This window comes from Manis pentadactyla, chromosome 17 (genome assembly GCF_030020395.1).
Source record: "Manis pentadactyla isolate mManPen7 chromosome 17, mManPen7.hap1, whole genome shotgun sequence".
Taxonomy (NCBI): domain Eukaryota; kingdom Metazoa; phylum Chordata; class Mammalia; order Pholidota; family Manidae; genus Manis; species Manis pentadactyla.
The window spans coordinates 23,299,882-23,371,970 of record NC_080035.1 but is presented as its reverse complement, the minus strand read 5'-3'; the positions used below and the strand labels follow the sequence as shown (position 1 = coordinate 23,371,970).

At 36.2% G+C, this 72,089-nt stretch overlaps 1 pseudogene; it reads left to right on the top strand.

The window, feature by feature from the left end:
* Positions 1 to 39,304: 39,304 nt before the first annotated feature.
* Positions 39,305 to 41,403, top strand: LOC118916739 (spastin-like; annotated as a pseudogene).
* The last annotated feature ends 30,686 nt before the right edge of the window (positions 41,404 to 72,089 follow it).

The window sequence follows — 72,089 nt, the reverse complement described above, 5'->3', positions numbered from 1 at the left end:
AGGGTTTTAAAGTACACATAAGGTTCTATATATTATAAAAGGGTTTTATATAGTATAAGTATCAGTATATATATATATGGGCAAAGTATATCTAGGGTTTTATAATATATATTTTATACTATATACATATTATATATTTGTGTGTATATATAAATGTTATATATCTGTGTGTGTGTATATATATATATATATAAATTCATATCATGTGAAAAAAGGGACAATTTTACTTCTTTCTTTCTAATTCAGATATCCTTTATATCCTTCTCTTGCCTAATTGCTCTGGTTAGCTCATTTTAGTTCTTTGTTGATTAAAGAGGTAAGAATGGGCATCCTTGTCTTTTTCCTGATCTTAGAGGAAAACCTTTCAGCTTTTAGCCTGAATAAATACAAGAGCTTATAAATACTTGACCCCAAAATACTTGACATAAAGTTTTCAGTTTTTTATCATTGAATATGATATGAGCTGTAGGCTTCTCATATAAAGCTTTTGTTATATTGAGGTACATTTCATTTATACATAATTTGTTGGAAGTTTTTATCATGAAAAGGTATTGAATTTTCTCAAATGCATCTTTTCCATTTCTTGAGATAATTATATGATTCTTGTCCTTCATTTTGTTAATGTGCTATATCACATTTATGGATGCAGTTGTTGAACCATCCCTGAATTCCTGGAATAAAATCCTACTTGATCATTGCATATGATCTTTTCAGTGTACTGATGAATTCAGTTTGCTAATATTTTATTAAGGATTTTTTCATCTATGTTAATCAGTGATATTGGCCTGTAATATCCTTTTCTAAAAGTGTCATTCTTTGGCTTTCCTATCATGGTAATAATGGACTCATAAAATAAGTATGAAAGTGTTCCCTACTCTTCCATATTTGAAGTGGTTGAGAAGGACTAGTGCTAATTCTTTAAATGTTTGGCAGAATTAACCAGTCATCAAGTCCTGGAATTTTGTTTCATGGGAGGTTATTAATTACTGCTTTTATCTCCATACTAGTAATTAGTCTATTCAGATTTTCTCTTTAATCATGATTCAGTCAAGGTAGGTGTGTGTTTCCCGGAATTTACCCATTTTCTCCTAAGTTGTCAAAATTGTTGCTGTATAACTATTCATAGTAGTCGCCTATGATCCTTTTCATTACTGTGGTATCAGTTGTAGTATCTCCTCTTTCATTTCTGATTTTAATTATTTGAGTCCTCTTTTTTTTTGGTAGGTCAAGCAGGAGGTTTGTCAATTTTGTTTATCTTAAAAAAAAAACAGCTATTAGAAGGGACTAAAGATGGCAGTGTGACAGGTGAGATATAAACCATCCCCCAAAACCTCATATAATATGAAAATATAGTTAATACAACTAATCCTAAAAGACTAAGAGGAAAGAAGGCTGCGCCAGACTGCACACACCTGGAGAAAAGAGCAGACCTCGTGGAACAGGGTAATGTACCAAAGCCATGACCTGGCAGGACACAAGCCCTTCCCCTACCACAGCTCACTGGCAGGAGGAATAGAAATGGAGCAGGGACGGGGAGGACACCTAGGACTACTGAACACCCAGCCTTGGAGATCTGCTCTAAGGGCAAGAACCTACATTGCATGGTGCTCTGGAGATTTGTGGGGTTGGAAAGCTAAGACAGAGGGATATATGGAGAGGCTGAGATTCTAGCAACTTGTAGAAAACAGGGATCCACATCTGACTGTTATGGGACAAAAGAAAGGGAGGCAGTCTGAGAGACATCCTAACAGTGAGAGGGCTGCTAAAGGAGCAAGGACAGCACAGAGCTTGTTGCTCAGGAGAAAGGAGAAGTGGATAAAATTTTCCAGGTGCATTCTGCCCAGCAGGATGGGAACTGTCAGGAACTTCAGGCACTCCAAACCTCTGACTGGCTACAGAGCAGCACCGAGGCACTCCACCATGATATGCAGCCTGCTGTGCCTTCCTTCTGGCCTGCAGGCAAAGTCTTGCAAACCGGCAGTCCCTGCACTGGCATGAGTACAGGCAGAGGGATGCCCCACAGATGGCATCTACAAACTAAAGCACAGAGGCTTACATCTCTGCACTCAGCCCACTGGTCCTGACAGTGGAGAACAGACGCAGCAGCCAGGAAGCATGAAACACCTCTTTCCTCCCCTCAGGCACCAGTGCCACTCCCCTGTGATTCCCAACATCACTCCAAAGGCTGAGCAGCTCCAAGAGAGTAGAGCTTCTGAGCACTAGAGCATGCAACATACAAATATGAAACATCAAAGAAACCTGGTTCAAATCAAAATCCCACAAACACCAGAAGAAAAGGCCTAGTGAAACTAAACTCCTCAATCTTCTTGAAAGAGAGTTCAAAATAAAAATCATAAACATGGTCATGGTGGTACAGAAAAATATTCAAGAACTCAGCAATGAATCTGAGACAGAGATTCAATCATTAAGAAATTCCAAATCTGAAATGAAATATACAATGGAGGGTTTTAAAAGCAGATTAGATGTAGTGGAAGAGATGGCAAATGGAACACAAATTAGAGAAGAGGAATACAAAGAAGCTGAGGCTAACAGAGAAAAAAGGATCTCTAGGAATGAAAGAATATTGAGAGAACTGTGTGACCAATCCAAATGGAAAAATATTCACATTATAGGGGAACCAGAAGAATAAGAGAGAGAAAAAGAGATAGAAAGAGTCTTTCAGGAGGTAATTGCTGAAAATTCTCCCAAGCTGGGGAAGGAGATAGTCTCTCATGCCACGGAGGTGTACAGATCTCCCAACACAAAAGACCCAAGGAAGACAACACAAAGACATATAATAAGACATATAATAATTAAAATGGAAAAGATCAAGAATAAGGACAGACTATTAAAAGTAGCCAGAGAAAGAAAAAAGATCACATAAAAAGGAGAACCCTTCAGGCTATAATCAGACTTCTCAACAGAAACCTTACAGGCCAGAAGGGAGTGGCATGATATATTTAAGGCAATGAAACAAAAGGGCCTTAAACCAAGAATACCATACCTGGCAAAATTATCATTTAAATTTGTAGGAGGTATTAAACAACTTCCAGATAAGCAGAAGCTGAGAGAATTTACCTCTCAAAAACCATCTCTAGAGGGCATTTTGGAGGGACTTTTATAGATGGAAGTGTTCCTAAAGCTAAATAGCTGTCACCAGAGGAAAAAAAAAAACACAGTAAATTAAGTAGAACAATTAATTACTAAGCAGATGCAAAATCAAAGCAACTACCCCCAAAATCAGTCAAGACATAGATTAAGACTATAGAATATGATGCCTAATATATAAAGAAAGGAGGAGGAAGAAAAAGGAGTAAAAAACAAAAATAGAAACTTTAGATTGTGTTTGTAATAGTATACTAAGATAGTTAAGTTAGAATGTCAGATAGTAAGGAAGTTAACCTTGAACATTTGGGAACCACAAATCTAAAGCCTGCAATGGCAATAAGTACATACCTATTGAAATATCACCCTAAATGTAAATGGTCTGAATGCACCAATCAAAAGACATAGAGTCACTGAATGGATAAAAAAACAAGACCCAACTATATGCTGCCCACAAGATACTCACTTCAAACCAAAAGACATACAAAGACTAAAAGTGAAGAGATGGAAAAAGATATTTCATGCAACTAATAGAGAGGAAAAAGCAGGTTTTGCAGTGCTTGTATCAGACAAAATAGACTTCACAACAAAGAAAGTCCCAAGAGTCACAGAAGGACATTACATAATGATAAAGGCATCAATCCAACAAGAGGATATAACCATTATAAATATCTATGCACCCAACACTGGAGCACCTACATATGTGAAACAAATACAAACAGAATTACAAGGGGAAATAGAATGCAATCCATTCATTTTAGGAGAATTCAACACACCACTCACTCAGAAGACATTTCATCCAGACAGAAAATAAGTAAGGAAACACAAGCACTAAATAACATATTAGAAAAGATGGACCTAACAGACTTCTACAGAATACTCCATCCAAAAGCAGCAGAATACACATTCTTCTCAAGTGCACATGGAATATTTTCAAAAATAGATCATATACTAGGCAACAAAAAGAGCCTCAGTGAATTCAAAAAGACTGAAATTGTACCAACCAGCTTCTCAGACTACAAAGGTATGAAAGTAGAAATAAATTATGCAAAGAAAATGAAAAATCCCACAAACATATGGAGGCTTAATAACATGTTCCTAAATAATCAATGGATCAATGACCAAATAAAAACAGAGATCAAGCAATATATGGAGACAAATGACAACAATACAACAATGCAATATCTGTGGGATGCAGCAAAGGCTATGGTAAGAGGAAGTTTATTGCAATACAGGCCTACATCAGGAAAGAAGAACAATCTCATATGAACAGTCTAAACTCACAATGAATGAAACTACAAAAAGAACGAATGAGGCCCAAAGTCAGTAGAAGGAATGACATAATAAAGATTAGTGCAGAAATAAATAAAATCTAGAAGAATAAAACAATAGAAAGAATCAAGGAAAGCAGGAGCTGATTCTTCAAGAAAGTAAACAAAATAGATAAACCCATAGCCAGACTTACCAAGAAAAAAAATAAACAGAAACAGAATCAGAAATGACAAAGGAAATATCACTATGGACACCACAGAAATACAAATAATTATTAGAGAATTCTATGAAAAATTATTTGCTACCAAAAAGGGTAGTCTAGAAGAAATGGAGAACTTCCTAGAAAAATACAACCTTCCAAGGCTGACCCAGAAAGAAACAGAATATCTGAACAGACCAATCACCAGCAATGACATTGAATTGGTAATCAAAAAATTACCTAAGAAAAAAAAAACCCTGGGCCAGATGGCTTCAATACTGAATTTTTATCAAACATTTAGTGAAGACCTAATACCCATCCTCCATAAGGTTTTCCAAAAATTAGAAGATGACTGAATACTCTCAAAATCATTCTATGAGACCAGAATAACTCTAGTACCAAAACGAGTCAAAGACACTACAAAAAAAGGAAATTACAGACCAATATCCCTGATCAACACAGATGCAAAAATACTCAACAAAATATTAGCAAACCAAGTTAAAAATACATCAAAAAGATCATCCATTATGATCAAGTAGGATTTATTTCAGGGATGCAAGGATGGTACAATATTAGAAAATCCATCAACATCATCCACATCAACAAAAGGAAGGACAAAAACCACATGATCATCTCCATAGGTACTGAAAAAGCATTTGATAAAATTCAACATCCATTCATGATAAAAACTCTCAACAAAATGGGTATAGAGGGCAAGTACCTCAATATAATAAAGGCCATATATGATAAACCCACAGCCAATATTATACTTAACAGTGAGAACTGAAAGCTTTTCCTTTAAGATCGAGAACAAGACAAAGGATGCCCACTCTCCCCATTTTTATTCAACATAGTTCTGGAGGTCCTGGCCACAGCAATCAGACAACACAAAGAAATAAAAGGCATCCAGATTGGTAAAGAAGAAGTTAAACTGTCACTGTTTTCAGATGACATGATATTGTACATAAAAAAACCCTAAAGAATCCACTCCAAAACTACTAGACCTAATATCTGAATTCAGCAAATTTTCAGGATACTAAATTAATACACAGAAATCTGTTGCATTTCTATACACTAATGATGAACTAGCAGAAAGAGAAATTAGGAAAACAATTCCATTCACAACTGCATCAAAAAGAATTAAATACCTAGGAATAAACCTAAGCAAGGAAGTGGAAGAACTGTATCCTGAAAGCTACAAGACACTAATGAGAGAAATTAAAGAAGATACCAATAAATGGAAACATATCCCATGCTCATGGATAGGAGAACTAATATTGTCAAAATGGCCATCTTTCCTAAAGCAATCTACAAATTCAGTGCAATCCCTATTAAAATACTAACAGCATTCTTCAGTGAACTGGAGCAAGTAGTTCTAAAATTCATATGGAATCACAAAAGACCTGAAATAGCCAAAGCAATACTGAGAAGGAAGAATAGAGCTGGGGGGATTATGCTCCCCAACTTTAAGCTCTACTACAAAGCCACAGAAATCAAGTCAATTTGGTACTGGCACAAGAACAGACTCATAGATCTGTGGAACAGACTAGAGAGCCCAGATATAAACCCAAGCATATATGTTCAATTAATATATGATAAAGGAGCCATGGATATACAATGGGGAAATGACAGCCTCTTCAACAACTGGTGTTGGCCAAACTGGACAGCTATGTGCAAGAGAATGAAACTAAATTATTGTCTAACCCCATACACAAAAGTAAACTCAAAATGGATTAAACACCTGAATGCAAGTCATAAAACCATGATAATATTCTTAGAAGAAAACATAGGTGAAAATCTCTTGAGTATAAACATGAGAACTTTTTCCTGAACGCATCTCCTCTGGCAAGGGAAACAAAATAAAAAAGGAACAAATGGGACTACATCATGCTAAAAAGCTTCTGTACAGCAAAGAACATTATCAGCAAAACAAAAAGGCATCCTACAGCATGGGGGAATATATTTGTAAACAAATCGAACAAGGAGGTAACACTTTACTTCATTTTTAAAAGCAGTTTGTTCCCATCACGATCAATAAGGTGTTCATTCATACCTTGAAAAGAGGGTATGTGACTTTCAATTTCAAGTAACACTTAGTACAGTGTTTACCAAAGAGTTGGTGTTTAATAGATATTTCTGGAAAAGAAGTGAATCATTGATCCTAACTTTTTATTTGTATCTCTAACTTTTGCCCCATGTTCCACTACATTTCCAAAACTAAATATTTCTTATATGTGCTGTTTGATTTTCTACTTTCCTGGATTTATTCATGTCATCTTTTTTCACTGAAAATGTATCTTTCCTTCAATTTCCCTATGAAAATTCTATTCAATTTTTAAAATCTCAAGTACCTTCCTTTCCTAAGGTTTTTGTTGACCTCCTCATCTCAATGCTCCTGAACTAAATATCCACAGTAGTCTGTTTCTTTTCACTTCTGTTTTTGACAGTTGTGCATCCTCTTCTTGCAATTTTCCTACTACGTGGTCTGCTTCATGAAGGCAGATTTTTTTGGTGTTTTAGGTTTTTTGTACTACATATTACATATTGCAATTCTTGTTACACAATACTTGTCTAGTTTATAGTTATTCATTTGATAAAACCAATTCCTATGATTCTTTCCAAGACAATTTTCTTTAAAATTACAACTCAAGTAACAATTTCTGACCTTTCCTTCTATCTTATCTTTTGGGATGTGACACTACTGGATATAATTATAGTTTAGAAACATAGGTAACTTGGAGACCCTCTATCCAGTGACCTTTGTCTAAAAGGTAAAATTCAGACTTGATATTAACATTGTAGATAATTAAAATGGGAATTTTTAACGAAGTTGTTTTAATAAATTTCATATTTTTTCTTTTTCCTAATTTGCCTTAGAAAACCCATACCATCTTAGAGTCTGTAGTGGTTTCTATACATTGCTGCTTTGCAACAAGCATTTTAATGATCTAATAATTTTATTCTGATGGCATATTTTTACAGAAATAATTTAGATGACTATGACATGAGTAATATTAATCCATTTCATTATTTTCTAGTAAACAGTCCTCCATTAGTATAACATATAATTACTTAATTCTAAATAGGAAAATTTACATGACATGTGAATTATTTATATCATTTTATTTGCTCTATTGTTAATAATTTTATTAAAAATTATTATCCAAAATTTTATTCAAATAAACAGTTATAAATAAAATTCACATCTTAATATGTTACTATTCCTGGAGAAGTTATCATAGGGAAAAATGTCAAAATACCTCACTAAAGTGGCTTGGTAATTATGATGCTAAGCATTTTCAAAACCCTGTATTCAACTGCTAAACTAATAAGCCATTTCCTAAGCTTCTCTGAGCCTCACTTTGCCTATAGACAAAATCATCAGAAAACATCTGCCTTACCAAGTGTATGTGATTTCAACTGTGATTAAATCAATGAATCATGTGAAGGCACTTTGAAAAATTCAAAGTAAAATACAAATATATGTCATCCTTATGAGATATATTAAGAACCAATCATGTCCACATCAATTATTCAATCATTAAACAGGATTTCCTTTGTGCATTACACACTAGGCTTGTGGTGCATATCTAACCAATAAAATACTTAACTGACATACTAATGGGTTGATTCTTTGGTTAAGGTGTGATCAAAATGGCATCAAGAAAATTTCCATCTGTTTCCCCCAAATGATTAAAAGAGTGAAATCTACAAAAATAATTTACCCACAGAAAACAAATAAATGAAAAGGAGATAATCTAACAGCATAAGGCAGTGAAATGTGTAATAACATTAAATGATTCAAAAGAAAATGATAGATTCTAAAGAAAAGACAGCCCACCTGCTCTGAGAGACTAACAAGCCACTTCCTCAAGAGATAATGATGAACTGGTAAAAAGTACAGATATCACCCAAATTCTACAGAAAAACAAACTGGGTAATTATCAGATTTCAACAACAAAGGATGACACATATTTCTTCACTGTTTTGCAGTTTTTTTGCTCTGTGATGATTAAACATCCTCAATCTTAAAATATATAAGATATATATTATAAATGTTTCTAACTGAAAAATACAGAACATTGACACAATATAACAAAAATTAGTTCAGAACAAAAATCTCCAAATTGTCAACATACAAGATTTTGGTATTTATTATTTATATTTATATTTTATATTTATGATTTAACAATTTTTGCTACAAGCACGGACAGAAGATGCCAAATTCATGTCTTGGAGAAGTTAGTCATATATGAAAGAGAGATGACTTCCCATTCTAACAGAAAAGAATATAATGTTATCATATAGAGGAAAGTGGTTTGATAATTGGAAGATGAGGTTGTTCCTTTCCAGTTTCTTGTTACTATTATTAATAGGAATGTCATCTGTTGAGGGTAGGTGGCTTGATGTGGGTGGAGGTTAAAGGAATGTAGAGAAGCTTTGAATAGCTCTGTGGGAGGGTGAGAGTAGGTTGCAAACAGAAATATAAGGAAATAGTTGGGATTTTCAATTGCTTTTGAGGTTGGTGAATGTATAGTATTCAAAATCTGACCAGCTACATTGGTAATTTCTCCAGAATTTCTTGGCTTTCCAGATCAAGTCATAAGAAACTGAATGGTTGGGGGTTGTCCAGGAGTAGGGTATTGCCATACAGGTGGAACAAAATACTGAAGGATCAAGGGTTTTTAGGATGTGGGGAAGTATTAATGATAAGACCCACTGTGGATTAAAAACTGGATAAGGAAGGAAGGTTTATATTTGTGCAGTGCAGAATTATAAAATGTTAATCATTCAAATTTAAAATTTGCACATTCTTTAGTGTTACTATTAAAAATAATTGTTCATGGATAATTTCTCTTTTGCCTAATGTTTGCAGTATATTTATTTTCTTTAGTTTTAAATATTTTGGGGGATTAATTACTTATTGTCTTTTAATTGTGAGATGTAACTTCAGAATAGTGCATAAGACATTATAAACTATTTTAGGAATAATTACAAAATTATCAAGTGATAGAACAGTGCCTGATTTTAGAACTGTGCCTGATTTCCATTTGTATTCCTCCCTAATTACGTGCTTTATCCACTCTTCCTAGATATAACAAATATACTAATTTTGTGAGCATAATGTCCTTGGAATTATTATTTTTTTACTACATATAGGTGACTTCTAAAGTACACAGTCTAAATGCCTGATATGTAATAATAGAAACATACATTTCTATTTGTAAGCAACTTGCTTCATTTATAATCATTGTGGTTGTGAGGTGCATGCAGGTCCTTGTATGTAACTGTAGCTCATTTATTTCAAATATTTGTCTTTATTCATTATTAATTTATTTTCATTCTTAATTCACTTTAATATATTTAATAGTAATAATTATATTATTTAATAATACAAAATGTTATTTTGTATAACAGAAGTAATCAGACTTGTTTGCATGTTTCCTTTATACTCTTGAAAACAAGTAAAGTTTGGTTTATATGTGTTATAATATTAAAGTTACATTAGAAATGAAAATAGATATTTTACAAATTTTTCTCTATTATAAAAATTAAAAAATATCATTACATTGTAATATAAATGACAATTTCACAAAACAATTACACTTTGAAAAGTTTAGTGAGAAGAGTAGTTTTATGTATTTTCAAATCTCTTTAATATCTGGTTTAAGAGGAGATTGAAAGTTTCTAATATTCAGTCCTCCATTTAACCTGTTACAATAGGTATATTTATAAAGTACATAAAGTGTTGAAACATATAAAGAAAATCTGCCTTACACAGACACACAATTGGAAAACAGGAAAAATTTAATACCTATTTTTTATATAATTGTATATATTTTTGATACTGCATAAAACTCAAAACATGGTAGTTTTTCACAGGTAAGTTGCAGTGTGAATCTGAAATTATACCAATAAATTTTTCACTCTGTTACTTCAAAATCCACTGGTCTATCTTCAGCTTTGAATGGATTGTTACCCATGCATCATTCCGAAACATCGTGCATTGGTCATTTGGAAAACTCAGTTCTTTAAGTTATGAAGATCTTCCAAATGTCAACACATTTCATGAACCGGAATTAACTCTGTTTGTCAGTATCACGACCAGTCTCATCAGAAGTCTTTAAATCGCATATGGTTAGTCAGGTGGGTTTACTTCAGTTTAGCTTAGTTTTGTTGTAGCTATTGCTATTTCATCCTGAGTCCATTCTGGGAATATATTTCAAATGTTTCTAATTACACAAACTATCAAATTCACTGGCACATTTTCATCATAACCTCTTGTTAGCTTCCTAATGTTTTCCATTGTTCCCACTTAATCATTTCTAATGTTTAATCCTCTAAATTTTTCTGGATTAATTTTATTAGATCATTTTACTACAGGGACTTCTTCTAATTTATTTGCATTGGTTAGGCCTAGTAACACCATTTCAAAGAACTTTTATTATGATATCCAATGCCAACAAGATATCTCATATGGCAATATACATTTTAAAGGCATACTAGTCTAGAAATAACCTATATTTGAAATTCAATGGGCCAAAATTTGACAATTTAAAACCCTGTCATAATATTTTCTGTGTGTAAATTACATGAGAAGAGCAAAAACAAAACAGAAGATGAGTGAAAATATGAAAGTGAAAGAAAATTCAATCATATAATCTGGTTTCAGTTTATATTTCTCACATCTTTCACTGCACTGATGATATTATACAATAAAAACTGACATTTGCCTAAGGACACTGAGCAAAAAATATTTAGGAAAGACTTAATTGCATTATATACTGTAATACATTCCTTCTGTAAAATATCTTGCCTTCTCAACTTCATTTTAGATGACTATATACACAAAATACTATATCACTATATAATTTATTTGCATTCCTCTGCCTTGTGCACTCATAGCTGACTGCACACAGCACCATCAGAACATTTAAAATAATGTTGAGTATCTAGGCACTAAGCAGGTTGCAGACTCTACATAAATGATTTCTATTTCTTACAGTAACATTTTCAGATAGATAACGTAAATATGGTTTAAAAAAATTGAAGCCAAAACCCCACAGTTAGTGTCAGTATCAAGACTCAAATAAAGAGCAATTTTATGCCAAAACTGATTTTCTTTCCAATTGACAATATTACCTCACACTGCACATTATTCAAAGGCTTTATTGTTTGTTTCTACTACTGGATACTAGAATTCCTGAAGGTAGCAACTCTATGTTATTTGTTGGTATAAATAAATACCAAGTACATAACTTAAAACACAGTAAGCTTCAAATAATCATACATTTAATCACTAAGTGCACTAATACATATGCACATTAAGAAGTAGTAAGGAAATAAAATGCTCTAGTATGACTTAGATTCTCAATATGGGCTACTGGAATATAAAATAATTTTATTTAGTTCCAGATTTCCAGAGAAATCAAGTTTCTAATCATTATCTCCCCATCAATTCTCAGCAATATATTAATTGGCCTTCACTAAAACAATTACTGAATGTAACATAGAACATTTACAACATTTATAATAATACATAACATTTATATTTCATAAAATGTTAATTTATAAAGATACATACCCAGAGCTCCATGCCATTCTGAATACAAGTGAAACTCATAAAGCTCTAACATTATAGAAACCTATGCACTTTTCTTAAAATTTTGAAAAAAACCTAATGTTATAAAAAATAGTACACAGTATTACAAAATATCAATTCTGGACAAAGAAACCTCTAATGTTTGTACAACATGTTTCTATCCTAATATAGTTTTGAATGTAAAGTTTTAGAGATTTTATTTTTGTTCAAAAATTTATATTTGTGATTTATGGTAAGAATGGTATTTGCAACAAAGATAATGGGCTATTTTGACCTACAGTTATGTGTTAGAGTAAAGAAATATGAGAATGAATGGTACTAAATTTTGAGTACCTGGCAAATGCCAACTTTATAACTTCTTAATTCCCTAATCTGGGACTAATTTGAGAGTTTAACAAATATTCTTAAGGCCTTATAATGCAGAAGAGTAGATTCAGATCCGAGTTACAGGGTAATATCTCAAAGGATGAGAAAAGGAAGGATGTATACAAAGAAGGAAAGTGCAAAGGAGGGAAATAGAATAAAGAGAAAGAAAACTCAAAGGTTGCAATATTTTCCTCTAAATTTAATCAGTCTGCTCTTTAAAAATTTTACCAGTCTAAATTCCTAACTTAATTGCATTATATTCTCCCTAGTAATAAATTAAAGAAAAACACCATTCACAGCAAAAAATAAACCTAGAAAGATAGTATAAAGGAAAAGCAAATCTATTTCTAAAAATTATTATCTCACTACAAACATAACTAAAGACACACATTCTTGACATTCAGATGACCACCTGTATGTTATAGCTATACTTACTGTTAATCTACAATATGAAATTAGCAGATAGGAGTCACATCCATGTGGATACTTCATTAGTGATGTTGTATGAAACACATAAAATATAGCCCAGGGATCTGGTAATAAAGAAATATACCAAAGACAGAGAAGATAGTCAACTCAGAGTTATATTATCCACTTTTCTTTATTAGAATTATGAGCTTCCATCAATCACCATAAATGGTATTATTTTTTCATCAACATATTAATAAGTATTGACACAATTTCTGACTAGGATAAAAAGTAAGAAGTATTTTGGTAACATTTTAGAGTTGGCAAAATTACCAATGGATAAGTAAACATCAGTTATGCTTAAATCCATCAAAATCATTTTTTCCAGTGAATATATTTATGCAATCTCTGACCTTGATTATTCTTTGACATTCTCTGTTTTCAAATAAGAGAATGGTAACTGAAACCCAGCCATGTCCCCCTCCAAAGAAATTATTTTTTTTAATTACTATGAAAAGCCTTAATTGTAATCAAAAGTATATATTTTATCTTCAAGCATTTCTGTATAAACTCTTAAACTGTGAATTTAATTAATCATACAGTACTTTGAAAAAATGAACATTACTGAGGCTTATATCACCTGTGTCTAAGTAGTATAAATAATACTTGGACTATTATGCAAATTCAGTTTGATATGATAGCAACTGAGTTTGGATTTTATAACTTCTCTTTGCAACTGCAAGCTTTAATAATGCTTATTTTCTTATTTTATTTAAAGATATGTCTTACTTCCAGTAGTATATAAGACTAAAATGAGTTAATTAACTTTAATTGAACCCCTAATCAGGAAACAGAAAAGTTGAGTACCTAGGTAAAACCTATTGAAAGTTGTATGCTCTCTTCCTAATTAAAGTATCAAGTCAAAATGCCATAGTTTCCCTAAGCTGCAAATGTGAGTGCTCCAGAGAAAGATGGCATTTTCATACACAGTCAGCCTGAACATGTGTGACTGCATTGATTGATTAATGTAATCAGAAACCAATGCAGTTAATTAAAAACATCATTCCAGTCAGTCTTAAGTGGACAAAAACTACATACATATACTGAAACACAATTTTAAACAAGATGGAATACTGGCAGAGAGTTGACACATAGATGTTAGTGCATTTCACATGCAAAAACCGCAATGATTAGTGATGTTATAAATAAAAGACACATATACAACAGATGAATCACTGACTTAATAGCAGAAAAATGAAGATGATCAATCTGATCATATTGTTTGGTTATTGGCAAGGCTCTAAATAGTTGGTTTCAATATGAACCAGTTATGAATTAGACTTCATCTTATGCTGTGGGCAAAATGATCTAGGGCCAGTTGCAACTAATCTTTGCTTGCTGTACGGAAGTGTAGTTAACATACACATAGATCAACCTCAATTTCAGTAGACTTTTCATCACATATAATGTAAAGCTTGTATCTAACTTTGGAATTATTGAGTACCACACCATTGTTTATCTAAAGCCCAAGGTGTCACCTCTTTTTGAAGTTTCCTGTGTCTGATAACCATGTTTGCATTTTTCCAGTTGTAACATCTCATTTGTAGTAACAGTAACAATTTTCTCCTACCCTTACCAATGAATCCCTTATTCAGTTTTTGGATATTTACTTCATTGTATTGAGCATGGAGACATACAGTGCTGTCCTCTTAAAGTTTAAAATTGAGTAATAAAAACAGATATTGAACAGTAGCCACTCAACTATTGGTACAAATGTGCTGTAAAGGAGGTATATATTATGATATGAATACATGGAATTAAGAGAAACTAAACTAATTCTTCAGGGTTCACTAATGCTTTCCTGAGAGAAGTGACTGCTGTTTTATTTAAGATGTATCTGGATAAAGGGAATGGGGAGAATACATCAGAATGAAAGAAACATTTTATTATTTGATGAAGAAGCAAAGAATGTCTTTATAAGTGATGGCTGAGTACACTGGAAGGAATAGTTTTAAGGGAGGAAAAACTATGCCCAAAGATAGGACTTAAAGAATAGGTTTTGGAAGAGTTAACAATTCTGATTCATTCATTTACTCACTTATTCTAAAAAAGTTATTTTAAGCTCTATGATGGTGTACAATATGTCTATCTTGTTCACTAGTCAAGAGGGACCTTATGTAAGGGGAAAGAAGAAATGAAGAAAGAGGAGTAAAAAGTGTAAGAGCATGAGTGAATTCTTGGAGCAGGAATAAAAATGATCTGGTTATAATGAGGGCGCCAAACTGAATAAAGACAATACATTGTAATATAACTGGGCAAAAAATATTCCCAAGGCCTCTTTGAGTGTATTTACCAGCCATAGACAGCTCCTGAAAACCAGGCAAGAGGTGTGGTGTTGATGTTGCAGCTGTAGTCAATACCAAGTTCTAGATATTTTCCCTCAATTTACTAGTACAATTATGTGGATTAAATTATTATAAACCCATATGCAATGATTGTATATGTTAACTTTTGTACGTATGTCAAAAATTTGAAGATATTTCCACTCACAAATTTTAAAAAGACTTGAAAGACTTAAGTTTTAATACAATGTCCAGGAGGTATTCTGGCAGGAGCATGGGTGTTAGGCCACCAAGCCGGAATGCCAGGCTTACACATCTCTTTACTTCTTTTACCTCTTCTATAAAGTCAAGATAAATATGTTTCTGGCAACATTACTGTGATGAAAAAATGAGATGTGTGTAAAATCCATGATTAAAAACAAACATTTGATATGTAAATTACTGTTCTACAAGAGGCACGTGTCCATTATTCCATGTAATGATTTCAATCGGTTGTCATAGAATGGCATGTTAAGTCCTTCTGTCACTGTGCATCATGGCCCATTTCAAACATAAAGACAGTTAATATAAAAAAGTATAAAGTAAAATGTAATGTCTATAGAAGTTGTAAATTTCTTTTTAAAAAGTTGTTATTTATGTCTGTAGAAATTTTTCTGTAGTAGCATATGTATTATATTTCTTTCAATTCCCTTTATTTCAGGGGAGATATTTTACCTAAACAGATAAAGTACTTTTTAAATTCTTCTCCAAACATACTATTTGACTACAAAATTCCCATTCTTTTAAAATTATATGCAATATTTTATTCTTTAATAAAAATAATCAAATTTCATGCACTTATTAAACATGCTTCCCTGAGATTTAATACATTTATTTTGTATAAATTTGAAGCATATTAAAGTTTATAATGTTAATATAGTTTTTAAAGAAATACTCATTTCAATGCCTTTAAATCATTAAAATTAAGTTGTATAGGGCTTTGATCTCTATTAATCAAATTTATAAATGTAGTCGTCAGTTTGTGCTGTCATAAGAAAATTCCACAAACTGGAAAGCTTAAACAACATAAATTTATTTCCTCACAGTTCTGGATGCTGGAAGTCTGAGACCAGGATACCAGCAATGTCAGGTCCTACTAAAAACTTTCTTCCTGGCTTGCACAAAAAGCCTTTTTACTGTGCCCTCAGACAGAAGAGGGAAAATGAGCTCTGGCATCTCTTCCCTTCTAAGAGCATGAGTCCCACCATGAGGGCCCCACCCTCACCACCTCATCTAAACCTGATCACCTCCTAAAGGCTCATCACATTGGAGGTTAGAATTTCAACATATGGAATTTGAATGGGACAGTTCAGTCCATAACATTGTTTTGTATTGTTCGGAACTCTCAAAACTGAGGCCACTAGAAAAAATATATGTAAATAACCAGAAGGTTAAAATTTGCCTCCAAATAAATATCACTTAAGCTATAAGCATCTGTACAAAGAAAGTAGCAGGGAGAAAAAAGTTGTTGATATGAAAATCTATAAAAATGGCAAATAAATTTCAATCATTATAATGCCCACATTCACATACCATTTTATAGATATCAAAGTGCTTTCTAAGATTGTCATTTTACACAACTATAATGATACACCTGCTTTAGACCTTTTCATTTTTTGCTATTAATATTCACATTTCTAAAAGTCTCTTAGAATTATAATGTTGTTTGTGGTTAGTTAAAATCCATAGAAATAAGTAGATATTTCCTCTGCTTCTAATCTTTACTCTTTCAAAGCTGACAAAAATATAAAGAATTTTTTGAGTTGATATGAAAACAGCCAAGCAATCCTCTTACTAAAGATCTTTTGTGCATAATCCTCTCTCCCACGCAGGTGACAAAGTGACCCGAAGTTCCACTTTTGAGCAGAGGCCTGGCCTGCTCTTCATGACAAATAAAAATTATCATTTTGACCTAAAAATATACTCTTTGCACAAAGGATTCGTCTCTGTCCCTTTCATGGGTATCTTATTTGATTTATTCCTGTGGAAGATGAATATCCCCTGAAAAAGTACATGACCATTTCCATTTCTTTACGCCTTAATAATTTAAATATACATAGGCACAATGAAAACTAATAAATGCAAATAATCAACCCTAAGCAATATTATATTTCAATGATAAGTAGTATGCATGTATTTCCTCGGCTGCTCTTCACAGATTCCATAAGCACATCCTTATCAACAAACACTTTATTAGTAAGTATTTTACCTCAGTGAATCTCTTACCACAATTATTGTGAGCTGCTCTATGATTTGAAATGTTAATGGTACCTCTGTAAAGAAAGGTCATTTTGGATACTTTTTATCAAATTGTGATTCACAAGGAACTAGGAAATAATACAATCCAATTAAAGAAATACAGTGATTGGAGCATAATTAAAAGGATTTTGTGTGGAAGTATTAATGTAAAGAGAAGGCTCAGCATATTTCCTCCATTTATTTTCTAGGAAAGATTAGAGACATAAAGTAGCTGGCTCATTTGAAAGTCATTCAGATTCTTCGAAAATGCATGAATCACACAACTCAATTTACGAAGTCTGAAATGCTGTCATTCTTACACATTAATGTGGATAATCCTACTTCAAGATACATAAAATTGCTTGGAGTACATTTTGATTTAATAGTTGAGAAGCAGTGAAATATCTAGTGACATGAGTTTACTAATTTATTTTTCTAATTAAATTGTCTTCAATCTTTGTTGGTTTTAGAAGAGCATTATATTAATAAATGGGGCAGGAATTCATGCTAATATTAATTGCAAAGATAAATGGAATAGTGTGTCAAAAGCAACAGAATTAGACTCCTTGTACCCCTGTACATTCATGAAAAAAATGGTCTGAAAATTATCAAAGTGTTCCTTTGTTTTAGAAGATAATGTTTAAATTGAGAGATTATTTCATTTTTTTAATATAATTAGAAAATCTGGAGTCAAATAGTTTCTTGATCGATGTAATTATGCAGTCAGTGACGGGACTTACATTGTCTGACTTTCCTACTCCAGTTCATCAGATGCCCGTTTGCTTTGCCTGCCCCCATCCTCGAAGAGCACTTGTTTTTCCTATGAACAGTCTTAGAGTCCCTTTCACACTTTGAAAAGTCACATAGGAAAGTGCATTTATTAAAGAGAGTAATCAAGGCTATGGAATCTTCTTGGCAGTCACTGATCAGAAATACCCAGAGTGTGACACAGGTTTGGATGGAAATTCTAGGAGACAAAGTACTGCCAAACCTAATTGTTCAGTATGTGGCTTTCAAAAAGGAATCTGAATACAATTTGCTAGATTTTGATTCTCAGAATTCTGCATATGACTGTGGGATGTGCCTACCGTGTGATCCTGAGCAGTTGATCTGACCTCTCAAGCTGTTTCCTGGCCTCCTAACATGGAGACAGAAACACCTACTTTATTAGATTGCTATGAAGATCAAATAGGACAAGCTATGTCAGCTCACTGTGTCCCATCTAAGAACATGGATGTGTAATGGGAGGATATAAGTTTTACATACTCTGACTTTCACTACTGTGAATACTAAAATTAAGATGATATACAGATCATTTCTTAGAATTTAAAGGCCAATGTATTGAGTTTCTTTGCATAAGTATATATGGATATAATTGAATATAATTAACATATGTATAGCTTATTAATCTAAATTTATCAATATCAAATGCTATCAGCATGATAGTAAACCAGGCAGAAATATATGTATGGAGGAGTAATGAAGAAATAATACTAGCTTTTGCAAAATAATCACCAAACACACTTCATTTATACCATATCTTTGGTGTCCCTGATCAGCATCATCCATAACATGAAGCTTTGTAAAGAAGAAAATGCATGCATGCATGCATGCATGTACACACACACGTGCATGGGCACACATGCACACACACACTCACTTCTAGAAGAAGGAAAAAAACAGAAAAATCACTGTACTTGAAAGCCAACTATTCTCATTTATAAAACACTTAAAATGTTGAAGTTCTGAATCCCAAACTTTAAGATAGCATCCCTGAACCATGTGCTAGATACTGAGAAGGCCTTTTGCATGTATTACATCATTTACTTTTCATATATGCAGTGACTGAGACTTAAAATATGCTAAGAAACTTTAGATGAAATTAGGAAGAGGCAGAGAAAAGAGTCCTCCAGCAATGACTAACAAATGCCAATGACCTACAACACTACATGGTTCTAGAGCTTAATTAGGCAGCATACAGTCCTGTTTTCAGCTATCAGTGTTCACAAAATTTGTATCTCAGTATTATTGCATGAAATGAATATAATATCATAGTATCCATACACTACTGAATATGTAAGCTTACAACCTCAAAGGTGGTAGTAATTGCCAAATTTTTTATTATTATTCCCTTTAGTAACTGGAAAGCTTTAAAATAAACCAATTTAGAAGTGTCTACATGGTAAAAGAAAGTGAAAAAGAAAATCAGAAAAACATATTTTAAGACTACCTAAATCTCCACATTTGAATCTTCAAATAGATGGAATGTAAGGAATGCAACTTACTTTACCTTCTATAGAATGTCCACCTTTTGTGAGATCATATAATACTAATGACTATCTGATTTAATAGTATGAATATAACAAAATCAAAAGTCAATTCTTTACAGTATATAAATGCATCAAATTAACATGTTGTATACTCAAATTTATACAATCTGTCAAATATATTTCAAAAAAATCTTTAAGAAAATCATAAATAAATAAAATAAATTCTTAATCCCCTATGTCTCCTTTCTTATAGTCATCAATTAAGACACTGGTTTACAAATACATTTTCTCCATGAACTATGGAAATTTTACATTAAATTGTATGTTTCAACCCTCAATCCCGTGATGTCATTTGGAAGTTTAAGAGAAAAAATAATAACACACAAAGTCCAGATTTCCCAGAAATTAAAGGGAAGGGGAGATGAAATGGTCATAACCCATTTCAGGTACAAGGAAGGTCAATGAAACTTAGACTAAAGCAGGAGGTGTACCAGACAGCTTGATTTTCTAACACCAATCTTCTAAAGGAAGTTATGTTTTACAGAAAATTCTGTTTGGCTAACTAAATGGCTGAATCTTACTAGATCACAACTTCAAGGATTCCTTATCTTCCTCATGGTTGAATGAAGGAAGTGAACCATGCTTAGATTATAGATTCCCAGGATTTCTGGCCCTCTAGAAGCAGCAGCTGTGGGTTGTTGGCATAGGGCTTACCGGGCTGGTGCCTCCTCCTCCCGAACATTCCTTTTCTCTGGAATTCCTAATGAGATCCATGCGGTCAGCTCATATTTTCATCCCATTCAGGCTTTGTCCACCTCCACTACTGAGTCTACAACCACCATTGGCTGGTCGCTGCCTCCTCCTGCTGCTCTTCCTCTTCCCATACAATCAGTGTATCAGAATTTTAGCTCATACTATTGCTATTACATCCATTCTCTTACTTAAGGAAAGGGAAAGCAATTACTGCATTTCTCCTTTGTGAGCTTCATGCAATTATTTCCTTGAACAAAACTACCTCTTATTTCTTCAGTGATAGAAATCCTTTTCCTTCAAATGCCAGGAAAAAATGCAGCCATTTTTTTGTGAGCCCTTATTATCTTTTCAGCATTACATAGATGGTCCTCCAGAATGATTTCTTCTACAAATAATAGTTAAATTGTGCTTCCATAGTATTTAAAAAACATTTCCTTATTTCTCCGCATAGCCTACCCCTACTTCATCCTCCAGAAAGAAGACAGTACTTTGAGGTTCCTTCTCTAAGGGAGAGTGGGGCAAGACAGAGCAGAAAACAGAGAGCACCTGTTAGTCTCTGGATTTTCACTTCCAAAAAAATCTATACCTAGTGGAGAGATTATGCTAGTTATACTAGAGATAAAGCCATTGGCATGAAGAAATTGCCTCTGGGGAAAAGTCACAATGAATAAGAAGAAAAGTAAGAGAACAGAGAATCCGATGGGATTCGTAAGGTGCCATCAGGTGCTGGACCGTGCTGCCCTTGTTGGATGCCTGGGGACACAGTAGAGAGGAGTTTGAGAAACAAGGAGCATCTACTTCATCAACTAGGTAATCCCAGGGAGACAGTAATACTTCAGGGAATGCCTGGACTCAGCAGTGTGGGGTCACTGAGAGCTTGTATGTCTCAATGAACACTTACGGGGAAGCTTTCTCCCCTACACCAACACATGCGTGGCATTAGATCTACATGTGCTCCTAAGATTTAGCCACATCTCCAGGGAAAGGAGGCCATACAGCACAAAAATGACCAAAATTAACTTTTTTCCTTCCTGGTTGAATAGGGTTTCAAAACATAAATTGAATTCTGCTGTAATTATAATTGTTTCTCTCTGTATGATAAACTATGAACCTCTTAAAGGCACAAGCTGCATCTTAATCGTTTTTGTGTTGTATTGCCTCGCTTCATCAATAAATGGTTGACGAATAACAAATAATGAATGAATACAGATTATGTTATAAACTAGGAGGCAGAAATATTATCAAAACTTTAAGCCTCAAAGTTGGAACACAGAAGAGTTCATTGATCAGAAGGGATAGTGATTATTAATCATTAGTTGAGGAACAGACTTCTGTCACATGGTGTTTCATGGACGTTGCCTGGCAACACCTTAAAGGTTTTGCTTGTCATTTAACTCTGTTCTATGAGACATTTGAGGAAAGCTATTCTTTTGAATACATAGTTCATAATTTCATCACTTGATTTTCAAAGTACAATAAAATTAACTACTGGGGATATTCTGAGTCACCTTCCTGACAATGCTTTAGAGAAATTGCTGATGGAACTTAGAAAAGACTAAAACTATTTGCATGTATAAAGGAAATTAAGAAATATATAAAAATATATATTATAAATAAATTATTTATAATATGTATTTTTAGAATTATGGTTTTACTATTAGGTATTGATAAAAAAGAATATTTTAATTTTTCATAACTAATTCCCTAAAACCTCAAAGAGAACAAAAGTTATAGTAATATTTGATGGCTCTTAGAAGTTCAGATGGTAATTATTAAAACATGTTTTAAACTTAAAATAGCTATTGGACTTCATATTTTAAGCAGTGTCATAAATTATAATCTGATATGATTTTTTTTTCCTCTAAACTAAATTCACATCCTATGACTGATGGAGGCTTTGACAGAAACAATCTTAAATAGCCCTGAAATTGTCTTATAGGATATCTAATTCCCACAGTGGCTAATAATATCAGTACCACGCTGTGAAAAGCCACTGTCCCTGTAAAGTGGGGCACTGCTGTGACTTTCTAGGGCACTTTATTTTAACTTGGCCTCTTGTCAGAAGTATTTGATACTTTTTTTTCTTCAGTAGTCTGAGGTTATGTCTTAGGTACATCAACCTAATTAAAACAAAAGAACACAAGCAACAGCAGCTCTATTTTTCTAAAACTCCCACCTTTTCCAAATATTAAGGAATTACCATTTTTATTCTGTTGTCCTATTTGACCACAATTATGTTAATAATTATTATTTATAATGAAATTTGAAAGTTCTTAAATATTTTCTACTGGGATTATTTACCTTAGAAAAAGATAAACTAGTACCATAGTAACATGAATTAAAATAAGTGAAATAAATTTTATTTAAAGCTATGATTTATGTCAGAGAGACTTTAATTGTGATAGCCAAAATCAGATATTAGGAAAAATACAATGGATTATTTTTATTGTAATCAAAATGTATTAAATATCTAGTATTCACTCAGGATTCTGTAGAGCTCTGTGAAAATGATGAAAAGATCAGAGGTGCAACCCATCACTTCAAACAGTTTGCTTTGTGGTGAAGATATGAATATGAAACATCAGTGAAGAATATAAGACAGAATATAATTGACCACTAAATTACCTGATACAGATATATATCTGTGTATATATATATATATATATATATATATATATACAGATGTATATATATTCATATATATTCATTAAGGAGGTTTAAATCAACTCGATGTAACTCTAGATAAATTGAGATTTATGGCATTTTGGAAGATAGAATTCAAAAAGACAAAGGGATAAAAAAGGACATACTAGGTGAGAATGATGAAAGATCAAAAGTCACGGGTCAGATAGAACATGGCTTGTCTAAGACACAGTGAACTGAGGGCATCAGTTTAGTGCATGGGAAAGTGCCGTGAAATTATGGATGACTTTCCAAAACATGCAGAGAAGTACTGACTTAAAAACCTAATAACCAGAAAGAGGGAAACTCCTTCTAAATTGTTTAATGACCTAATGGTAACAATGATGGTGTTGATGAAGTCACTAAAATAATACAGAGTATTTGTACTACCTGTGCAGCAACAGTCCTATGGCTTTACATGTCCTCATTCAATCCTCACAACATCTTCTAAGATCAGCAATATTGTTTTGCAATTTTACAAATGATGAAATAGGATTCTCATAAGTATACAAACGCTAAGAGTCAAAATAGAGATCTCACACCAGATGTGTCCTAGCAACTATTGTAAATAGCAGCTAAAGTTCCTATTAAAAATACAAAGAGGTGGGTCCAAGCTGGCATTGCAGAAAGAGACTGAGTCCACCTCTTCTCATGTACACAGGGAATCTATATCTACACACAAAGCAATTCATCCTGAGAGAGACATGAGGCCTGAGTGAACACCTTCTGTATAATGGGTGATAAAAAGGCCATGTAAAAAACAGCAGGAGAGACAAGAGACATGGTAACAGAGGAAACTCCACAACTGGCATGGCTCTGCAGGAGGGAGGGATATCAGTGAGCTACCAGAGTGCATTCTTCCCTGGGGCACAGAAAAAACTGTGAGTTGGAGGATTTAAAACCTGCCACCCCTAATATTAAAGGAAGCTGGTTTCAGAACTCAAGCACCCACCAAAGGGCAAGGGAACTGTTGAAACTCTTTAAGGGACAGGAGGCACTCATGAATGCCATTGTTTGAGTGCCCTCCAGAAATTGCTAACATACAGAAATCTATTGCATTGCCATATACAAATAATGAACTAACAGAAATAAAAATTAAGAAATAAATCCCATTTTCAATTGCATCAGAAAGAATAAAATACCTAGGAATAAATCTAACCGAGGAGGTGAAAGACCTATACTCTGAAAACCAAAAGACACTGGTAAAAGAAATTGAACAAACACAAATAAGTGGAAACTATTCTATGGGGTTAACATCCAAACTAAAAAGAACTCATAAAACTCAGTACCAAAAACACAAAGAATCTGATTTTGAAAATGGGCAGAGATCTGAATAAGTATTATTCCAGAGAACACATAGAGATAACTAACAGACATGTGAAAAGATGCTCCACATCACTAATCATCAGGGAAATGCAATTCAAAACCTCAGTGAGACAGCACCTCACACCAGTCAGAATGATTAATATCAATAGGACAAGAAATAACAAGTGCTGGTGAGGATGTGGAGAAAAATGTGTGTGTGTGCATGTATGTGTGTGTATAGATATATAAATATTTCTTGTATATATATGTGTATGTATATATATATATACACACACACGTGTATATATATATATATATATACATACATATATATGTGTATATGTATATAATGAGGCTGAAGAAAATATTCGAGTGGACATATCATGGAGAACTAAATGAGTTTCTGCAAGCAACTGATAAATTCTTCTACAACCATGACACAAAAATCTTAAGTCTGAGTACTTGGAAAAGCTACCCAGACAACTGAAACAATTCTCCTTGTTTCTGGGGATATTCTTATGGTTTGAGGGAGAAAAGCTTAACTTTGTTGGATTTCATCACTTCCGATGTTTTAGAACAGACCCATGTTTGAGCCCAAGGGCCTGTATCAGTTTCTAAATCTGAAGGTTTTCATGTGCTGTTTTGAAGTTTTGGAAAAAACAGCTGTCTACATGTAGTCTGACCACTTCTTCAAGATGGCCGTCAACAAGGAAATGGCCCAAAGGAGCAACAAGAGTACACGCTGAGCAGGAGGCCGACCTGTACCGCTTGCTTGGTTCCATTCTATCCCCACGGCGCCTGTACTCTATCTTCTCTGCTCTTTATAGTAAATAGCATTTAGGCTGAAAAAGAACCACCATAAACCACACCAAAACACTATTATACCATTTTGTAACAATTTTTAGACACACATATATTTAATATGCATATATTACTGGACCAGTTATAAGCTTACACCACCTCAATTCTCTGACTCCCACCTCAGAAGAATCCAGGATTCTCATGTTGGTGTAAGTCTTTCCTATCATGCTTTTACACTTTAAGAAGATGTCACTGCCATTTAAAATACGTGAAATTGCTTTTGAAATTCTATTATACTAATATATAATTTAATAACTTAATTTTTAGACAACATGCTTTTGAGATTTTTCAAATGGATATATGTACAGTTAATTACTTTACTGCTTTTTAATATTGAAATTATATTTTAAAAACCAAAGCTTATTTATCCATTGCTCTACTGAAACAGAATTGGGTTTCCCCCAATATATTTTTTTCACTTCACATTGGTACAAGCCTATTTTGTACACTTAGAGATTCTCTAGCTATATACCTATTAATGGTATAGTTGAATTGGAGGATATATACATTCAACTTTGTTAAAACAATAAAAATTGTCACCCAAAATAGATCTAAAGTGTATGAGAATTTTTGTTTATACTAAGTCATGATAAAAAATAATCACCCAGGTTATGCATTACTACATTCATTTTTCTGATGATTGCATTGAGGTTCACAAATGCTAAGTAGCTTGTCAAGGGACTTGTATCTATGACGTAGAGAAAAAAAATCCCATACACATTTTATTTGGTTCTATAGCCCATATTTTTGACAACAAAACAAACAATGGTCACACTTTTAACTCTTTAAAAAACTCATTTTAATAGACTAGTTAACTTGAACCTCATTTAATTATAGGAATAATTATGACATGTATTATTAACTCTGCTTGTTTAATCACTAAATTGGAATATACTACATGGTATCACTATATGTGGAATCTTTAAAAATTGTCTAACTCATGGAAACAGAGAGTACAAAGGTGGCTGCCAGGAGATAGTTTGGAGGGGGTGAAGGGGCAGGGAGAGGTTGAAAAATAATACCTGTTTTTGGTTATAAGATGCATAAAGTTGGAGGATGTAATGTGTAACAATTTGACTGTAGTTGATAACATGTATTATATAATTGAAATCTGCTAAGGAAGTAGAACTTCAATTGTTCTCATCAAAAAAAAGAAGAGAAAGGGGAATAAATATGTAAGGTGATGGATATGTTAATTTGAACTCAATTCAGGGAAATCATTTCACAATGTATATGCATATCAAATCATCACATTATACACTTTAAATATCTTAAAATTTTATTTGTTGATATATCTCAAAAAAACTGGAAACAACTGGAATATAGAAGTTAGAAATAATTTTTCTAAAGTTACTGGCAAAAGTAGAATTAGAGCTCAGATATTCTAACTCCTAAATCTAGTATTTCTTCCACTGAACTTACATGAAGCTTAAAATAAACTAATAGACTGACATAAATTGACATCAGTATTGTATATGCTAAAATAGTGCTGATGAAGATAATACTCTTTTTCATTAACCCTGTATAATATATAATGTTTAATATATAATAATATATAGTGTATAATATACTGTGTGGGTAAAAGTTGTATTATTTAATCTTGATAGTAACATATTTGGACTTTATTATTAATGTTTTCCATCACTGACATTATATGAATCATATATATATATATATTTACTTTGTATAATTTCAAAGAGGTATAGAAATTCTGGAAAATATTAATTTTAAAATTAAAAGTATTTTTTGAACAAGAGGAGTTTTACATTAAAGAGAAGGATCTACAAATCCAGAGATTAGATGGTAAAATACAAAAAGAACCAAATATAGCAAGGAAAATTTATATATAATGGGAAAAAATTGGGAATTACTCATTTCCATAGTTGAGATAAAATTCTGAGACTCAAGTTCTCTGCTTTCTCTTTTATACAGTCAGTTGATAGAAGATTGAGAATTTAGTCTTCAAAATTTTTGCATTTTAAGTAGTTATCTTTTAACACACGTTCATTTTGCTTTGTATCCCACTCAGTTTTCAGAGATTTGTATGCTTCTAAAATAATGTAGCACAATAACTAATACAACCATTCAGCACTTTCCCCCTTGCTTAAATAAGTTTCATGCTGTAAGTCTGAATGGCACATAACCCACTCCCCAGATCAGTCTCTCCAGTTTCCAAGACCTGGGAAATGCGGGGCATGTTAATACCTAAAGTAACAGAATCTATTACATACACAAATGCCAGAATTTAAGAGGATATACTGTATAAAGTTGACAAAATATATAAAAAGCCATTGTTACTTTGTTCTGCACCTACTATGTTTCTAATACTATACTAATGAGATACGTTATCTCATTTAATCTTTTTACAATCACCTTGCAAGAGAGGCATTAATATTCCCAGCTTTTGAAGATAAACATAAGAAACAACTTAAAAATTAAGCAATTACCTCATGTAGAACAATTAAGAAGGTGAGTCAGGATTCAAATGTACTTTTTTCCTAGTGAACTATACTGACTCAGTCTGCAAGTCCCTTTAACCTCATGCCCAATAATTGGAATATTTTTCTTTATCATGAATGCAAATATGTTTCTCTCATTTCCATATGCAGCATCCCAGCACTTCCCATAACTATTGCATGTGTGAATCTAGATAGAGTGAAGAGTTTTCTTTTCACCTCTATTAGTTGAAACCTTTCCTCTCTCTCCCCTTTCCCTCATGGCTCCAACTCCTGGATCATACAGGAGTCATTGTGATTACACTGTTTCTCATATTTGAGAGAACACCCTGGCTATGACCTTTAGCTATTTAGCCTATTTCCCATGTTATAGTTACACATGCAGAGCAGAAAAAGACCTAATATGGTGTGCATGCTGCCAGGAGACAAGGAGTGGGGTTTACTTGCTTCTCATATCCTCTGGGTCACTCAGACACATCTGGTCCCTCAGTATTCTAATACTCCTTAGTTTACTATAGTCAGCCTATTTTAGTGCAATAATTTAAAATACTCAAAGCTATTCTTCCATTTATTTCAGAATATATTTTTCGAAATATCCTTCAAAAGGTGAAAATAGATTCAAAGAATATTCACAGACAACAGTTACTTTGTCAATTTTCCTGTTGCACTTTAAAGAAAAGCTGGATTTTACTTTAAAAGTTGAGAAATATACTACTTGGAAGAGGACTTTGATGTTTGATGTGCATTTTCTAATTTTTCACTTCATGTGTTCCTGCCATTTACTATGTTTTGAGATTATTTTTATCTAATTTAGATACTCTTGAAATATGCTTGTAATTTATAAATATTGGTAGATGGCTCTAATTGTAAATCTTTCAGTTATATTTTTAAAATAATGCCTAACTTAAAATACATTTAATTTCATTAATGTATTTTGCTTCTTAGAAGATGTATATGTAGGAGGTGAGGAGAAATCTAAGTTATAAATTTGGTGGAAATATATCCTTGTCCTTGAATTATTACTCCACATCCTATTATGTTTATTTGTAATTGCAAAACTGAGATATTGCTAATCAATAATTTTAATTGGCAGTGCAATTATCTATTTCTGGGAATATCCTTCTTTATCCTATCCTTTTGTTTGAAAATCACTAAACATTTCTACTCCACATGCACCACAGCCAGAAAACATGATTACTCTGAAGGTGTGGGAGAAGCAATCTGAGGAAGTGCTATTCTGGCCAAACTTCATCCTCATTTACTTCTGACAAGTTTGAAGGCATGTTTCATCTCTACTGATTTAAAGCTATTGAATTTGATTTGTATTTGCAAGCAGAGCTTTGGAGAGTTTTATTTTCAAACTCTGAACAAAAATCGAACCCACTAGACTTCGAAAATCAACAGTAGACATAATAAAATCCTTCAATGCTTCCCTACAGCCTGCAAGATAAAACCCCAATTCCTTAGGAAGCCAAGAAAGATCTCCCTTTATGACTCAATACTCAGAAACACTCAGTTCCTCCCACCCTTCAACAAAGCCATTGTCCCAGCTATACATGATGACTTATGATTCCCAAGAGCACAAGGCTCTAACATGTAGCCCTTGGCAGGCTTCACCTCTACCCACAATGCATTCTTTTTTCAAGAGATTTCCTATCAACACCTCCACATTGCTGGGGAAATTAAATTAGAAAAGTCCCTGTATCCTTGAATGCTGAAGCAAGAAGCCCAAAGTAGGTCACATAAAAATCAAGCTATGCAAACAAATGGATCTACTTCTGAAAATTAAGATGGGACCAGAAATCTATGTGATCTCTGAGCACTGTCTTATCGACAGCTCACATTACTAGATGTATTTTTAATTTGAGTCTTAAAGTGATATTCTGTGGCATAATTGGCATAAAAACACATTGAGTACTTCAGAAATTTCTGTATTAGAAGCACCAGAAAGAAGCTCTAAAGAAGTAAAAAAGCCTCCAATGAGAATGTCCCAAATAGTGTTAAGCTGTTTTCTTATTGTTAGAACAATTTTCTTCTTTGCTAATGCTCCAGTGCTAATATGTAGAGAAAAGATTCTTTTGTGGAGTTTTATGTTCGTTTTGTTTTGTTTGAGGTTTTTATGGTTTCTAATAAGGAAAGCCAATGAGACTGGAAGAGCTAACACTTTCATTGTGTAGTCCAGCCAATGGAGGACAGAGTTCAGGAAAGAGTAGTAGTATTGAAAATGGACAAATATAGACAAATACAGATTTACAATAGGAAATTTGAACACCATATTGATGGATTGATTTGAGAGAGGTGAAGGTAGGCAGAGGAAATAAAGATGACTCCCACCTTCTTGCTTGAGCAGCCATGGGAAAAGGAAAGTAGTGTTATTTACTGAGATGAAAATTAAGAATTGGAGGAGAGAAGACATTGCAAAAAACACTGTGAATTTGCCCACTGTAAACAACCAATATTTCAATAAGCATAAGGAAAAATAGTTCATAAAACAAATCACCTTTTTATGATGCTTTATGAGAGCAAATCAAATATCAGAAATACCAGTACTGTGAAAATTCACCTCAATGGAAACCAAGATTTCATTTTCTTCAAAAGAGTTGTAACCACCCCCACATGCTTTATTTTGCCAGTAAGTTATTTCAGTAATATTTCACTGGTACTTTATATGTGAATATCCATATGACTCTGGGAAAAAAAAGAATCAATCTGGATCTAGTAATTATAAAATATAGTTCCATAAAATATTATCAAAATCCATTATGCCCCTAAGGGTTTTAACAAACTGTTGCCAATAGTAATTTTAATAACACTTTTATGTCTTCACAAGGCAGCATGTTAGATATTGGGTACTAGTCACCAGTAAAATAGAGTTGAGGAATTGTCAAAACTACACAGCAGTTCATAAAAGGAAATCTTCGACTCAAAGTGATGAGGCATATGGAATTTTTTAATTAATTAAAGTGAAAATATGTACAAAGACATTTTGTACCTGCCCAGTGAACCCATCTGTTGCTCCTGAAACTACCCATTGCCTTTTCTTTTACATTAGGTATTAGAGAACTGCTGTCTGTATTTCCAAAGTCCTAAGAAATGATACATAAATAGTAATTTTATTGTAAGTATGTTAATAAAGATGCAATATATGATGAGTAATTCCAATGTTCCTCCTCCTCAGAAAGAATCACGTCTTATAAAATCACCATTGAAGCACTAGTTGTTCGAGATTTGTTTGTTGTGTTTTCTCCAGATCAGCCAATAAGACAGCATAACTGAGTTATTTATACTTAATGTGAAGAGGTAATTCTCCATATATTAGACAGAAAGCCATCTTTTCTGTAACTCAGTTTACTCCTGGAATTCAAATTCTTTTTTTTTTTTTTTTGCTGTAGGAATGAATGAAATAAGAAATGGGTGGAATGTAGGCCTTCCTGCTTCTGCACTTCCTCCAACAACATGTATGCCAAACACATCATCTTTGATCCTGTTAACCAACATAAGCATCAGATTACACCAGCCCTCTGGCTCACAATACTCCAACAGCTTGCCATCCTACCCTGAATAAATTCCAATCATTACCCTGACCTACAAGGCTTAAGAGGATTCATTGCTTATTTCTCCTCTGATTTCACCTCCTTCTCTCCTATTATTGCTCACTTTGCTCCAGCCCTCCAGCTTCCTTACTCATATCCAACCCACTATACATCCCCAGACAAGAGCCTTTGCACACTGATTACCATATTCTACCCAAATGTCACCCAGCTTCCAACTGTAGGTTATTTACTTAAATGTGAACTTCTCAATGAAATACTCCCTGACCACTCTAAGAAGTATATCCTCTATCACCCTCTGTCTCTATACTTTGCTTTATTTTTCTCCATAGTATTTATTACCATCTAGCACTTCACAAATTTACTTATTTCTTTTCATTGATTTTTTTTCCATCTTTATGGACTACAATGTATACATATTCCAAGAGGATAGGGTTTTTTGTCTTCTCTAGCCCCTGTGTTTAGAACAGTAGCACAGAGTAGGTGTACAATAAATATTTTTGTATGAGGGAACGAATGAAGCCAACTACCCTGACAGGTTTGAATACTCCTGCGATTCTTTTTTATAAATGGACCCAGAAGATACATAGTTATTTTGGTTAAAGCAATGAGTATTTTGCAAAAACATTATTATCCAGGGAGATTCTTTCTAGGCACAGTTCATTTTCAGCCAAGTAAACCAACAAAGTGAATCATGACTAGAAGAGTCAGTGGTCAAATATATCCCATATTCTCTAATGAAGTTTATTAAAGGTTTGTGCAAAGACTTTAAAATTATTGTCTTTTGTTTATCTTTGAACTAGTAAACAGTCATTATAAAGCTGCCTACAACTTCTGCAAGTGGGCTTTTCTATGTATAATGATCTCTGTCTCATTTCAAGTCTCATCACAATAGCTATCTACATTCCATTCTTCTGAAATGATAAAAGGGGTCCACATGAAACTGAGGTTGCTGTTTACTCTGACTGCAGTTGATGTTTTGTTTGCTACTGACATACACTGAATGGTAAAATGGTGGTACTGAAGGACACATAATGATCTGTCAGCATGGCTAAGAAGAAACAAATAAGAATATCCTGAAATGAGAAGCTCCTCTCTGTTTTTAATATCTCACTTGTGGTAAGCCATCCTTCCGATTAATGCTTAGGATGGCCCACAAGTGACCTGATGATGAAATGTCTCCACATTCTTTTCAAAGCCTGCCATTGAAATTGATTAACAAAAGGATGAGTGACACTTATAAATTAGTTTGGTTAACTTCCAAGCATACTGAATTAAATAAGCTGCTGCCTAGCTTGATTTATAGACGAATGCTTGGTATTTATAATAGCCAAAAGGAGAATCTTTTATTGCAAAATATATTTTATAAAATTTCTATAGGAGATAAGATTTCTCTTATTTCCCAAGCCTTCTAGTTTTCTTGAAGTCAGCTAAACCAGCCTTAAGGGTTCATTATGGGTCTTTTGGACTCAGATTGAGCACAAACCAACCAATATGTCTAAGGAGTCTGGGACCTCAGCTAAAGAAAATTAGTGAGTCTTTGATTTCTTGCCATTATCCTACCCTGATAAAAAGGCACTGCTTATTTAATACTTTGATTCATTAAAAGGATATTTATTAAGCACTACCAGTGAGATATTGTTTCATGTTTCCTGCCATTCAGGAGCTTATTTTCTAGATACCAGAACAATACAGATAATCAAAAAATCCATACGGCATGAACAGATAGTTGGAAAGCTCAGAAGATGTTATGATTCTCATGGGTCAGGAAAGGAAGGAAAACTTTTCTGAAAGATGATCATTGCAATCAGTTTTGCTAGGGAACAATGTCTGATTCAAATTTGTAAAGTAAGAAAGTCGTGATAGGTCCCTGAGCCCTAAAGACAAGAGTATTGTTTTTGTCATTTGGATATTACAGTATGGGAAATCAAACAAGATATTTCAAGAACATCCAGGGTAAGGAGATGCCAGGGAAAAGACCAAATGGCATGTGTGGGAGGGCATAACTATGTATATATGAGTGTATATGTATGTGTATATGTGTGAATGTGTACTTGCCAGTGGGCATTACTATGTGTCAGTATGTCCTTGCATATAAGTATAAAGGCATGTCAGGGACCCCTGGACTGAGAGAGTGATTATTCCATGACCAAGAGTGTATTTCTACAGACTTGTCATTGCAGTGTGACCAAGTATCATCCGCTAATCACATATCACATGCACAGGGGTTCTAAGTGGCATATGTGGAGTAGTATGCAACTATATCAAGGAGGCAAACACTTTTGGATTCAAGAGATGTGGTAGGCCAAGTGAAGCTTTTCAAGAATAAGTGACACTTTATGACTGACCTGACAGTGACTAAAGACTCATTTACCACTTATGCCAACCAGAATGCTGCCACTAACCCTAATATGACTGAAGAAGCCATCCTTGTTGAATGTCTCCCAGCTTGATGCTTTGCCAAAAATATCTCTTGATCTCATTTCAGTAACTCTAACTTGCACATTTATTTTAGGAATAAATACAAGAGTGTTAATCTCCATGATGCCTCAAATTCAGTCCTGTGCAAAATCACAGCAGGATAAACAAAGATAAAGATATAAAAAGGGTGAGTTAATAGCACTTCCTAAAACTCTGTACATAGTGCCTGGTAAAGTAAATTTTTTTAATCAAGAGGAAAAGAAGTATGTAATTTGACTAGGGAAGTGTGGGAGGAGAACTTTGTAATACTAAATTATTCACAAACAACAAAAACTTCTACAACTTACAGATAGAAACTTCTATGATAAAAATAGTTTATTTGACTATTGCCAAATTACTGAGCAATATATGGGGAAGAAGTATTTATGTTTTATGCACTTAGTGTGTGATTCAAGAGACACTAGAACAGGAATTTACAATGTTTTCGTGTGAATCATGATACTTCTTTGATAGTGCTGCCTTGAATGTTGAGCTAAAAAGAACTCTAATGTTATTATGTCCTGAATCAGCTGAAAAGTGTGAAATTATCTTTGAGCAATGATAGTGGAAAAGGCTGAGGAAGTACATGTGTCAAATATTTGTTCTTCCTGGTGCTGAACAGTTTAAAAGAAAGTCTTAATAAGAAACATAAACTTCACTTACTCAAACCAACATTCTAGCGTTTCCCTCAAAATATGTTCAGTCTTCTTCCAGTTTGGCTCATACAACAATCACATCCATCCAGTTGTTGAAGGAAAACCTCTCGTATTACCCTTCTATTCTCTATTCCTGTCATACTACCTATCCAATCCATTGGATAATCCTATTGGTTCAGAGAGAATCAAATATGGTGGCATGAAAAGTGAGGTAGAAACCTCCTCACAAAACCACATATAACATGAAAATACAGCAAATAAAACTAATCCTGAAAGAGTGACCGGAAAGAGGACTGAGACAGACTGCCTACATCTGGGGAAAAGAGAAGACCTCACAGAAAAGGGTAAAGTAGCAAAGCTGTGATCCAGCGGGACCCAAACCCTCCCCTGACCCCAGCTTACAGGCAGGAGGAAGAGAAATGGAGCAGGGAGGGAGCAAAAGCACAGGACTGCTAACACAGAGCCCTAGAAATCTGCTCTGGGAGCACAAAATCACATTACACAGTGGTATGGAAATTAGTGGGGTTGGAAAACAAAGACAGGCAGAATACTTAGAAAGATAGAGACTCCAACCACTTGTGGAGAACAGGTACACACAACCAGAAGCTCTGGGATGAAAGAAAGGAGAGGACTTTGAAAGATTTCCCAACAGCAAGAGGGGTGCTAAAGGGGTAAGGTTTACACATAGCTTGCTGCTCAGGAGAAAGGACAGGTGGACAAAATCATCCCAGCACACTCATCCCAGCAGGTTGGTAACTTTAAGTAGCTTCAGGTGATCATCACCCTGGCTGAAACCACAACACTGAAGGCCCCCAAAGCATTATGCAGCCTGCTACACCTTCCCTGTGGCCAGAACTGGTTCAGCAAACCTGCTACCTCTGCCATCATGCCAGGCCAGCCAGAGGGTGGCTCCACCTATGGCAGCTACAAAGGCATAACACAGAGTCTCCTCCTTACACACTCAGTCCACTGGCCCTGGCACTGGAGGCAGGCACTGCAGCCAGGGAAAAGAAAAGAGCTCTTTCTCCCAGTAGGCACCAACACCACTTGTCTACAACTGCCACCGTCACCAGGGGCTGGGCAGCTCAAGAGAATAGACCTTGGGTGCACTAGAGGGCAGCACCTACACAAAGTTATTATTCCATAGTAATCATTAGAAATATGAAGTGGTAAAAGAATCTGATAAATACCAAAATCCCTCAAACAGCAGACACAACGGTGAGTGAAACTGGATTCATCAATCTTCTTGATAAAGAATTTAAAATAAAAATCATAAACATGCTTATGGAGCTATGGAAAAATATTCACTATCTCAAGGAGGACTTAAAGAAAGAGACAGAAACTTTGAAAAATACAGTATCTGAAATGAAACATACAAGGGAGGGAATGAAAAGCAGATTAGATGAGGTAAAGGAGACAGTACATGAAAGAGAAATTAGAGAAGAGGAATACAAAGAAGCTGAGGCACAGAGAGAAAAAAAGGATCTCTAGGAATGCAAGAATAGTTAGGGAACTCTGTGACAAACTGAAACGAAACAATATTCACATTATAGGGGTACAAGAAGAAGAAGAGAGGAAAAGGGATAGAAAGTGTCTTTGAGGAAATAATTGCTGAAAATTTCCCTAATCTGGGGAAGGAAATAGTCCCTCAGGCCAGAGATCTCCCAAAACAAAGACCCAAGGAAGATAACACCAGGACATATAATAATTAAAATGGCAAACATCAAAGACAAGGACTGACTATTAAAAGCAGCCAGAGAGAGAAAAAAGATCACCTACAAAGGAAAACCCATCAGGCTATCATCAGACTTCTCAGCAGAAATCTTACAGACCAAAAGGGAGTGGCATCATATATTTAATTCAATGAAATATGTTTCATTTGAACACAGAATACTCTACTTAGCAAGATTATCATTTAAATTTGAAGGAGGAATTAAGCAATTTCCAGATAAACAGAAGTTGAGGGCGTTCACCTATCACAAACTATCTCTATAGTGTATTTTGGAGGGACTGCTGTAGATGTAAGTGCTACTGAGGCCAAATAGCTGTCACCAGAGGAAATAAAACCACAGTAAAGGAAGTAGACCAATTACTAACCAAATGCAAAATTAAATCAACTACCCACAAAGTCAGTCAATGGAAACACAAAGAGTACAGAATACGACACCTAGTATCCAAAGAGAGGAGGAGAAGAAAAAGAAGGGAGGAAAAAAAGAAACCTTTAGATTGTGTTTGAAACAGCATACTAAGAAAGTTAAGTAAGACTGTTAGATAGCAAAGAAGCTGCCCTTGGAACTTTGGTAACCATGAATCGAAAGCCTACAATGGCAATAAGTACATATTATCGATAATCACTCTAAATGTAAATGGACTGATAGCACCAATCAAAACACAGAGTTACAGAATGGATAAAAAAGAAAAGACCTGTCTATATAATGCCTAGAAAAAACTCACTTCAAACCCAAATACATACGCAGACTAAAAGTAAAGGGATGAAAAATGAATTTCATGCAAATAAAAGGAATAAAAAAACAGAAGTTGCAGTACTTGTATCAGACAAAAATAGACTTCAAAATAAAGAAAATAAAAAGAGACAAAGAAAGACATGACATAATGATAAAGGCATCAGTCCAACAAGAGGAAAAAAACATTATAAATATCTATGCACCCAACATAGGAGCACCTACATATGTGAAACAAATACTAACAGAATTAAAGGGGGAGATAGATTGCAGTGCATCCATTTCAGGAGATTTTACCACACCACTCACTCAAAAGGACAGATCAACCAGACAGATAATAACTAAGGAGACAGAGGCACTGAACAACACATTAGAACAGATAGACCTAAAAGACATCTACAGAATACTCCACCCAAAAGCAGCAATATACACATTCTTCTCAAGTACACATGGAACATCTTCCAGAATAGGTCACAAACTAGGCCACAAAAAGAGCCTCAGTAAATTCATAAAGATTGAAGTTCTGCCAACCAGCTTCTCGGACCACAAAGGTATGAAACTAGAAATAAATTATGCAGAGAAAACAAAAAAGCCAACAAACACATGGAGGCTTAAAATGATGCTCCTTAAGTAATCAATGGATCAATGACCAAATTAAAACATATAATACAATATATGGAGATAAATGAAAACAATAGCTCAACACCCCAACTTCTGTGGGTTGCAGAGAAGGCAGTTCTAAGAGGAAAGTATATAGCAATACAGGCCTATCGGAAGAGGTAGAACAACCCCATATCAGCAGTCTAAACTCACAACTAAAAAAGCTAGAAAAAGAAGAACAAATGAGGCCCAAAGTCAGTAGAAGGGCAGACACATAAAGATCAGAGTAGAAATAAACAAAACTGAAAAAGAATAAAACAACATAAAGAATCAATGAAAGCAGGACCTGATTCCTTGAGAAAATTAACAAAATAGATAAACCCCTACGCAGACTTCTCAAGAAAAAAAGAGTGTAAACACATAAACAGAATCAGAAATGAGAAAGAAACAATCACTAGAGACACCACAGAAATACAAATAATTATTAGAGAATACTATAAAAAGTTATATGCTAACAAACTGGATAACCTGAAAGAAATGGACAACTTTCTAGAAAAATACAACTTTCCAAAACGGACCCAGGAAGAAACTGAAAATCTGAACAGACCAATTACCAGCAATGAAATTGAATTGATAATCCAAACACTACCTAATAACAAAACTCCTGGACCAAATGACTTCACTGTTGAATTTTATCAAACATTGAGAAAAGACCTGTTGGGACCTTTTGCCTCTTTTAGGCCTGTGACAGCCACAGACTGGAGGTTTCCATCCTCCCTTGTTACTTCTGCATTTGTGGCCTACCTAGCTTCCCGCGCGCGCACTCTTAGCCCTAACTCCGCCTCCCCACCTAACCTAAAACCTGCCTAAGACCCTAGTGACAGATGAGATAATCAATTCCCATTGGTTTCTGTTACTTATCTTTCCCTATATAACTAAGCCTCTGATGGAATAAAGCTGAGTTTTGTTGCGCCCTTGAGGCTGACACATCTCCCGGCTTGGTGTGGTTTTGTTTTTCCCGGGATCTCAGGGGAGGGTGTCCAAGCCGCCGACACTTGCCCTCTCACTCAGCCCTAGGGATAACAGGCTGGTCCTGCTTGTACCCCCACCTTCTTGTTGCTGAAGAGCAACAACTGGTGCCCCGTGTGAGGAACGAGGAACTTCGCTGATGAGCTAATTGGACTACGGGTAAGTGTAATCCCATAAAATATGGGACATTCTTCTTCCAAGCCTGATCCCTCTCTTGAATCCCTTAGGGTCCTCCTCTGAAGTAGAGGCCTAGAGCTCTCTGACAGCCAAGCTATCAAAACCTGGGAGACCTTAGTTAAGGTCGCCCCTTGGCTGCCTGCAAGTAATTTGTTTGACTGGGAAACTTGGGACAGGGTGGAGCAACTCGTACACAAAGCCCAAGTTAATCGGGGTGATATCCCCCCTCTGGGGACCTTCCCCACCTTAACAGCCCTTAAGAGTTGCTTCCACCAGGCCACTGAGAGGACGAAGAGAGAGAGGCAGGAGGCACCGATCCCGGGGGGAGGAGAAGGGGTTGTGCTTTTGGCCGAACGAGGAGAAAGGGGCGGGGCCGGCAAGCAGCTCGTGGAGGTGCCGAGCACCTGGGACCAGCGGGCCCGTGGGTGTCTGTGGCCTTCCCCGTCCTAGTGGCCGCCATCGGTCTGCAGGAGGCGGGTTATGGCGGCGGTGGTATTGGGCGCTGTGAATGAATTCTCCAGATGGACAAGGGAAGAAGAAAGGCTCCCGTGGCCCCAGCCGCCCGGTGCCTCCCAGGCCTCCGCCCCCCTGTCTGGCCGCTGCCCATCCCACCCCCAGGCCAACCCCTCCGCCCGAATCGCCGCATAAGCGGAACATGTACTACTTCTCCTACCCACTGTTCGTGGGCTTGGCACTGTTGCATTTGGTTGCCTTCCACCTGGGGCTCCTCTTCATGTGGCTTTGCCAGCGCTTCTCCCGCACCCTCATGGCTGCCAAGAGGAGCTCCTGGGCCATGCTGGTACCAGCCTCAGCCTTGCCGCCGGCGCCAGTGCCCGGCGGGGAGGCCGAGCGCGTCCGAGCCTTCCACAAATAGGCTTTCGAGTACATTTCCATTGCCCTGCACATCGACGAGGACGAGAAAGCAAGACAAAAGGAGCAAGCTGTAGAATGGTATAAAAAAGGTATTGAAGAACTAGAAAGAGGAATAGCTGTCATAGTTACAGGACAAGGTGAACAGTGTGAAAGAGCTAGATGCCTTCAGGCTAAAATGATGACTAATTTGGTTATGGTCAAGGACCGTTTACAATTCTAGAGAAGCTGCAACCAGTTTTGCAGTTTTCCAAGTCACAAACGGATGTCTATAATGACAGTACTAACTTGACGTACCACAATGGACATCTCCAGTCAGAAAGTGGAGTTGTTCCAAAAAAAAAGATCCCTTAACACACACTAGTAATTCACTTCCTCGTTCAAAAACAGTTATGAAAACTGGATCCACAAGTCTTTCAGGCCATCACAGGGCACCTAGTTGCAGTAGTTTATCCATGGTTTCTGGAATGAGACAGGGACCTAGTCCTTCAACTGCCATTCATAAGAGTACACCAAAATCAAATAGAACAAACAAACACCTTCTACCCCTACAACTGCTGCTCATAAAAAAAAAAGACTTGAAGAATTTCAGAAATGTGGACAGCAACCTTGCCAACCTTATAATGAATGAAATTGTGGACAATGGGACAGCTGTTAAATTTGATGACATAGCTGGTCAAGAGTTGGCAAAGCAGCATTGCAAGAAATTGTTATTCTTCCTTCCCTGAGGCCTGAGTTGTTTACAGGGCTTAGAGCACCTGCCAGAGGATTGTTACTCTTTGGTCCTCCTGGAAATGGGAAAACAATGCTGGCTAAAGCAGTAGCTGTGGAATCTAATGCAACATTCTTTAACACAAGTGCTGCAAGTTTAACCTCAAAATACCTGGGAGAAGGAGAGAAATTGGTGAGAGCTCATTTTGCTGTGGCTTGAGAACTTCAGCCTTCTATAATTTTTATAGATGAAGTTGATAGCCTTTTGTGTGAAAGAAGAGAAGGAGAACATGATGCTAGTAGACGTCCAAAAACTGAATTTCTAATAGAATTTGATGGTGTACAATCTGCTGGGGATGACAGAGTGCTTGTAATGGGTGCAACTAATAGGCCTCAAGAGCTTGATGAGGCTGTTCTCAGGCGTTTCATCAAATGGGTATATGTGTCTTTGCCAAATGAGAAGACACAACTACTTTTACTTAAAAACCTATTATGTAAACAAGGAAGCCCATTGGCCCAAAAAGAACTAGCCCAACTTGCTAGAATGATGGATACTCAGGAAGTGATCTAACAGCTTTGGCAAAAGATGCGGCACTGAGTCCTATTCGAGAACTAAAACCAGAACAAGTGAAGAATATGTCTGCCAGTGAGATGAGAAATATTCGATTATCTGACTTCACTGAATCCTTGAAAAAGATAAAACGCAGCGTGAGCCCTCAAACCTTAGAAGCATACATACATTGGAACAAGGACTTTGGAGACACCACTGTTTAAGGAAATATACCTTTGTAAGTCTGAAGAACATTTTACTTTGCAAGAGAGAAACACACCATCTTCAATGAATAATTACCAGCTACAGAAGCTCAGCCTAAGTTTACAGGACTTTTCAGAGTCTTACAATTATTTGTGTACCCCAGCAGAAGAACCATAAAACAAATTTAAATAAAATATACATTGCAAATGGAAAAAAAAAAAAAAGAGTTGCTTCCCTCCTCGGCCATTGAAGACAGCTGCCAAGAACTTAATAGACAGGGAAACCACCGGGTCGGGAGCCCCTTCCCGTGGAGATTCTGATCCCCTTCCTCAGGCTGAGTCCACGCCAGCAGGACAAGGAAGCCATAAAGAGCCGGATGAGAATCGTGGCAATGGCGCCCTCAACCCTTTTGATGCCGCCCCCTGGCCTCCCAAATCCACGGCTCCTTTGTACCCATCACTTCCTGGTACTAGTTCCTCTTCTAACCCTTTCAAATCACCATCAGCCCCCCTCCCCCATACCAACGAGCAGGGGTTTCGGCTCCTCTCCCATATAAGGACTCATGCTCTCCTATTGGCTGCCAACGGGCAGAGGTTCCAGCTCCTTTCCCATATAAGGACTCATGCTCTCCCATTAGCTGCCAACCCCAAGAGAATCCATTGTTCCACCCACAACCTAACCCAGGCCCATGTCAGCTATTTCCAGTCAATGTTAATCCCAGAGGTAACCACCTTGCCCCCTGGTACCCTTGGGAGCCAGGTGACCTTAAGGAATTAAAGAAGGCTGTTCTTGAGGACGGCCCCAATGCTCCTTGGGCTGAGACCATCCTCCAGGGACTTGCTCACCATCCATGCACCGCCACAGATTGGAGGGCTCTTGCCCGGGCGGTTCTCCCTGGCCTCCTTTATATTAAGTGGTGTGCTTTGTATAAGGAGGAATGCCAGCAACAAGCTGAGAAGAATCTGACATATTCTTTTACATATATATGGATGATATTATCTTGGGGGCTGCTTGTTCCCGCAAATTAGACGACCTCTTCAAACGGTGCCTTTCCCTGCTCAAAAACTATAACTTTCAGATTGACCCAGATAAAGTTCAACAGGTAGCACCTTTAAAAATTTTGGGGACTACTTTAACATTAGATGCTGTCTCCCCTGTTAAACCCCAGTTATGTATTCAGGACGCATATACACTACCACAGCTCCAGAAATTGCTGGGAGAAATCAATTGGATGAGGCCCTGGATTCCTATAACCACAGCTGATCTTATCCCTCTTTTTGACCTATTAAAAGGCCTTGATCTAGCTTCAACAGTGACTTTAAACCCTATACATAGAGATACATTAACAAAAGTTCAACATGCCATTGATAACGCTGCCTTAAAAAGATATAATCCAAACTTGCCACTAATCCTCTATATTATGGCGGGAGAGACCCTCCTCACTGCCCTTTTGGCTCAGAAGGGGGATCCCGTACATTGGATACATCTATCTGTGGGAGGAGCACCCCGGGTGTACTCTATGGTGGATCAAATGGCTGACTGCATTGTCAAGGGATGAGATCTTTCTGTCCATCTTTTTGGAAGTGAACCCCAATCTTTGATCATCCCTTTTCGGGTCAGTGATTTCTCATGGCTACAGAGAAATAATTCCAGATTGGCAATAGCCATGGAGGGCTTTCCGGGGATAGTATACTGTCACTATGGTCCCTATAAGTGGATGAGTTCCTTTAGCCAATTGGCATGGCAGCTGCCTAAAATGTTCCTCTCTGAGGCAGACCCCTCTTTCTCCTCTGTTTTTACCGACCGGGGCAAATGAGGAGCCTCTATAGTAATGTTCCCCCCAGGCACAAGTGAATGCTCTCTGGCAGTAACCCTCTTTCATGAGGTACAGCTCTTTAAACCCAGTTTAAAGAGCTCTATGTTGTTTTAGCCCTGTCTGAGATCCAAGGCCCTCTTAATCTGTTTTCAGATAGCCTTTATGTTGTCAATCTACTGCCCAACCTTGTGGGTGCACACATCAGACTTGATGATAATCCCATCACTCCTTTGATGATTCAAGCCTGCAATTTGTTAAAACAGAGACTAGTTCCCCTTTTTGTACATCTAAGGGGACATCAAGATTTGCCAAGCTTTTTTTTGAGAGACAATGCTCTTGCCGACTGACTAGCTTCAGCCTACACATTACAGGAGGCCACCTCTTTTCATCAACTTACACATGCTAATTGGAGGGGACTACACCATCGGTTCCCTCAGGTCCCCATCAGAGACTTAAAAAAGATCATTAGGACATGTAAGTCATGCCAGCCTTTTCTACAAGTTCCTCCGCTTCAAAAGGGTGGAGTGAACCCTCGAGGCCTGAGGCCCAATAACCTTTGGCAGACTGATGTCATACATTTTGCCCCTTTTGGGAAGCTTAAATACATATTTCTAACAGTTGATACCTTCTCCCATGCTTGTTGGGCTACAGCCCACATGAGAGAAAAATCCAAACATGCCATAAGCCATTTTCTCCAGTGCTTCGCTGTTCTTGGCCTGCCAGATCAAATCAAAACCGATAATGGTCCCTGCTTTATTAGTAAATCTTTCACTGAATTCTTGAGTAAATGGCAAATTTCCCATACCACTGGAATTCCTCATAACCCTAAAGGACAGGCAATCGTGGAAAAACACAATCATACCCTCAAATGTCAAAAAATAGAACAAAAAGGGGGAACACTCCCCCCCCATGATCAACTAAAGATGGCATTATTTACTCTAAATATTTTAAATTTTGCCAAAGGCGAACACTTCTCGCCCTTCCAAAAGCACTGGACAACAACCATTACTTATCGGATTAGAGCCCAATGGAAGGACCCCAATACTGGTGAATGGAGGAGCCCAGGCCCCTCATTACAGCTGGAAGGGGATTCAGCTGTGTCTTTCCAACTGATGAAAAAGGCCGATCTGGGTCCCCGCAAGGGATCTCAAGTATTACCCCCTTACGGAGGGGGAGTTCACTGATGTCAATGATGACCCAGAAAGCTCCTTGCCTCCTGAGGATATCTCTCTTCTTTCTCTCTTTCAGGGTCTGCAATGAACCCAATGATGCTGGTCTTCCTGTTAATGGCAATAAATCTCCCATTAGCTAGGACAGGATTTGGAGATCCCGGTCAAGCAAGAGCCATACTATGAAAAACCATCAGAGACCCCTGCACAGCCTGCACTCGCTCCAAGGCCCCTCCCCCCCCACACTGTTATACTTCTACCAAAACCTGCCCTAATGGGCAATGGGCAGTTACACTTATGCAAGGGACAGAAAATGGATGCCCTGGGAGAGTTCTCTCTCACCATTGTTGGCCAGGCCTCAAAATATCTTCACCTGCCCAAGGGAAATCCCCCTCTGAGTGTCCTTGCATCACTTTTCTTGCCTCCGTTCATGCTCAATGCTATCAGGAGATTATCCCCTGCACTCACCGGAACAAAACATACTGGTATGCAACTCTGATAAAAGGCAAGGATGAATATGCTGACTGTCGAAAGAATAGGGGAGAGAATGTCTGCTGGAATAAATTTGCCCCTATAGGTGCCTCTGATGGGGGCAGAGTCCAAGATCAGGCTTGACAGTACCAAAATTTAAAAACTGGTAGACAGACTGATTGAAGACCAAAATCCCCCGATTTACCACCCTCTTAGCCTTCTGGAGATCAGGGGGGAGTTGCTTCTTGATCCTGAAACACAATCAGTCATACAAGCTGCTTTTACCTTACTCCATAGAACCAATCCTGATTTAGCAAAGGATTGCTGGCTGTGCCTGAGGCCGGGACCATTACAAGCCAATGCTCTTCTTGTTAACCTGTCACAGACTGAGCCCCAGTGCCAGCTGTTACCCCCAAGTTCTAGAGTCTATCTAGACCCTCTTTCCCCCAAAGGCCCATGCTTCAAAGCTGACCCCCGTACTGATAATACTAGTAGGATAGATGTAGGCTGAATCCACTATTCTTTTTGCCAACAAAATACTACTGTGAACAATACCTTTCTCTGTCCCCCGTAATGGAACAGTCTTCATTTGTGGGGAAGACGCGTTTGGTTTTCTCCAGACAGACTGGACGGGGCTTTGTGCTCCAGCTGTAATTTTCCCTGACACTGGAGTGGTCCCTAATAATCAGAGACTCCCTATTCCTGCTTTAGACCACATTGGAGGTAGATCAAAAAGGGCCATCCAAGTTGTCCCCCTGCTTATAGGCCTTGAGGTGGCCACCAGAGCTGCCACTGGGGCAGCAGGATTGGGGACCTCTCTGCATTATTATAAAGCCCTTTCTCAACAGATGATCGATGACCTACAAGCTGTGGCCAGCACAATTCTTGACCTCCAAGCACAATTGGATTCCCTCGTGACAGTAGTCCTACAGAACTGTAGGGGGCTTGATCTCCTCACAGCTGAAAAGGGAGGCTTATGTCTCTTTTTACAGGAAGAATGCTGCTTTCATGCAAACCGCTCCGGCATAGTACAAAATAAGGTCAAGCAACTTCAAGAAGACCTCGAGAGACGCCAAAAAGAATTACAATCCAATTTTCTTTGGACTGGGTTACATGGGTAGTTGCCCTATATTCTGCCCTTCCTTGGTCCTATCCTTCTTTTGCTCCTACTTTTCACTTTTGGGCCCTGCATTATTAAGAAGATTATCCAGTTTGTCCAAAAAAGAATTGAATCAATTCAGTTGATGTGCGTGCAGGTACATTACCAGAGAGTTGCCACAGAAGCAAGTGACCGCTACGATTGCTGTGAACCTTATGATGAGGCAGTGTCCATTAATTTCCCCTATCTCCCCATGCACCCATGACGGGTAAGATCTCTAAGGTGGAGACAACCTAAGACAGGCCACGGAGGATGAGTAAGCTTGGGACAACTGAAGAGCTGTAAGGTACCCAGTGATGGATAAGATCCCCAGAGGGGGACAACCTAAGACAGGGTCTTTGCCTGCCGGGACATCCCAGAGCATTTATAAAACAAAAAGGGGGAATTGTTGGGACCTTTTGCCTCTTTCAGGCCTGTGACGGCCGCAGACTGGAGGTTTCCATCCTCCCTCATTACTTCCGCGTTCGTGGCCCAACTGAGTTCCTGCACATGCGCTCTTAGCCCTAACTCCGCCTCCCCACCTAACCTAAAACCTGCCTAAGACCCTAGTGACAGATGAGATAATCAATTCCCATTGGTTTCTGTTACTTATCTTCCCCTATATAACTAAGCCTCTGATGGAATAAAGCTGAGTTTTGTTGCACCCTTGAGGCTGACACATCTCCCAGCTTGGTGTGGTTTTGTTTTTCCCCAGATCTCAGGGGAGGGTGTCCAAGCCACCAACACTTGCCCTCTCGCTCAGCCCCGGGGATAACAGGCTGGTCCTGCTTGTCCCCCCGCCTTCTTGTTGCTGAAGAGCAACAAAGACCTAGTGCCCATACTCCATAAAGTTTTCCAAAAAGTGGAAGAGGAGGGAATACTTCCAAACTCATTTTATGGAGCCAGCATCACTCCAATAACAAAACCAGGCAAAGACACCACAAAAAAAGAAAATTAGAAACCAATAGCCCTGATGAACATAGATGCAAAAATACTCAACAAAATATTAGCAAACAAAAATCAAAAATACATCAAAAAGATCATTCATCATGATCAAGTAGAATTCCAGGGATAGAATGATGTTACAATATTAGAAAATTGATCAACATCAACCACCACATCAACAAAAAGAAGGACAAACACCATAATATATCTCCATAGATGCCAAAAAAGCATTTGACAAAATTCAACATCCATTCACGATAAAAACTCTCAACAAAATCAATGGGTATAGAGGGCAAGTACCTCAACATAATAAAGGCCATATATGACAAACCCACAGCCAACATCATACATAACAGCAAAAAGCTGAAAGCTTTTCCTCTAAGATTGGAACAAGACAATGATGCCCACTCTCCCTACATTTATTCAACACCATACTGGTTGTCCTAGCCATGGCCATCAGACAAAACAATAAAACAAAAGGCATTCAGATTAGTAAGGAAGAAGTTAATCTGTCACTGTTTGCAGATGACATGATATTGTACATAAAAAACCAGAAAGAATCCACATAAAAATTACTATAAGTAATAACTGAATTCAGCAAAATTGCAGGATACAAAATTAATACATAGAAATCTGTTGTATTCCTATATACTAACAAATAACTACCAGAAAGAGAAATCATAAAAACAACTCTATTTATAATTGCTTCAAAAAGAATAAAATACCTAGGAATAAACATAACCCAGGCAGTGAAAGACCTATACCCTGAAAAGTACAAGACACTGCTGAGAGAAATTAAAGAAGACACCAATAAATGGAAATACATCCCATTCTTATGGATAGGAAGAATTAATACTGTTAAAATGGCCATCCTGCCCTAAGCAATTTACAGATTCAATGCAAATTCTATCAAAATACCAATAGCATTCTTCAAAGAACTAGAACAAATAGTTCTAAAATTCATATGGAACTTCAAAAGACCCAGAATAGCCAGCAATCATGAGAAGGAAGAATAAAGCTGGGGAGATTATGCTCCCTGACTTCAAGCTCTACTACAAAGCCACAGTAATCACGACAATTTGGTACTGGCACAAGAACAGACCCATAGATCAATGGAACAGTAGAAAGCCCAAATATAAACCCAAGCATAAATGGTCAATTAACATACAGTAAAGGAGCCATGTATATACAATGGACAAATGACAGCTTCTTCAACAACTGACTGGTGTTGGCAAAACCAGACAACTACATATAAGAGAATAAAACTAGATTATTGTTTAACTCTATATGCAGGAGCAAACTTGAAATACATCAAAGATCTGAATGTAAGTCATGAAATCATAAAAGTCTCAGAAGAAAATATAGGCAAAAATCTCTTGAATATAAACATGAATAACTCTTTCCTGAACACATCTCCTCGTGCAAGGGAGAGAAAAGGGACTACATCAAACTAAAAAGCCTCTGTACAGCAAAGGAAACCATCAGCAGAACAAAAAGGCATTCTACAGTATGGGAGAATATATTTGTAAACAACATATCCAACAAGGGGTTAACATCTAAACTATATAAACAACTCACACACCTTAACACTCAAAAAGCAAATAAACCAATTAAAAAATGGGCAGAGTATCTGAACAAACACTTCTCCAAAGAAGAAATTCACAGATGGCCAACAGGCACATGAAAAGATCCTCCATATCCCTAATTATCAGGGAAATGCAAATTAAAACCACAATGAGGTATCACCTCACACCAGTTCATTTGGCCAACATCTAAAGACAAGTAAGAACAAATGCTGTTGAGGATGTGAGAACCCTCCTACACTGTTTGTGGGAATATGAACTAGTTCAACCATTTTTTAAAGCAATATTGAAGTTCCTCAAAAATCTGAAAATAGAAACACCATTTGACCCAGGAATTTCACTGCTAGGAATTTATCCAAAGAAAACAAAATCCCAGATTCAAAAAGACACATGCACCCCTATGTTTATCACAGCACTATTCACAGTAGCTAAGATACAGAAGCAACCTAAGTGTCCATCAATAGATGAATGGATAAAGAAGATGTGGTACATATATACAATGGAATATTATTCAGCCATAAGAAGAAAACAAATCCTACCATTTGCAACAACATGGATGGAACTAGAGGGTATTATGCTCAGTGAAATTAGCCAGGCAGAGAAAGACAAGTAACAAATTATTTCCCTCATTTGTGGAGTATAACAACAAAGCAAAACTGAAGAAACAAAACAGCAGCAGACTCACAGACTCTAAGAAGGGACTAGTGGTTACCAAAGGGAAGGAAGGGAGAAAGGGATTAAGGGGCATCATCATTAGCACTCACAATATAGGTAGGGCATGGGGAAGGCAGTACAGCAAGGAGAAGACATGTAATGACTCTATAGCATCTTACTATGCTGACGGACAGTGACTGCACTGGGGTGTCTGGCAGGACTCAATAATATGAGTGAATGTAGTAACTGCAATGTTACTCATGTGAAACCTTCATAAGATTGTATATCAATGATACCTTATTAAAAAAATTAAATTAAAAGAAAAAAATCCTCTTGGTTCCACATTAAAGATATATCCAGAATCCAATCACTATTCATTTCCACCACTACCACTTTGTTCCAGAGTGCCATCATCTCTTGCCCAGGTTACTGAAAGGACTCCCCAGCTGTGCCCATTTTTACCTTGCTTTCCTAGGGTCTATAATTGTAGGCAAAGCAACTATATTAGTTTACTATTGCAGCTGAAACAAATTATCACAGAACCAGTGGCTTGAAACAACTATTTATTATCTTACAGTTTCCAGGGTCTGAAGTCCAGGCACAGTATGGCTCAGCTGGTTTTCTGTTTTGGCCAAAATTGAGGTGTGTCAGCAGGCTGTGTTCTTTTCTGGAGATGTTAGGGAAAAATATATTTTCATAATAGTTCAGGTTGTTGGCAGAATTTGGTTTCATGCAGCGTAGGTCTGAAATTCTTGTTTTCTTTCTGGCTTTCAGTGAGGGGTGGTTCTCAGCTTCTAGAAGCCATCCCCCATTCTTTGACCATGACTCCCTCCTTCCATCTGCAGCACTAACAACAGTAGACAGCACCCTTCTTACTTGAATCTCTCCTCTGCCTCCCTCTTCTGCCACCACATCCCCCTGACTAATACCAGATGGAAACATTTCTCTGCCTTAAGGTCTCAAGTGATTACATTGGACCTGTCTGAACAATCTGTGATGATCTTACCATCTTAAGGCCCATGATACTAATTACATTTGCAAAATCCCTTTGCATTAGTACCCAGATTTGTTTTTGATTGAATAGCCATATGAAGAGAACCTTGATTATCTTCAGAATTTTGTCTACCATTGCAACCAAAGTATCCTGGGGAAACACAAAGTAGATTATGCCTCTTCACTGCTTTCCATCATGTAACGGGTTCTTATTTCATGCAAAAGTAAATGCAAATTACTTAGAATAGCCTACAAAGGTCTATACAACCTCTTCTCCCATTACCTATGACTTCATTTCTTATTATCCCTACTATTCATCTTTTCCTTTAAGGAATAAGACATTTTTAAATACCTAAGTCTTTTTTGAAGAACTTTAAATACTCCCAGTGAGCATCCCTTTTACCTAAACTAATTTTTAAACTTTATTTGTGTAAACCAGTGTTTCTCAATCTTACCACTATTTATAGTTCAGACCAGATAATTCTTTGTCGCAAAGGGCTATTCCATGACCTTTGGATATTTAGCACATGAATTGTAGGATATTTAGTACATCCGTGGCTTCTACTTACAAAACCCACTAGTACACCCAGCTGTGACAACTAAACACAGCCAAATGCCCCCATGGTGGCAAAATCCCCCTGTTCAGAAACACAAAATGTCAAAATAAATCTATTTTTATGCAGCAATACCAAAAGGATCATTATAATAATAATGGCAGGCAGGTACTAGTTCCTTAAACTATTAATTTCAGAATTTTAAAAATAACTTTATATAAAAATATTATTTTGGAATGATAAAACAGAAATGTCAGCAATTTCTATAATGAAGAAGTTTCATTCAGTCAGAAACAGGAATCAAATATAAGTTAAAAATAAAATAATAAAACCCAACAGGTGGGCTACAACAATTACTGGTACAGAAAAATGTAACCAAGCTAGTAAACATTACAGGATCATCATTGCCAGTCCCAAACCTGTCTTTATAAAAATGCCTGACATTATATCCAACCTCCTGGTTTTAGGAAATCCATTTTCAATAGTCCAAGGTTGTCTCTATTGAATATTTTAAGTGAAAAATGAGTAGATTTTAAATAAGAGCTTACTGCATGTCCTTTGGCATTCCGCATAAGGTTAGTTACTATAGAACTCCAGTGTTCCACAAGATTTGGGAAAATCAAACTCTAATAAATGAATCCAAGTTATTCTCAAATGTTTTGGTGGAAAAATTATGTATGATGTAATGGTCACATGCTATTTCTGATTTCTGGACAGGAACCAAAGTATCAGTTCAGAAAGAGTGCAAAGTCAAGAGCATGTTCTAGTAGCAGCAACAGAAAAATAAATAAAACCTTCAGACACAATGACTGAGTCATAACAATTGGAAAAGGTCATCAAAGACTGGATGTACCTTTAAATTAAAACACTATTAAAAGTATAAACATTTTCATTTTCACCAGCCTGTAATCATGCTGTTGATACAATCAGAACTACTACTATCAGAAATAAAATTCAAAATCAATTGCATAATTATGAATAATATTTCTGAACAAACTAGCTGTTTTGTTTGTCTAACTAGAATATTGTTAGAGTTGACATTTGTAATATTTAACATTCTCTCTAAAATGATTGAGAGTATAATGAATTCCTGTTTTCAAACAAAATCAAGATAATATTTTACTTGGTATTGGTTCACATTTAGAAATGTCTTTCATTTATCAATACCCAGTCTGCTGTTCAGCCCACAGTTCTGGGGAGACTCCTCTATGCCAGGCACTGCTCTTTCCCAGTAGTGAGCTGCAAAAAGATAGATCGGGTCCACTGAGTCATGGACCTTATGTTCCAGTGGAGGAAGAAAGCAAATAAACAAATTAACAAATAATGAGTGATTAAAATATGGGGCAGTGATAGCAACAACGATGAAAGTATAGAAAAGGCCTATTTTTAATTAGATCAGGTGGTTGGGGGAGGGCTCCAAACAGTGATTCTCCACCAAGACATGAATGACAAAAAAAAAAATTTCTGAAATAATTACTGTGCTGTGTGAAATTAAGCAAATCTTAGGAGCAAGCTAGAGTATTGTGCCTTAGCCTTCAAGTTCAAAGCATGATGTTTTTCCCTAGCATCATGGAAGAGAGAAAAGTAAAAATGAACCAGAAGAGGGACCAAGATCTGTGTGTTAGCATGTCAGCAGTTGCCATAATTTTACATACATCCTAGAAATATGATCCTTTTATGACCTTGGTAAGTCATCAGGCAGAAATGATTCTTCATTTCCAAAATAAAAGAAGCAACTTCCAATCAAATGGAAAGGCTCAGGCTTCTGTGGAAAGGAAATCAAAGTTTCAAAGTAGAAAAAACAGTAATCAAATACCTAATAAAAGTTCAGACGGCCTTTAAGATCAAAGGGAGAGACAGAACTAAAATCAAAGAAATAACTGAAACATTTGTATGTCCTGGAGTCATGGGAGAAAGGTTAAGATCTCCAAACTTGGAAGTTCATGATTATCTTGTAATTTTCAAGACCCATTTCAAATATGCTGTACAATTTCCTTCAGAGGCAAACTGGTTTCCATCAGAACATTTGTCCTGAGTTTGAACTTGTAAAGCCTTTTCTATAAAAAAGACTCAAATATTCATGAGTGGGAATCCTCTATTTTGGGAATAGAAGTTCGAATAAGCTCTTTCTTGAAAATTACATGACTCTCTAAATAAGCCCAGTCTTTCTATACTGACTTGGAATATGAGTGAGTCACACAGGGAAGTGCCAGGGAAAGCTGTGGCTTGAAATTAGTAGGAATAAAAGTCATGGAATGAGGTAAGGAAGACGACTTTCTGTTGATATCTTCAAAGGCAAGTAAAGCATCTCTAAATTTAAAACCTATGATCCTCTGCTCCATTGTAATTCATTTGTGGTTTATACCCCTCACCTCTTCCAAATCTCATTCATAGGCATTTATAACCCCTGGTAATTTATTCATCAAATTAACTGTAAACATAACTTTTAACCATTGCCAATCATTAAGTTTGGACTTTTTAAATCATTACTATGATTAGATTACTTTCTGTATGTCTATCCAAGTGAATAAATTTCCATTTTAATTCTTCAGAATTTCTGTGTACTTTGACGGACCTGATTAAATATGATGAAAGGAAAAATCAGGAAAATTCACAATCTGTTGGTTTTAAAATAAAAATTTTTTAAATAGAATGAACAAAATATTGACATTTAGTTCCTGCAAATACATTTCCAAATCATTTGTAAATTCCTGTGAATGTCTGTGTGTAGCAGATATTGCTCTTTAAAGTTATTTATTCAGAAGTTCTATTTTCAGTGATAGAGGATGGCCGCATGGTTAATTCATTTATGTAAAAAGCAAGCAAGATCTATAACAGAGCACAAGGCACTGCCATTATTTTAAGAATATGTATTTAAAAGTGGTGATTCTGATCTCTATGGTGATATATGAATAACTTCCACTTGGTAGATGTGTTAAATTTCCCAGGATGTCAGAAGATCATTTTAACATAGGAAACAGTAATTCTTTATTTTAATAATAACTTATAACTGGCATAGTTATTCTTAAAATGCAAAATTTTTCCTTCTCACTCTTGAGATGAGATCCTGGCTTCACTACATATTTGCAATTAAGTGCCATACCTGTATTTTGAAAAAAGTTAGTATGAAATATTGGTATCTTTAAGTATAAAATGACAGGGTGATTTGTTTTGTTACCAGGGATTTGATAAATTGCAGGTTAGCGTGAGTAATTCCTGTAAATATATATAAATGAAGTGTGGACAAATATATTGTTTAGGGAATTTTGTATTTGTGTATATTAATTGTCTGAGTTTTCAAGGATGACTGATGCATTACAATTCAAACTTCAAATGCCCTTCAAATTAACAGCCTGTACATGAATTTAAGTCCTTACAAAGAAATATCATTAGAAGTTCTATTTTCTGAGTGTACCTAGGATATAAATCTCTTTTTTTCTTTACACTTTTTCAGATTAAACCTAGTCTATTCACCATCAAATTTTTTAATTCACCTAGAACATTTTTTTCTAAAATACACATTTGTGTTAACTAGTAAAATTTCAGGGTTAGTGGAGGAGAAAAAGTAAAAAAGTGCTATTATAAAGTTTCAAAAATTCACTTCCTCAAAATAAACATTGGTAGTAAAAGGAACAAATTGTGTCCCCTGCTCTCTTCTTAGCACCAACACACTTACTTTAGGATGTGTGGCAGGGAAATCTTTTTAGTGATTCTGTCCAATCTTGGTTATTTAAATGAAACTGAATAATCAACTCAAATAAACCCCACCAGGTTTTTATTTTAAAACAATCCTATTCCAGGTCTCCTAATATTTCCTGACTAATTGAACCAGGAATGGTGATTTTAAAAATACTTTTGATAGTTTTTCTTTACCTGTTTTTGTAATTTCATTTCCATTTCCAGACAAAATCAGGGAGTGCTAAAAATAACAAATGTGACTAATTCTCAATTACCTGCAATAAAGAGAAGACAAATGGGGAACTGGTATGATGGAATAAATTACATCCACTGATAGTTTAAAAATCCAATTTTAGCCATTACTTTCAATCTCCTCTTATTAACAAATAAAATTGGACTTCTCTAAGTTACATTTCTTCTTCCTTCATCTGAAAAATTCATGTTGCTGGCATGAAGAAAATGTCCCAAAGGCCACAGTGAGAGGGGACAAAAATGGAGCAAGAAACAAGGATCATTTAAATACTTAATGTTTCACTCCAAATAAATAAAATCAGAAGAAAAAAAAAACTGAACTGCCTTAAATATTATTTCCAAATACTGACTCACTCACTTAGAGCCAGGTTTCAAATGGGCCCTAGAGCTGGACTAAAATCTAGATGATATTAAGACTTCCTCTAATTTAAAAGTACGTGATTTTGCATATGATTATAATAAAAAATTGTATCTCCATACACAAACAGCAAAATATTTTTTTATAATTCAGTAGTAAGAACACATTTTATTCACTTAAAATATGAATCATTAATGTTGTGAGAAAATGTGTGTTTGTGCACAAAATTTTGATGTAGAAATGAAATCTGGTCCATGATTAACATTCTTATTACCTAGAACAAATCATTTAATTTGGAAAGTTTCTTAATTTATATATTGCAGAAAATGAGAACACTGAGAACTATATAATATCCAAATTCATTTAAGATTTAATATTTTTAATCTAACAAAGTAATATCAGGTGTAAGTGAAAATTCTTAGAAGAAAAATAAAATTTTTATGGCATGACAGTATATGTCTGAGATCTATGCTATTCTCCATTTTATATAATATATATATTCTTTATCCTTTAAAATTAGGTGGTAAGTGGACAGAGGGAGGGTTGTATAATTATGTGATTAAAGCAAATATAGAAAATAATAATTATTAAGTCTAGGTGGTATATATATATATATATATATATATATATATATATACACATATACACACACACACACACACACACACACACATATATGTAAGTGTTCGCTGTATAGTTTTTCCAACTTTTCTGTTTGAGGGATTTTATGATAAACTTTGGGAAATAAAAATCAGAATTCTATGAGAAATTCTCTCCAAATAAATTTAAGATAATATTGGAAGACACTTAAATATTTCATTTGTATTTTAAATATATAAGTTAGTTTTTTCTGACCATATTGAGTGTTTGAGTACATGGTACCACTAGGACCTTTATACATTTCTGATGGGAATGTAAAATGTTGCAACTAGTTTAGGAAACAATTTGGCACTTTCTCAAACTAAATATATAATTACTATGTAACCCAACCATAAGTTCCCCTCCTAGGTATTTACCCAAGAAAATTAAAAATATATATATTCCATAGAAGGATGGGTATTCATAGCAGCTTTACACATAAGAGCCAAACACCAGAAAGAACTCATAAGTCTAGCAACATGTGATGGGATAAAGTGTCTACCCAAAGGGATACTGATCATCAATAAAAAGGAATGGAATATTGGTACATGCAGTAATATGAATGGACTTCAAAATCATTATGTTCAGTGAAAAAGACCAGGCAAATGGACATATTCCAGTTTACAGAAAATTTAAGCTGATCTACAGCGACAGAAAGCCCATCAGTGGTTGCCACGGGACAGGGTGGAGAAAGGAAAGATGGATTACCAAAGGGCTCCAGGAGACTTTGAGGATGATAGAAATATTTGTTACCTTTATTGTGGAAATGTGCTTTTTTGTTTTTTTGTTTTTGTTTAGTGGATGCATAAGTTGAAAACTTTCAAGTTTTACACTTCATGCACAGTTTAGTTTACTTCAACTATGCCTCAATAAAATTATAAACAAATGCCACAATTTGGGCTCTACAAGCATTCTTCAACACACAAAGAGAAACACCATCAGAAGCACTATAAAGTAATTTGAAGAACACTAAAAATATATACATACATATGTACAGAACTTTCCTTGTGCTGAATGGCTTTCAGTAAATATCACTTTCAAGTAATTTTCATGGGTATGTGTCTTTTTAGGTATGCCAGTTTTGTAGACATGCTTGGTGGCCATGCAACCTGTGTCACAGAGGATTCCAGGCTTGGTTTAATGCTTAATAATTTTAAGCAATTTTTAAGGCCTCTTATTGTCATTTGCCATTGTACCCAGCAAAATTCCTTACCAGTCCTGTCCCAGATCATGGAACCTTTATGGAGCCAATCTTAATAGAACTAAGCCCCTTGGCTTAGTAGATATCATCCAAAGCATCTCTATTCATGTCTTGGAAATTTTACATGGAATCAGATATAGAAAATTAGATTTCACAATGTAGATGTTTTGGTATCATTAGCATGATAAAATGTTTATAAATAAAAGCACAGGCTAAAAAAAAGACTTTTCTGCCCAAACCAGGAAATAATAACTACCGTGTCTCTAGATAGTAAATGAGAAATTCCCAGCAGGTCAAATTCCTTCACTTTTTTCTTCCTATATCATAAATTATAAATTATACATCATTCTCCTGATATCTGTTTGGTAGTTTGAGGCCATCTCTAATAGTTATTAGAGAGTTGATGATGTACATGTTATTTGCTACAGGGCTCTGCGGTGAAAAGCATGCGAAACCATTCTCCACAGATGTTTCTCATACCACAATTACTGAAACAGCTTGTACTGTACTGAAATTTCCAAGCAGAAAGCAGAAACAGAGAACGGTTGTAAGAATACTGACATCATTCAATCTCCTCACCCCCATTTGATTTTTCTTTCTTTTTTTACCAACAGCCATGAAGAATATCAACGAAGTGAACCTGCACTATCAACAAGAGAAGCTGACTAATAATGCACCCCTAGGTAACTTGCTGGGATTTCTTAGTGGAGAAAACAGCTTACCTTCTTTGTTTCTTCTTCCACTTTCAAAGCTTTAGGTTTTTGCATATTATTGAGGCCAAGAAAGAGCCCTTGCATTAGCTACACAAAAAACAGAGAAAAGGAAGTCCTGCATCACTTGCTTGATATATTATAGCTAGATCCAGCTGCCTTTTAGGGCCTATCTATAAAAATAGTTCTAAGACTTTCCTGAGCTATGAAACACCTTCTTTACCACACGAAACATATATGACAATAAAAATTCAGGAGTTGAAAGCAAAAAGGAGGTCACTTGTTCACATTAATAACCACAAACTGGGGTTGCAAGTAGGAAGATTTTTTAAAATGGGTATGATATTTCACATTCGTGGGTAAAATTGTAACATTTCCAGAATACCTCGCCTGGCTTTAGTACATCTGCATATCAATAGGTGTTCAGTGGTGGAAAGAAGTATGGCTTTAGTATATTTGCATCATTCATCAGGGGTGTAGAGAAGTTCATCTCCATATCAATGGGTAATTACCTGGGCAACAGAGGGCTTATCTGTACCTGAGATGTGAGGGGAAGGACCAGTTTTGCTGCTGCTGCTGGAGCAGTAGAGAGAGATGAGCTGGACTGCAGTTTTGTAAGCAATAAATGGGTTTTAAGCTTCATTTCTCCCTTTGACTGATTTTGGTTTTTAGAAGTATTTTGCCCTGGGATTTCCTCTCGCCGGACCTACACCTGGCACAGTCAGCAGGGTTCCTCTGAACCTGAAATCTGTCATAATGAGTGTGACCTTTGGGAGGGCTGCCCCTAGGAATGATGGGGAAAAGTGGCACTCATGCCAAGGGACATGTGTCTACACTCGTGTGGTTGTGGAGGCATCACCGCGGCTGCTGGCTGCGCCAACCCTGGCCTGTGGCCCGAGCCTAAGGCTACTGCTTCTGCCACAGCTGCTGCTCCTGCTGCCAGCCGGAGCCTGGTCACAACTATGGAAAGGAGCAGAGGTCCAGGTCACCTTGATAGAAAAGCAATTGGCTGCTGTGTACCACTCTTTGTCAGCTATGGAGGCCATCGCTGGAACAGCTCCGACCAAGGTAATAACCACTTATCCCATCGCTGGGTGGACCCAAAGGCCATGGAGTGATGGGGCACAGGCACCTACCATATATCATGTGACTGGCCATTAGCCTTTAGCATCCCCAGGGAATGATGAAGCAGCCACATTGGCCCAGATGTGCTGGCTAGAAGGAAAGCCTGCCTCTCATGTGGCCAAATGGCTACACCAGCATTTCTTGCATGTGGGGCAAAAGACAATGTGGGCCTGTCAATTGGGCTTGCCATTGACCTTTGAAGAAGTCAACCAAGCCCAGAAGGAGTGCCCTGCACATCGTGCAGATCAGCAAACCACCAAGAGGGGCCTAGAGCATCTTTTTGCAGCCTATGGCCAGTTGCCAGTGACTCAGAGGGATCAAGGTACCCACTTCATTGAACATGCGTTGAAAGGATGGGTGCAGCAATTAGGAATAAAATGGTCGTGGCCCTGCACATTTCAACACATGGATCAGCAATGGCTGGCTCTTCTGGCACCTTGGGGAAAAGGCCTGGAAGCTGGCCTCCTGTGTATTCCTGGAATAAAAGCAAAGTGGCCCCACACAATCATGGTTATTTGCTTCCACAGTCCTTGGGTCCTGTATGCACCCCTTGGCTGCAGCTGCCGCATGTTGGCTGGAATGGACAAGTTTCGGACTTAATCTGCATGGGACTTTGAACCTAGCTGAATCCTCTGGCTTGAGAATTATCATGATTGTGTTGTTGTCAAGGAAAAAATGCTTAGAGAGGCTTGACTTTGTCTAATGTTCAGTGAAAGTTTGTGAGAGCAATCTAGCATGGTTGTTAGGAATGAGTGAACAAGTGTAGAAACATGTTTTGTGCTTAATGAGAGATTGTGCCGGTAAGTACATTTACTCAATCTGCATAGCCTGAATCCTCTGGCTTGAGGATTATCAAGATTTTATTGCTGTAGCTATTGTATGTTATTAGATTCTTGGAAGACGAGGAATGAGTAAATTATAAGGTGAGATTTCTGTAGGAGTGGCCTTTGGGTAAAACTGTAACATTTCCAGAATATCTCGCCTGGCTTTAGTACATCTGCGTATCAATAGGTGTTTAGTGGTGGAAAGAAGTATGGCTTTAGTGCATTTACATCATTCCTCAGGAGTGGAGAGAAGTTAATCTCCATATCAATGGTAATTACCTGGGCAACAGAGGACTTACACATACCTGAGAGGTGAGGGGGAGGGCTGGTTTTGCTGCTGCTGAAACAGTAGAGAGAGATGAGCCGGACTGCACTGCAGTTATGTAAGCAATAAACGGGTTTTAAACTTATTTCTCCCTTTGACTGATTTCAGTTTTTAGAGGTATTTTGCCCTGGGATTTCCTCTCCCCGGACTTACATGTCACCTCATAGGCAAATTGTTCATATTACTGAGGAAACTGTTGTAGACACATTATTACAGGTTATAGAGTCAGAGGTGATAGGGCTGCCCTGTGTCAACACCACAGATTATTATCTAAGAGTAATGTCAAATGGCCTAAGGCATTTCACCAAAATGAATTTTGTGCCTTAAATATTGTCAGCTTGTTCTATTCATAATACAGGGATGACCCCGAGCTGATTGTTTGTTGGTTGACTAACTGAGGATGATTTCAAGATTTGCACTTGCAAACAGTTCAAGAAGATTGACTGTGTCCTGGGTCATCCAAGATCAAGAGAGTATGAGGAAAACCAAGACAATCCCTGGTTTAACGCAGTGCTCCCAGGCTCCAGACCGGCTTTCTCAGCCTAACTGTGCCATGACCTTCAGGGACACATGATCACAAAATCTCTGATATCATAATTCCAATTGGCATGGAAACTTTTTAAATTCATTTAAGTGAACATTTCATAAATTCAAAATAATATATCACACACAATAATTGAACTCCCTAACTTAGGTTAAATTAAATTTGGCCATGTTGCCAGAATGAAAGTTAATCCTCATTTCCACATTTGTAACTGTTTTGGTTGTTACTGCCTCTTTTCAAACTTTCCTTTCACTATGCCAACTTTTATCCTGCAATCTTGGAATAGAAACATTCATTCAATTTTTTAAAAAGCAGAGAAGGAAAACTTGTTGTAGAAATAAATTTGTCTTTCCCAAGATAGACACTGTTAATCCTCGTTCAGTGTGACGTTATATAAGGAGTCTACTCAGCAGTATTTCTGATAAGATCACAGAGAAGGGGGGAAAATTTTAGGTTGCTGGAATAAGAAAGTCCTGGAAAGAAAACTATTCCAGGTCCTAGTTCAACTAGCTAAAGGTAAAGATTTTCATTTCTACTATAAAACTATTGTGTGAAATAAGAGAGTAAGAGGAAAAAGAAATACTGCAAAAAAGAAGCTAGTACATAATAAAATAATTTTAAATTCATTTGGAGAAGGGAGATGTCCAATGAAATCTTTTTATATCATGCTGACTTCAGCTTGGCTTTGCCTATAGCAGTGTTTCTCAACCTTGCCATTGTTGACATATGGGGCTGGATAATTATTTGTCTTATATATTCCAGAGTTTTTAGCATCCCTGGACTCTACCCACTATATGTCAGTAACAGCACCTCATACCCAACTACTCATTACAGCTAAAAATGTCCCCAGACCTTGCCAAGTGTCCCATTGGGGAAGCAGAAATCACTCCCAGTTGAAAACTAGCACCCTATATAGTACTGCCTAGAATGACATGCCACAGTCTCCTCACACAGCCTTTGCATAGACTCTTCCTGGGCTTAGTCTTCTTCAGACACACACACACACACACACACACACACACACACATTCAGATTTTTTTAAAAAGGAACTGTTAAAATTTAAAGGCTATATTTCTTCATTTTGATTTAACCAATATTTACTAAGCATTTCCTATGCAGTGTGCTGTGTACTGAATAAGTTGTATTAAGTAAGTTCTAACGATGAATAAGGAATACTTCTTCTAAAAATAAATATTTCTTTTGCAATTTATACAGAGGGGCCCAAATTACCAGAACATATTGCAGAGTAAATTAACACCACAAGGGAAGAAAATGGTGAGGAAATTAAAAGAAGATATGACACTTAGGCATATTGATCAAATAACCTCCTCAGGACCCTTAGTAGAGTTCTGCACCCAAACCCTGACCTGCTTCTTGAGGACGCATTTAAAAGCCCCCAAATATAAATCCATCTCCAAAAACCTCATATTTTAGGAATCTTAGGAGACATAGTTAGAAGAGCCACAATTTCCCATCAAGTGACATTACATTTCAAGGCACTTAATCAAAGATGCCTGGTTATTTGTCACTATTCAGTATTAATACTCTCTTACATCACATTCCCAGCAGATGACCATTTATTTCATCTTCACAGACTCTGGCAATTAATGGAGAGAATTACTAACTTCATTTTGTAGGAAGGAACTAAAGGCCCAGAAAAACTCATTAATTTTTCAAGACTACTATGAAAAATAACTTCACATCCTTATTTAAAAATGTGGTTTTGTCAGCTTAAATGTAGCTGAAAAGTTACATCTAATGAGCTTAAATTACAAGTGACAGTAGCCTGAATCAGGACCTGTTTTCACTATGAGCTAAAAAGCCAACTAAACTTATGACTAAGAGAGCAAGGAGAGAAAGGTTTCGTGCATAAACTTCGCCTATAAAAATCTTTAGTGGCTTAATCTGTAGTTTCAAAAGAGAAGCTATATATCAAAAAACTGATGATTAGAAAAAGAGCTGAATTATTTCTTCCATTTTTCTAATAATAAGAGCAAAGAAATTAGGTGGGACCTTCTTCTAGCTGATGTTTGAGAACAGAAATGTCTAAAAGGTAAACCACAACATTTCTTTAGCTAGCAAGACCAACAAAGAAACAGAAAGTCCTGTTTTGTAAGTCGCCTAAAAAAAATGTCCAGAAGAGGGAAATGATCTACAATGGTTGATTAGGCTGAACCCGAGACTTGTAGATACAGATTATTCTTGAAAAGTAATATCCAATATAGACATTCAAGCCAAGAATAGACAATGCTAATACTAAACAAAGGTGAAAAACAGAAGGAGGTCTGGTGTTTAAATACACACCTTAATCTGATAGTCTGTTTAAATGAATTCTGCCATTAATATTTATTATTAGAGGTTTCAATTAATTCTAAAAGTTATTAATTTTAGTATCATTTTATTCTCAATGTGAAACCACACCTATTGGTAACCCTTTGGTTTAGATTACAAGGCAGTAGGCATCTTGCTACCGAGGACTTTAATTAGCAGTGGGGCAAGTATACAGGAGAAAGAAAATAGTTCCCAACAGGTTGGCCTTATGCCAGGTCTCAAAGCAGAGGCAGTAGGTAGAGTACTATGATAGGAGAATCATCAAAAAAGACACTGAACACATCTATATACTAACCATGGAAAATGAGATTCAGGGCACATAACCATATGCTGATTTGGTATCTTGATAGCATTAAAAAAGGCATTTAGAAGACTTTTAATTTTGAAATAATTTCAGACATAAAGTTTGCAAAAAGTAATATGAGCATTCTCACTTCACCCAGTTTGTCCTAATGTGAACATTTCATAGAATGATGAATGATTATATGAATAATTAATAAAATTAATATGATTAATAATTAAAAATTACATAAATAATGAATATACAAGATACTCTTAAGAGAAATTAAAGAGGACACTAACAAATGGAAACTCATCCTATGCTCTTGGCTAGGAAGAATTAATATAGTCAAAATGGCCATCCTGCCCAAAGCAATATACAGATTTGATGCAATCCCTACCAAATTACCAGCAGCATTATTCAATGAACTGGAACAAATAGTTCAAAAATTCATATGGAAACACCAAAGACCCCGAATAGCCAAAGCAATCCTGAGAAAGAAGAATAAACTGGGGGGAATCTCACTCCCCAACTTCAAGCTCTACTACAAAGCCACAGTAATGAAGACAATTTGGTCCTGGCTCAAGAACAGAGCAACAGACCAGTGGAACAGATTAGAGACTTCAGACATTAATGCAAACATATATGGTCAATTAATATTCGATAAAGGAGCCATGGACATACAATGGGAAAATGACAGTCTCTTCAACAGATGGTGCTGGCAAAACTGGACAGCTACATGTAAGAGAATGAAACCAGACCATTGTCTAACCTCATACACAAAAGTAAATAGGAAATGGATCAAAGACCTGAATGTAAGTCATGAAACCATAAAACTCTTAGAAAAAAACATAGGCAAAAGTCTCTTGGACATAAACTTTAGCAACTTCTTCATGAACATATCTCTCTGGGCAAGGAAAACAAAAGCAAAAATGAACAAGTGGGACTATATCAAGCTGAAAAGCTTCTGTACAGAAAAGGACACCATCAATAGAACAGAAAGGTACCCTACAGTATGGGAAAACATATTTGTAAATGACAGATCCAATAAAGGATTGACATCCAAAATATATAAAGAGCTCATGCACCTCAACAAACAAAAGGCAAATAATCCAATTAAAAAATGGGCAGAGGAACTGAACAGACAGTTCTCCAAAAAAGAAATTCAGATGGCCAACAGACACATGAAAAGATGCTCCACATCGCTAGTTATCAGAGAAATGCAAAGTAAAACCACAATGAGATATCACCTCACACCAGTAAGGATGGCTACCATCCAAAAGACAAACAACAACAAATGTTGACGAGGTTGTGGAGAAAGGGGAACCCTCCTACACTGCTGTGGGAATGTAAATTAGTTCAACCATTGTGGAAAGCAGTATGGAGGTTCCTCAAAATGCTCAAAAGAGACATACCATTTGACCCAGGAATTCCAATTCTAGGAATTTACCCTAAGAATGCAGTACTCCAGTTTGAAAAAGACAGATGCACCCCTATGTTTAGTTTATAGCAGCACTATTTACAATAGCCAAGAAATGGAAGCAACCTAAGTGTCCATCAGTAGATGAATGGATAAAGAAGATGTGGTACATATACACAGTGAAATATTATTCAGCCGTAAGAAGAAAACAAATACTACCATTTGCAACAACATGGATGGAGCTAGAGGGTATTATGCTCAGTGAAATAAACCAAGTGGAGAAAGAAAAACACCAAATGATTTCACTCATCTGTGGAGTATAAGAACAAAGGAAAAACTGAAGGAATAAAACAGCAGCAGAGTCACAGTACCCAAGAAGGGACTAACAGTTACCAAAGGGAAAGAGACTGGGGAGAATGGGAGGGTAGGGAGGGATAAGGGCAGGGAAGAAGAAAGGGGGTATTATGATTAGCATGTATAATGTGGGGGGTGGGGGAAATGGGAGGGCTGTGCAACACAGAGAAGACAAGTAGTGATTCTACAACATTTTGCTATACTGATGGACAATGACTGCAATGGGGTTTGTTGGGGGGACTTGGTGTAGGGGAGAGCCTAGTAAACATAATATTCTTCATGTAATTTTAGTTTAATGATAACAAAAAAAGGGGGGATTACTCCCTGATAGGATAAAACTAACTGCAAATCAACGATTAATGCATGCTTTACATATCCTTAATTTTGATCTCTTAAAGGGTGTCGGATGATCAGCTATGGAAGTACATTTTTCTGATGATATTTCTTTCTCTTAAAAGAAAAAAAAGCAGTTCCAGTGTGGTGGTCTCCAATCGGTTTTTCACAATGGTATAAAGGTCATATCAAAGTGTGGACAAAGGGTTTGTTTGTGTTTATACAGAGGATCGAAGCCGAATTTGGCTACCCAGAAAATGAATTAAGATACAATATGAAGAAGAACTTCCAACATCAACATCCTCTGGAAGAGTCATTCCAGAAGATGATCATCAAAAAACTTCAACAAAGATCCTGGTGCTGTTGCAGTTGTAGCTGCATTCATCCCACCACTTCCTGGACTTGCCATTGGAATGAAGAAGGAGATATCTAAGCTGGCCTGTGCATACAGTAAAACAACAAATTTGACTGGATCTATATTGTCGGAACTCAACCAAGAATTAGGAGAAGTGCAAGTTGCAGTGCAGTGGTCCAAAATTGTGCGACTATAGACTATCTACTGTTAAAAGAACATATGGGATGTGAACAGTTCCCAGGAATGTGTTGTTTTAATTTGTCTGATTTTTCTCAAACTATTCAAATTCAGTTAGACAATATCCATCATATTATTGATAATTTTTCACAAATGCCTAGGGACCCCTAACTGGCTTTCTTGGTTTCACTGGAGATGGCTGGTAATTGTAGGTCTGCTTTTGTTATTTATCTGTATTTCTATTCTGTTAATGTGTGTACGCAATTTAATTAGTAGTTTGTTAAAACCTATACAGGCTTATGTTACTCTACAAGAAGTTATGTCAAAGAAATAATCAATCTTCCCTTATTTTCTTCAGTCTGCTACTTCTATAGCTTTTCTTCTTCCTTCCTAATTACAACCCTTTAGTGGAATTCATGCCTCATATCAAAAATTACCGGGTATCATAATTCTTCCAAGTGGTAAAGATACCTCAAGACAAATGCTGGGCATAGAAGCCACAGGGCATAAATCTGCAAGAAGTAAAAAGCTAACCTTTTCAAAGAATATTGCTTCTCTCTCACTTACCAACTTTACATTTCCCTGTATGGCCCCGGAAAACAGCTGGTTAGCCAGAGACAGGTAAGATTCCTCAAGGGAGGAACAACCTAAGACAGGCACAGTCGCAGGGGGTCATCAGGTGAGAAAATGGGGATCAACAGAGGTGAGGCTTAGAACCTCACCCCCCTGTTCTGAGAGAAATCTTCTGCATCTGTGGATGTTTTGTTGCCCTTGTAAGCTTGGATTAATACTTAGTCTATAGGCACACACCTGATCATCTACATTTGCCCTCTTACAGCACTAAACTATGTTTTCTACCTTTATCCTGCATCTATCTACCACTTCAGCATTTTATTAAAAAAAAATAAGGGAGAAACGTGGGATTCACATATAAATCAAGTATAAAAATCAAATGAATAATCATATCTGACTTGATTATAGTTCATGATGCGTGATCAAAACTGAAAGTTTCTGTGATGACTGCCCTTGCACTGTTCACCATGTAAGAACTTATTCACTATGTAAGAACTTGTTCACCATGTAAGAACTTGTTCGTTATGCTTCAGAAGATTGGAGACTGTTGAGAATTAGGCTTGGGGTTGATTACTGATTGTGCATTGAGTCCCCTATACAGAATTTTATTGTTGTTAACAACCATTTGATCAATAAATATGAGAGATGCCCTCTCAAAAAAAAAAATACAGAAATCAGGGGTAATCTTTTAAAAATATATTTTCAACATAATTATTTTTTTTGTCAAATTCCAAAGTTGATGCCTCAGTCTCTTGCCTGTCTTACTTTAAATCTTTAAATATAAATTTTGTTCTTCTTGCTTTAAAAAAATAAAAAATAAAAAATAAAAAACAATTAATCCAATACTTTTAAACTGTGTTTTGCAGTATCACATAGCTTTCTTTGTATTGTGTTTTCTGGACCCAGCTCCCACGGTGCATTCAGTTTTCATGCCTTCTTAAAGTCCTCCAAGCTGTCACAGTTCCTTGGCTCTTCTTTGTCTTCCATGCCCTTTACACATTTGAAGAGCATCTGTCACCTATTTTGTCCCTTAAAAATTTCCCTTAATTTTGGTTTGTCTCATGTTTCCTCCTGATTATACTGAGGTTAGGATTAGGATTAGGATTAGGATTAGGGTTAGGATTAACGTTAGGGTTAGGGTTAGGTACAGTTATTATTTTTTGGCAAGAATACCACAAAATTGATGCTACACCTTTCTCAGAGCATCGAATTAGAAAACAGAAAAACAATATGTCTCATTACTAGTGGTCAACATTGTATCTGCCATATTTGTCCACTATAAAATTACTAGAATCTTCAGAAAGAACACTGCCCTATTGACATATTAGTTTTAACCTATTTTGGACTTCTGACAACCAGAACGATAAGAAAAAAAAACTGTGTTGTTTTCAGCCACCGGGTTTGTGGTTATTTGTTAGAGTAGCAAAAGGATATTAATACAGGACCCATATTATTAGTTAAAATAAAAATATCCAATTTTTCAGATCTTTCTGAAGAAAAAGTATTTGTATTAATCAGAGTTCATGTCCTTCAGAAAATAATTTGATAGTACTCTGGACAATGAGGAAGCTCTAATTTCTCAGACTGTAGTTGGCTGGAAATAGAAGATTTTTATCTGAAAATGTCAGCATTTCATTTGCTTCTGATTCTAGTTCTAGACTACTCCAGGATCAGCAGAGCCATAGTGCTTATTCAAAAAGATAAAAATCAGGAAAATCCTTTCAATTAGGTTGGGTATATGAATGAAGTGGGGAGTACATGAACTAACAGATTTCATAACAACCAAGGAATTTCAGAAAACGATGAAAGGTTATCTAACTAAATGCCTTGCTATCTAAGTAAATAAAATCTTCTATGTACATTTGTATTTTCAGGTATTCCTCAAATATTTTATTTTGTTAGTGGGAACATGATGCTGATAATGATGAGAAAACTATTCAACTAACTCTTTTCTTAGGCCACTGTTAGCATTCTCTAATATTGGTTTGATTTTCTCTGGGTTAATTTTCAGAAAGAATATCTTTTTTCCACCTCAGCTTTATTGGGATATAACTGACAGATTACCTTGTGTAAGTTTAAGGTGCACAATATGATGATTTGATATAAGTATATATTACAATATGACTACCACAATAAGGTGAGTTAACACATCCATGACCACACAGTTACTTGTGTGTGTGTGTGCCCACACATGTGTGTGGTGAGAACATGTAAGATATGCTCTGTTAGCAGCTCTTAAGTATACAACAGTATCATTAGCTACAGTCATCATGCTGTATATTACATTTCCAGAACTTATTCTTTTTATAATTGGAAGTTTAATCCTTTGATCAACATCTCCCTACTTCTCCCATTCACCAACCCCTGGTGATCACCAATCTACTCTCTGCTCCTATGCATTCAGCTTTTTTAGATTGTACTTAAAAGTGATAATATGCAATATTTATCTTTCTCTGTCTTGCTTATTTCACTTAGCATATTGCCCTACAGGTTCCTCCATGTTTCACAAATGGCAAGATTTCCTTCTTTTTTATGACTGAATAATGTAACAGTATCTTTATCCATTCAACCATCAACTGATACTTAGGTTGCTTTTGTTTCTATGTCTTGGCTATTGTGAATAATGCTGCAATGAACACAGGGGTGCAGGTATCTCTTAAAGATGGTCAATACCCAAAGTGGGATCGCTGGATTACATGGTAGTTCTATTTTTAATTTCTTTAAGAACCTCCATATTTCTTTTCCATGGTTGCTCAACCAATTTACATTCCTACCAACAATATATAGGGTTCCCTTCTCTCCATCACATTATTCTTTTTCACATACTTCTGTACCTTTTCTTGGACATTATTTGAAAAAGTCACAAACTGCTTCTGTGGTTACAGGAGCAGTATTTTTTCATTGGACACATTCCTTCCTAATCTCACTTTTGCTGCTTTCCTTGATTGGGACATAAAAGCAAAGATTAGCTTTTTTTAATCAAATGTTTCTGATAAAGAACCATTGCTCTACTACTTTTAACAATTTTAAATGTTTTCAGTTGTGTAAGTTTTGAAACTACTCCCAAGTAGTTATCTCATTTTGGTAAAATGAATTTGATTTCAGTAACACTGTTTAAATTTACAAAATTCTAAATGGTGTCTATGGCTATTGGACTAAATGTAGTTTTTCATACTGACTTTCTTTCTATTTACTTCCTCTACCAAAAAAAGAAGAAACCTTGCAGAGCAAAAGAGATGTTAAAATGAGACCAGGTGATAACGGTGATAATCCAGATAGTCCTATAAATCCTACTTCATTGGAAATACAATCAAAGCAAGAAACATTCTAAAGTTTCCTTAGTTCCTAAGACATAATTGGGAAAGCAAGGGTTTTCATATTAATTTTACACAATTCAAAGAAATATTCTTCTTCCCTCAAAAATGTACTTTGCTTCTCAGAACACAACACAAAAAAGATTTTGTAAGCTTTACATTATCATATTTAAAAATTACCATGAAAACTCCATATCAACTTCTCTCATCATTCACTGAAAAAAAATTCTTAGTTCCTACTACGTGCAAGACACTGTGTTGTAGTGCTAAAAATAACCAATATTTTAAATACTGAGAAGCTAACCGGCAGGGTTATTAAACTTTTGGCTAAATTTTGCTTGGAGCAACTCAGGCCAAGAATGGGAATACTAAACTCTACTGAGGCAGCCCAGGATGTCAGGCTGAAGCCTGATGAATGAGATGGAAACACAGAGTATTAATGAGTAGGCTTTGTTTTTACAGATTTAAGTGTAGATGAAGCTTGAAAAAGTAAAACTTTCCCTTAGGCAGGGAAAGAGACGCATGAGTGCTTCTCAAGAGGATGGGCAGCTGCCAGTCTAGTAAATAAGCTAACTAGTATACCAGTCACAGCCAAAAAAGCCAGGAATCTTTGCCAGGCAGGCAAGGATGATTAATATTCAACCATTTATCCACCCACCAGGACACATCCACACTTCAAACAGCAAAGCTGAACACAAAAAGCAATTTTTCCCCTTGCAGTCTTTTGTGATGGCTTGATTGCTAATGAGCTTGCTTAGTGGTCACTGTGATTAAATTACCCATATTGTCATCATTTTCTTTATCCTCACATTCTGGAAATATACAGATACATTGGTAATTTGTCCCTTGCTAAATATTCTGCATTATATACTGAAAATCTTTAGAACCCTACAGTGCCTTCACATGCTTCTTGTTGTAAATTACCTTAGAAAATTAATAGAAAGCATGAGTCTGTTAGAAGCTCAGGACACCTCTGTATTTCCCAATACTAAAGATAAAACTGGGACCCAAAGGACAATAAATTTAGGAGGTCAAACAAAGGTGACTGGGGATCTTCACTTATTTGCTATGCTACCCTTTATGTTTCCTATTTACTTAATGTTGTTCTATGGTTATTAGAGACTCTTCAGTTAGGTAAAAATAAAAAATAATTAACATTAATAATTTAACTTTTGGGTAACAGGATTGCTAGTTGAGTCTGACACAGATTAAGCCTTCTGCAAGAGCCTAATTAGCATGTTTCTTTTTCTCTAGCTACTACTTGCCAATTATTTAACATAATCTTCAATCATCAGCTTATTTCAACATCTAAAAATATTAAGGTATAGTTAGAAGAAGTTTCCGAGATTAGTTCCTATAGTTTCTGGAAACAAATGTGTTTCTAGTAAGTGTCTTTCTTCTTACAAGGGAAGGAATGGAAGGAAAAGTGAAGATTATCTTGCTTAGATGATTTGGAACATGAAATGCTTATCTTTATTTCTGTAGCATAATTCATTCAATGAAGTTCATGACATGATAAGGATCACAAGACTTAGGAAATTATATCCAAACTCCATTATGAACATCTGTCTACTTTAAACTTCTATATCCTTTATACTATCTGGGAAATTTGGAAGAGCATAATATGATTTCAGAATCTCTTGCATCCACTAATTAATAAAATGCACAAGATGTAAGAAGATCCAGTAAAAATATATACAAGCAGCAGTGTAAGTCCAGGGAAAGGAAATCCCGGGGCAAAATACCTCTAAAAATCAAAATCAGTCAAAGGGAGAAATAAAGTTTAAAATCCATTTATTGCTTACAAACTGCCTGGGGCCTTCTCTCTTTCCTGCTCCAGCAGCAGCAAAACTGGCCCTCCCCTCAACTCTCAGGGACAGATAAGCCCTCCTTGCCCAGGTAATTAACCATTGATTTGGAGATGAGCTTCTCTCCACCCCTGAGGAATGATGCAAATGCACTAAAGCCATACTTCTCTCCAACCTTAAGCACCTGTTGATATGCATTATGTACTAAAGCCAAGTGAGATATTCTGGAAATATTATAATTTTACCCACAAGCAGTTAAAAAAGAAAGGAGTTACAATCTTATACCTTTAATTTTGTAATATAATTGTCAAAACAAGAAACAAAGTTCTGGGTTTGCAAAGTGTTCAGCTCTTCCACTGTTCCCACCCCTGCCTAAATGGAATGACTGTAAATGTAAGTACAGTCTCCTCGTTAGTATCTTCTAATTTTCTGAACTGGGGGGAAAACACTCAATAGTTAGAAAGGTCAAGTGCCAAGATTTCATAAATAAAAATTCTGATGATATTGCTTTGTGAACTACAACAGAGACAAGAGGGCTTCCTACTCTCTAGGACACTATGCCAGCAGGAAAGGAGACAACGGAGATTATAGAGAGCCCAGTGAATAGTATCTTTGTTTTCCTTAATCTGTCTCTGAATCTGTCAAAACTAAGATAAAATAAAGTGTATAAGACAAAAATAAATTGTCCTTACTACAGATAAAACTACACAGGAGGATGTAATATTCACCTGCAAGACAGGGGGCTTCCCAATACTAAATTATCAATTTAGACTCTGTGGCTCATGCCTTAACAACCACAACAGAAATTCAGACCTTCCCATGTGAAGGCCCACCCTTGTAAAAGTTAATAGAATCCAAGAACAGACCAGAGCCCAAGCCTCTTATAAGTACCTTGGTTGCCAAGAGGAAAGAGTGGTTTAGCCATGCATGCCTAGGTCCATGGCCAAAACACCAAGCAAAACTTCTGTTAGCCATTCTCATTTCTAAAGGTGGTAG